The 70,968-nt window shown below is 45.3% G+C and overlaps 3 protein-coding genes across 4 annotated transcripts; 2 read left to right on the forward strand and 1 right to left on the reverse strand.

The window, feature by feature from the left end:
• The first annotated feature begins 14,340 nt into the window (after positions 1-14,340).
• On the forward strand, positions 14,341-27,980 carry LOC139317501 (perilipin-3-like). The gene is made up of 7 exons (XM_070944572.1): positions 14,341-14,382; positions 16,520-16,715; positions 18,544-18,626; positions 22,469-22,928; positions 24,190-24,389; positions 25,876-26,013; positions 27,453-27,980. Exons 1-7 carry the CDS (start codon positions 14,341-14,343, stop codon positions 27,978-27,980), a joined length of 1,647 nt encoding a protein of 548 aa, XP_070800673.1.
• Positions 27,981-31,771: 3,791 nt separating this feature from the next.
• TICAM1 (TIR domain containing adaptor molecule 1) lies at positions 31,772-46,900 on the forward strand. Of its 2 annotated transcripts, XR_011599719.1 has the most exons (4): positions 31,772-31,789; positions 33,240-33,353; positions 41,947-44,268; positions 46,870-46,900. XR_011599719.1 is itself a non-coding variant. In XM_070931894.1 (3 exons), the coding sequence occupies exon 3, from the start codon at positions 42,098-42,100 to the stop codon at positions 44,087-44,089; it is 1,992 nt and encodes a 663-aa protein (XP_070787995.1). In that variant the 5' UTR covers positions 31,772-31,789; positions 33,240-33,353; positions 41,947-42,097; the 3' UTR covers positions 44,090-45,364. The 2 variants fall into 2 exon arrangements, 1 of the variants encoding a protein (XP_070787995.1); XM_070931894.1 differs by lacking the exon at positions 46,870-46,900 and having other exon boundaries at positions 41,947-45,364.
• Positions 46,901-47,379: 479 nt separating this feature from the next.
• Positions 47,380-52,931, reverse strand: FEM1A (fem-1 homolog A). The gene has a single exon (XM_070944555.1). The coding sequence runs from the start codon at positions 52,854-52,856 to the stop codon at positions 50,889-50,891; it is 1,968 nt and encodes a 655-aa protein (XP_070800656.1). The 5' UTR covers positions 52,857-52,931; the 3' UTR covers positions 47,380-50,888.
• Positions 52,932-70,968: the final 18,037 nt, after the last annotated feature.

The raw sequence follows: 70,968 nt of genomic DNA on the forward strand, positions 1-70,968 counted from the left end.
CAAGAAAGGTTGTAAAATGGTGGAAAAACTCCCATAACAAACGTCTTGCTTAGCAACATAAATTTTGGGTGGACGTAAATTGAGGATACCTGTATTCTATGCAAGCTTGTGTTTTTAATGCAGAGCTGTGGTTTTCAACTGCTGGAAGACGAATAGACTTCCAGAATGGACTTCAACCAGGGGTGAAATCCAGCAGGTTCTGACAGGTTCTGGCGAACCGGTAGCAGAAATTTTGAGCAGTTCGGAGAACCTGCAAATACCACCTCTGGCTGCCCCAGAGTGGAGTGGGGATGGAGATTTTGCAATATCCTTCCCCAGGAGTGGGTAGGGAATGGGGATTTTGCAGTATCCTTCCCCTGGAGTGGGTAGGGAATGTAGATTTTGCAGTATCCTTCCCCCAGGAGTGGGGAGGAATGGGGATTTTGCAGTATCCTTCCCCTGGAGTGGGGAGGAATGGGGATTTTGCAGTATCCTTCCTCCAGGAGTGGGGAGGAATGGGAATTTTGCAATATCCTTCTCCTGGAGTGGGGAGGAATGGGGATTTTGCAGTATCCTTCCCCTGGAGTGGGGAGAGAATGGGGATTTTGCAGTATCCTTCCCCCAGGAGTGGGGAGGAATGGGGATTTTGCAGTATCCTTCCCCCAGGAGTGGGGAGGAATGGGGATTTTGCAATATCCTTCCCCTGGAGTGGGGAGGAATGGGGATTTTACAGTATCCTTCCCCTGGAGTGGGGAGGGAATGGGGATTTTACAGTATCCTTCCCCTGGAGTGGGGAGGAATGGGGATTTTGCAGTATCCTTCTCCTGGAGTGGGGAGGGAATGGGGATTTTGCAGTATCCTTCCCCCCGAATGAGGAGGGAATGGGGATTTTGCAGTATCCTTCCCTTGGAGTGGGGTGGGAATGGGGATTTTGCAGTATCCTTCCCCTGGAGTGGGGTGGGAATGGAGATTTTGCAGTATCCTTCCCCTGCCATTCCCACCAAGCCATGCCCACAGAACTGGTAGTAAAAAAAATTTGGATTTCACCACTGACTTCAGCCAGCTGACTGGGGAATTCTGGGAGTTGAAGTCTACATGTCTTCACGTTGCTGAGGTTAAGGAAACAGGTTCTCCTTGTTGATTCCTAACAGGACAAGGTTTCCTTTGACCTACTTCCCGGCATCTCCAACATCTTGGTGTAGGCTTCACCTGTCAAGTTGCTTTACCTGTGTTTTCACCCTCTCCACCCCTGCACCAATCCCTCATTGGCCTAGCCAAGGTGACTCCTTTTGTCTGGCTCGCCTACTCCTCGTAGGCTTAAAACTTCTCCCGTGTAAACGGGGACACATTTCTTATCAGGAGCCTGTCCACAAACCGCCTGAGAGACCATCATCCGGCAACCAGACCCAGGTAATTTAACGCGATGGATTTTGTTGTTATTCTGGCTGGGTTATCCTATGTGGTTGTAATGTTTACGGCAATTTTTTAAACTGCTGGAGTCCCAGAAATGGTGTGAACACATGACCAAAACAGAATTTGATTCAAAAAGATAGATGCACCAGATGCAGAAAAGGGAAGCTTGCAAGGGGCCTGTAGACCAAGACGGAAGATCTCCACATCTTACAGATTTACAGATGAACAGAGTTGGAAGGGACCTTGTAAGGTCATCTAGTCCAACCCTCCATCCGAGCAGGAGACTCTACACCATTTCTGACACAGGGCAGTCCAGTCTCTTCTTGAAAGCCTCCAGTGATGAAGCTCCCACAACTTCCGAAGGCAACTTCTGTTCCATGGGTTGATTGTTCTCACTGTCGGAAAATTTCTCCTTATTTCCAGGTTGAATCTCTCCTTGGTCAGTTTCCATCCATTATTCCTTGTCTGGCCTTGGAAAATAGTTTGACCCCCTCCTGTCTGTGGCAGCCCCTCAAATATTGGGAGGCTGCTATCCTGTCTCCCCTGGTCCTTCTCTTCACTAGACTAGCCATGCTCAGTTCCTGCAACCGTTCATCGTACATTTTAGCCTCCAGTCCCCTAATCATCCTGGTTGCTCTTCTCTGCACTCTTTCTAGAGTCTCAACATCTTTTTTATAGTGTGGTGACCAAAACTGGATGCAGTACTCTAGGTGTGATCTTACTAGGGCTTTATAGAGTGGTATTAGTATCTCCCTTGATTTTGATGGTATCCGTCTGTTAATGCAGTTTAGGATTGCGTTGGCTTTTTTGGCTGCCGCCGCACACAGCTGTCTCATATTTAGCTGGTTGTCCACTAAGACTCCAAGATCCCTCTCACAGTCACAGCTATTAAGCCTGGTTTCCCCCAGTTTATATCTGTGTTTTTGGTTTGTCTTGCCTAAGTATAAGACTTTACTTTTCTCTACATTGAATTTTCATTTTGTTAGATAGGGCCCAATGTTCAAGTCTGTGTCAAGATCCATCTGGATCTTGAGCGTATCTTCTGGGGTGTTAGCTATTCCTGCCAACTTAGTACCATCTGCAAAATTGGGTGAATTCCCCTTCTATTCCCTCATCTAAGTCATCTTGGCTTTTAGTAGGATGCTAAAATTATTTAACCTGGGAAGAAGCAGGTTAAATGGCATTTTGAGTAAGGGAGTTTATGATGCTTGGACTCAGATCAAGGTTTCTGCAGCCTGGAAAGTCCCTAAAGTCATTTCCCCCCCCTTTTTTTTTTAATTTACAAAATCTACATTTTAAAGACTTCAAAAGGATTAACTCTTTGGTTTCTTTAGAGTAGGGCTGCTCAAAGTATCAATGTTGACTTTCATGGGTGGAGGGGATTACAGGCAGTCCTGACTCGCAACTATTCGTTTAGTGACCGTTCAAAGTTACAACGGCACTGGAAAAAACAAAAGTGATTTACCAACAATCCTCACACTTACAACTGTCATAGCACTTCCAAGGTCAGGAGATCAAAATTTGGGTGCTTAGCAAGCGACATGTTTTTACGACAGGGGCAGCATCCCAGGATCACTTGATCCCAAATTTGTGACCTTCCCAGCCCGCTTCCGACAAGCGAAGTCAATAGGGGGGGGAAAGTGAGAGTTGCTGAACGACTGCGTGATTCACTTAACGTTTGCTGTGATTCGCTTAACAACGTGGTGAAAAAAGCTTGTAAAATCAGGCATGATTCACTTAACAACCGTCTTGATTAGTTATGGAAATTCTGATCCCAGTGGTGTTATAAGTCGAGAACTACATGTATACAAATATATTGATCAAAATTTGATATATTGTCTGTCTCTCTCACATCCATCTATCATCCATCTATCGTCTGTCTGTCTGTCTATCTATCTGAATAGAATAGAATAGAATAGAATAGAATAGAATAGAATAGAATAGAATAGAATAGAATAGAATACTGGAATGAAGAATAGAATAGAAATAGAAATAGAAAAGAAAAGAAAAGAAAAGAAAAAAGAAAAGAAAAGAAAAGAATAGAATAGAAATAGAAATAGAAATAGAAATAGAAATAGAATAGAATAGAATAGAATAGAATAGAATAGAATAGAATAGAATAGAATAGAATAGAATAGAATAGAATAGAATAGAATAAACAGAACTGGAAGGGATCTTGGAGGTCTTCTAGTCCAACCCCCTGTACAAGCAGGAGATCCTATACATTTCAGACAAATGACTGTCGAGACTCTTCTTAAAAACTTCCAGTGTTGGAACATTCACAACTTTGGGAGGCAAGCGATTCCACTGGTTAATTGTCCTCACTGTTAGGAAATTTCTCCTTAGTTCTAGGTTGCTTCTCTCCTTTGATGAGTTTCCACCCATTGCTTCTTGTCCTGCCCTCAGGGGCTTTGGAGAATAGCTTGACTCCCTCTTCTTTGGGGCAACCCCTCAAATACTGGAAGGCTGCTCTCCCTAGTCCTTCTTTTCTCTAGATCAGCCAAACCCAATTCCTGCAACCGTTCTTCAGATCTTTTAATCTCCAGGCCTTTGATCATCTTAGTTGCTCTTCTCTGCGCTTTTTCCAAAGTCTCAACATCTTTTTTTCTAATGTGATGACCAAAACTGGATGCAGTTATTCCAGGTGTGGCCTTATTAAGGCTTTATAAAGCGGTACTAATTCTTCACATAATTTTGATTCTGTGCCTCTGTTTATACAACCAAGGATTGTATCAGGTTTTTTTTGCTGCTGCCGCACACGGCTGGCTCATATTCAAGTGATCGACCAAGGTCCCTCTCACAATTACTGTTTTTGAGCCAGGTCTCGTCTAACCTGTACTTATACCTTTAATTTTTCCTGCCTAAATATAAAACTTTGCTTTTCTCCACATTAAAATTCATTTTGTTGGATAGGGCCCATTGTTCAAGTTTATCAATAACTTTTTTGATCCTATAATCAATCAATCTATCTATCTATCTATCTATCTATCTATCTATCTATCTATCTATCTACACTGTTTCCCCCATAATAAGACATCCCCTGATAATAAGCCCAATTGGGCTTTTGAGCACATGGCAATAAGGCCAAGCACTTATTTCAAGGTTCAAAAAAATATAAGACAGGGTCTTACTTTCTATCTATCTATCTATCTATCTATCTATCTATCTATCTATCTATCTATCTATCGTTTATCTATATCTATATTTATCTATCATGACCACTGAGGATAGATAGGAGTATCCAAGGGATCAACGTTGCTATTGGTAGTGTCAACCTTGCCAATTGGTGGTGAGCCTGGTGGTGCAGTGGACCAAGTGCTGTTAAAGTAGCACTTAGCTGCCAGCTGCCTGCAATTACTGCAAGTTCGAATCTCGCCAGGCTCAAGGTTGACTCAGCCTTCCATCCTTTCAAGGTAGGTAAAATGAGGACCCGGATTGTGGGGGCAATAAGCTGACTTTGTATAAAAAAGAACACCGCTTAGGGGTGGGGGGCCAAAAGCCCTACTAAGCAGGTATATACAAAAAATATGAAGGCTATTGCTTAACGCATTGTAAGCTGCCCTGAGTCTCCAGAGAAGGGCAGCATATAAATTGAACTAATAAAATAATAAATAATAAATAATAAACTGTACCCTGCTAACAAGGTACAGTTAGTCCTTAACCACAATTGATCACAATTGAGCCCAAAAGACAGACAAACAAACAGTATTATGGTTTGCTAGCATTTTTCATGTTTATTTGACTCGGATGACATAAGATGCCACGGGCTTTTTCAAAGAGTGACTCAGCTGCGAGAGACCAACAATGCAAACTTTTGCAACTAGTGTGTTTGTGTGTCAAATGCATTTGTTGGGCCTCCCAGGACTACAAAGGTAAACTTTGCTCTGATCTAGCAACATTTCAGATTAACAGAGTTGGAAGGGACCTTGTAGGTCATCTAGTCCAACCTCCTGTCCAAGCAGGAGACCCTACACCATTTCTGACAAATGGCAGTCCAGTCTCTTCTTGAAAGCCTCCAGGGATGAAGCTCCTACAACTTCTGAAGGCAACTTCTGTTCCATGGGTTGATTTTTCTCACTGTCAGAAAGTTCCTCCTCATTTCTAGGTTAAATCTCTCCTTGATCAGTTTCCATCCATTATTCCTTGTCTGGACTTCAGATGCTTTGGAAAATAGCTTGACCCCCTCCTCTCTGTGGCAGCCCCTCAAATATCGGAAGACGGCTATCCTATCTCCCCCGGTCCTTCTCTTCACTAGACTAGCCAGGCCCAGTTCCTGCAGCAGTTCTTCATATCTTTTAGTCTCCAGTCCCCTAATCATCTTGGTTGCTCTCCTCTGCACTTTTTCTAGAGTCTCAACATCATTTTTATAGTGTGGTGACCAAAACTGGATGCAGTACTCTAGGTGTGGTCTTACTAAGGCTTTATAGAGTAGTATTAGTACCTCCCTTGATCTTGATGGTATCCCTCTGTTAATGCAGTTTAGGATTGCATTGGCTTTTTTGGCTGCCGCCGCACATGGCTGGCTCATATTTAGCTGGTTGTCCACTAAGACACCAAGATCCCTCTCACAGTCACTACTATTAAGCCTGGTTTCACCCAGTTTATATATGTGCTTTTGTTGGGTTTTTTTTGCCTAAGTGTAAGACTTTACTTTTCTCTACATTGAAAGTGTCTACAGTTGGGATAGCACTGTGGCACAATATGGGATCTGTAAGGTTTCCAACTTCTTCATGGAAATACAGGCGTAGGTATCATCGCATATTTGGGGAAAATATGGATCTTAAAAGAGCATAACAAAAATCCATGGGTACTTCCCCAAGCCACATCACCTCTCAGCCAGCCAGCCAGCCTTGGAGAAGTCTTCTTCTGAAGACATCTTTCCTTCTTCTTTTTTTTTTTTTTTCATTTTATTAAATTTGTATACCGCCCTACTCCCGAAGGACTCAGGGCGGTGAACAAGCACAAAATAAAACACATAAATACAAAAGTTAAAAAACATAATTAAAACCAAATTAAATAATTTTGCCCGAGACAATTAAAATTCCCAATAATAATAATCTCTCTTGGCTATGATGATCATGGATGGTGCAAGAGAGAGTGTCACCTTGCGTGTTGGTGTGTGGAATTGCTCAACGCGACAAAAATCGTGGGCGGATGTTTGGAAAAACGGGTTCCTTCCCAACAAATTCCAGATACTTGCGAGACGAGAACAACATCTTCTCTTGGTCCTGGGTCCAAACCATTTTTCTCACGCCCAAATGGTTACACCTGATCTGCTAAATCCAGCTGACCAGCGAGGTGGAAGCATTCTTGAGGTTGCTCACCCATAGCACGTAGTCATTGAAGGTAGATTGCGCCTACGCATGGAGGGTTCTATTCAGTAAGGCTCGCCCTGTGTACTTTACATTTTCGGCGTGACCCATGATCCTCCTAGACTTCTTCTTAGCTAACCCTCAAAAACGCTGGAAGCGAGATTGTGACCTTCCTGAGTTATTTAACTTCAGCAATTAATAATCTGAGGTAGACTATCCCTAGGCATGGAAGTGCCACATTGCTGTCCCAACTATAGACTTTTCTGATTTGCTAGATCAGAGCAAAGACTTTTGTAGTCCTGGAGGCCCAACAAATGCATTTGACACACCAACATCCCAGATGCAAAAGTTTGTAGCTTTCCTGTATTTTTTTAAAAAGTTTTTTTTTATTTTTTAACTTAAACATTCCATCTTCCATTAAACAGTAGGTCGCCTGGGCACAAATATCTCTGTGCAATAACAATCAAAATTTACAACAGTATTCATTACATTGATATTGATTCTCTAATCTTACACTAATAATAATGAGCATAATACATCTATTCATTTCTCCCTCTTAACATACCTTCTAATAAGAATATAATAATATTAAAAATAATAATCTTAATAGTCATATTAGTAAGAAACATCATAATGTTTACTTCTCTATCTTAACATGTTTTCTATATTTCACTGATCTCCATTTATTTCTAATTTCTATTTTTATTTTCCAGCCATTCATAAAATAACTCCCATGTGATATAATATTCAGTTTGTTCTTTCTCCTTTATAGCAAGCGTTAATCTATTCATTTCTGCACATTCTAATATTTTCCTAATCACATTCTCATCAGTAGGGCTCTCTCTGCTTTTCCAGTTTTGTGCAAATACAATTCTAGCTGCGGTTAATACGTGTATAATTAAATATACATTCCCTTTACTATAAGTTTCAGGTAAAATCCCCAACAAAAATATTTCTGGTTTTAAGTCAATGTGCTGCTTTATCATCTTTTCCAGCCACATTTGTATTTTTATCCAATATTTTTTTTGCTTCTACACATGTCCACCCAGGGGTGAAATCCAGTAGGTTCTGACAGGTTCTGGAGAACCAGTAAAGGAAATTTTGTGTAGTTCGGAGAACTGGTAAATACCACCTCTGGCTGGCCCCAGAGTGGGATGGAAATGCGGATTTTGCAGTATCCTTCCCCTGGAGTGGGGTGGGAATGGAGATTTTGCAGTATCCTTCTCCTGCCATGCCCACCAAGCCACGCCCCCCCCAAGCCATGTCCACAGAACCGGTAGTAAAAAAAATTTGAATTTCACCACTGTGTCCACCACATATGATAATATGACCCAGATATCTGGTGGCATTTCCAACATTTGACTGAGTTATCTTTAAACATCTTTGCTAAATTCGCCGGTGCAAGATGCCATCTATAAAACATCTTATACAGATTTTCTTTATATGCGGTTGACATTGTTAGTTTATAGTTCCTGTCCCACAACTTCTGCCATTTATCTAATTCTATTGTGTAACCAAAGATTTTTGCCCATGCTATCATTGCCTCCTTCGCTTGCTCATCTTCCAGTTTAATGACCAAGAACTAACTATCTTCTGTCCCTGTTTTTTTTATCAATCTTTCTTCTGTCCCTGTTAATATCTTATCTAATTCTGTTAATTCTTTATAAAAACCATATAATTTAGCCATCTTTCTCATACAGCGTAGCTCGTAGCTTTCCTGCATTGTTGGCCTCTCGCATCCTGGACGTGATCGCATTTCTAAGCAAATGAGAAAAAAAAACCCGTCTCATTGGAGAACATTCCCATGGACTGGATCCAACTTTTCATTCATTCTCTTGGATGAACATCAGTTGTTCTGGTTGATGCATTGCAACATGGAGCAGAAACAATTGACCAACAGGTTACGTTGTGCCTCCACCTTCTCTCTCTCTCTCTCTCTCTGTGTCCTCCCTCCCTCCCTCACTCCCCTGGGATCAGTGTCAGGATTTTCCACAGACAATAATGTGCAGTGAAAGTTTGAGTGTGTAATCTTTGTGAGTGATTACAATGTGTGATTGTAGGTGCTTCATCACTGGAGGTTTTTAAGAAGAGCCTGGACAACCCCCTGTCTAAAAGTCTATGAAGATTCTCAGTCATCCAGGCAGTGGTGGATTCAGTCGGTTCGCACCACTTCGGGAGAACCGGTTGTTAACTTTCTGAGCAGCTTGGCAAACTGGTTGTTGGAAGAAATCGTTAGGGCAGAGAACCGGTTGTTAAATTACTTGAATCCCACCACTACATCCAGGTCATGGACCAGTACGCTCCCATAGAGAGGGGCTCCTCAGGGTGCCGTCGGCCAAACAATGTCGACTGGCAGCCCCCAGGGGGAGAGCCTTCTCTGTGGGGGCACCCGCCATCTGGAACGAGCTCCCCCCGGAGATATGGAGGATCCCGGACCTGCGCGCTTTCCGCCGTGCCATCAAAACATTTCTTTTCCAGCAGGCCGGCCTGGCCTAACCTCCCTTTTAAAGTGTTTTTTAAAACTTTTTAAATTTTTAAATTTTAAGTTTGTCTTATGAATTTGGGGTGTTTTAAATTTTGTTTTCCGGGCCAATTATTTAATTGTATTTTAATGGTTTTTTAACATTTGTATTATATGTATTTTATTTGGCTGTTCACCGCCCTGAATCCTTCGGGAGTAGGGCGATATACAAATGCAAATGCAAATAATAATAATAATAATAATAATAATAATAATAATAATAATAATAATAATACACACACACACACACACACACACACACACACACACACACATATATATATATATATATATATATATATATATATATATATATATATATATATATATATATATATATATAAAAATTTGATTTATATGCCGCCCTTCTCCAGAGACTCAGGGCGGCTTACAATGCGTTAAGCAATAGCCTTCATACTTTTGCAGCGCTGGCTGGGGGATTCTGGGAGTTGAAGTCCACCCATCTTCAAGCTTCCAAGGTTGAGAAACACTGTTTTAGAGGGTCGTTGAGGCCACTTGGAGGTTTATCTGGGTCTTCAGGGTCACCCGAGTGGTGCTAATAGATGTGGACCCTTCTTGTTGAAAGGAATATGTTGTAGACAGGAGATAGATGATGTCATATCCCTCCCCCTCTGTTGAGTGATCTCCAAGTGGCCTCAACAACTCTAAAATGATGCAAATGACCAGCTGTCTGCAAGGAGTATCAATCCTTCCATTTCCCCACCATCCAGTCAGAGCTGAAGAAGCTCCTTGGATGAGAAGTGAAACGTCTTCAAAGAAAAAACAAGGCAGTCCAGTTGCCTCCTGAAAAAAAAGCACCTTGGGACACCTGTCTGAAATGGTAGAAGGTCTCCTGCTTATGCAGGGGGTTGGGCTAGAAGCCCTCCGAGATCCCTTCCCGCTCTATTTTGATCGATTCTGCACGCGACCCAATGCTCACCGTGTTGGTGAAAGGCACCGTGGCTGTTAGTTGGGTTGGGCTCCTACAGATTGCAATCCTTACTCTTGTCTTCTCAACCTTTGGTATCTGAAGATCTGGTCTTCTGGTCTGGGAACCGCCTCTTCGAAAATCTGGAATGGATTGATAGCTGATTTGATCTATTCCATTGCATGTCCACACCTTCCCACACGCTTGAGAATTATCACGGGTCACATTCTGAAGCAATTCATCAGCCGTTGGCGTCCTACAAAGCTAAAACATATGAAGGACGGGGGCAGAAATCGGGTATGTCTCGTTTAATGAAAAGAAGGACTAGGAGAGACATAATAACAGTGTTCCAATATCTCAGGGGCTGCCCCAAAGAAGAGGGAGTCAAGCTATTCTCCAAAGCACCTGAAGGCAGGACAAGAAACAACGGATGGAAACTAATCAAGGAGAGAAGCAACTGAAAATAAGGAGAAATTTCCTGACAGTGAGAACAATTAACCGGCGGAACAACTTGCCACCAGAAGTTGTGAATGCTCCAACACTGGAGGTTTTTAAAAAGAGATTGGACAACCATTTGTCAAGAATGGAATAGGGCAGTGATGGCTAACCTTTTTGCCATCATGTGCCAAAAGCGGGGGGAACGGAGAGGGGTCACACGCACGCGTGCCCACATCCATAATTCTATGTGCCCCGTGCTCCGCCCCCCGCTTTTGGCACGTGATGGCATGGTGGGCCCGGTAGGCCTGTTTTTCGCTCTCCCCAGGCTCCAGAGCCTTTCTAGGAGCCTGGGGAGGGCGAAAACAGCCCTCCCCACGCCCCCAGAGGCCCTCTGGAGTCAAGAAACAGCATGTTTTCTGACTTCTGGTGGGCCTGGAAGGCCTGAAAATCAGCTGGCTGGCGCACACATGCGTGCAGGACTGAGCTCACGTGCCCACTGATATGGCTCCTCGTGCCACTTGTGGCGCCCGTGCCATAGGTTTGCCATCACGGAATAGGGTCTCTTGCTTAAGGCAGGGGGTTGGACTAGAAGATCTCTAAGGTCCCTTCCAACTCTGTTATTCTGTTATTGTGCTGTGGGGTTTTTTTCCCAGAAGATGTCAGGATTGGACTATTAATACAAGTAGTCCTCAACTTACAACAGTTTGCTTAGTTCAAAGTTGCAACAGCATTGAAAAAAGTGACCGATGACCATTTTTCACACTTACCACTTTTGTCACGTGATCAAAGTGCAGTCGCTTGGCAACTGGTTCATACTTATGACGGTCGCAGTGTCCCGGGGGTCACGGGATCCCCTTTTGCGACCTTCTAACAAGCAAAGTCAATGGAAAAGCCAAATTCACTTCCAACCGTGTCACTAATGTAACAACTGCGGCAATTCACTTAACAATGGTGGCAAGAAAAGTCGTAAAATGGGGGCAAAACTCACTTAACAAATGGTTCACTTAACAACAGAAATGTTGGGCTCAATTGTGGTCATAAGTCAAGGACTACCGGTAAAGCCGAAAAAGGAACGGTTTTCCAGTTCTTCCAGCAAAATTTCTTAAAATATGATCTGGAGACAAGAGTAGGTCAACTGTGGACATTCTCCGGGGTTGCCAGGAAGTTCCAGCATTGATGTAAACCAGGGATCTCCAATCTTAGTAATTTTAAGACTTGTGGACTTCAACTCCCAGAATTCTCTCAGTCAGCCATGTTGGCTGGAGAATTCTGGGAGTTGAAGTCCACAAGTCTTAAAGTTGCCATGTTTGGAGACCCCTGGCATAAACCACAGTTTATTTAGAGTCCAACTTTCCTTCTCCGCTCCCAAGATCTTCAAGAAAGTAAATTTTCTGTCCGAAACTGTAAGCAAAACCATCGTTGAATGAGTCGGAGCCTATTTTGCGACCTTTTTGGTCACGTTGTTATGTGAATCATTGCCATTGTTAAGTGAATCACATGGTCGTTAAGCGAATCCAACTTCCCGTATTGGCTTTGCTTGTCGGAAGACGGATGGGAAAGTCACAAATTGGTGATCATGTGACTCGGGGACATAGCAACCGTTGTAAACACATGTCGGTTGCCAAGGGCCCGAATTTTGATCTTGTGACTGCGGGGAATGCTGTGAGTCGTAAGTGCGAGGACTGGTCGTAAGACCTTTTTTTCAGTGCCGTGATATCTGTGGTTGTTAAATAAATAGTCATAACTCAAAGGCTACTTGGATTAGGTTTTTAGACCTCTGGAATTCTTTCATTACAATTCCAAACTTTTTTTTTACTTAGTAGGGTTTTATGGATTTTTTGAAAACATGCCTCACTAACTTCGGACTTCAGCGAACCATGGTTTACAGCATGCACAAACCTAGTCAAATATTTCTGTCGAGTGTTTTATGCCAGCCAATCCACTTTGGGGGAATATGCCATTCCATCTGCTCATTTGTTTCCTGCCCGCTGCCTAGTTTTCTTTCCTTTTTTTAATTATATTGTTATGAACCGTGCATAATACATTTAGATTATTTCAACACAGTGGTATTTGTACAGCATTGAGTAATGATTATTAACCTTTTAATGTTTAGATAATCTAGATTTTAGAATCATTGCAGATTTTTTGAAAAAAAAGGAGAGAAACGTTCTACCAGCACTAATTGGGATTTGAAATGTCAGGGCTAATGAACGTAAGATTATTTAGCTTTTTCATATAACAGTCAAAAAAAATGCCATAGATTGTCTCAATCTTTGTTGTACAGTAAAAGTTTCTGTCTTAAATGTAGTATTAAGGTCTCCACCGTATTGTTACTTAATATTATTAAATTACTAAATAGAACATGACTTAATCTTATATTATTATTATTTATTATTATTATTTATTCAATTTATATACCGCCTTTCTCCTATTGGACTCAGGCACAGCCAAGGATAAAAAACACACCAATACAAAATTTAAAATCAATTAAAAGAATTATACAGCTTTGGCCCACAATTTAAAACAATCCAATTAAAACCCAATTTACACTTAAAAAGCTAACAAGCTAAAAAGAGCTAAAAAAAAGGAGGGGGGGGTCTGGGATTTTAGAATCCAATTTAGAAGCCTAATACCCCAAACTTAACCATTGTTGATAAGTAAGACAAAATGTAGATGTGGCAGAAACTGAAGACAGCAGAAGAGAAGGGAAAGAACGGGAAAAGATCACAAAATAAAAGACTTGCAAACAGAAATAGAACGACTGTGAAAAAAGAAATCAAAATATAGGACCAACAGCGATAGGCGCTTTGGGTGCGATCCCAAAACATCTGGAGCATCACATAAACATCATCGGCATTGACAAATTCCCATCAGCCAATTGCAAAAGGCAGCTTGGCTCAGAACAGCTGACATCCTGCGACGAGACCTTTAACTTCCTCCAACACCCACATCTGTCTATCCCCTGGTCCTTGAGAAGGACCCCAGAGGTGGATAAAGATGCCAAATCTAATCTAAACATCTGGCTGACTGTGCGACCAACCATATTAATTTATTTTGTTATTCCATGTTGATGGATGCATGGATGGATGCATGGATGGACAAAGGAAGGGAGGGAAGGATGGGTGGATAGATTGATGGATTGATGGACAGAGGGAAGGATGGGGGGAGGGAACGAGGGAGGGAGAGAAGAATGGAAGGACGAATGGAGGAAGGGAAGGAGGAAAGGAAGGATGATGGATCAATGGATTGATGGATCAATAAATTATGTATTGTAAATGGATGGATTGGTGGATGCATGAATACATAGAGGCATGGTCAGAGGGATGGAGAGAGGGATGGAGGGAAAGAAGGAAGGATAGAGGGAAGGAGGGAGGGAGGGAGGAAGGGAGGGAGGGAGGAAAAGAAGGAACAATAGAGGGAGGGAAGGAAGGATTGATGGACAGAGGGAAGGATAGAAGGAGTGAGAAGAATGGAAGGACAAATGGATGGAGGGAGGGAGAGAAGGAAGGAAGGATGATGGGTCAATGGGTTTATGGATCAATAAGATAGGCACTATAAATGGATAGATGGCTTGAGAGAGGGAGGGAACGATGGAGGGATGGATGCATGGAAGGAAGGAGGAAGAAAGATGATGGATCAATGGATCGGTGGATAGATAAGACAGTTAAGCACTGTAAGTGGATGGATGGAGGGATGGATTTGTGGTAAACTACAGATTGTCTTCTCTTGCAGTTCAACCAGAGTTCCTCATGGCGACTGAAGGGGAGAACCAGAATGTTACGAAGACCGAGGTCAGTGTCCGAACTCTGCTTTCAGAAAATGATGGTTACCAGGAATATTGTTGCATTGTTTGCGGAGTCCACGGGTAGCTCGATGTACATCTAGAGACTCCAGCCATACCTCCTATAACTTGGTACCTCTGGCTAGGACAGGTGTCAGCAACCTGCGGCTCTGGAGCCGCATGTGGCTCTTTGGGCCCTCTGCTGTGGCTCCTTGTCAGGTGATCCCACCACTAGCTGGCCCCACCCCTCGCCCTCCCCTCCCAGTCACTCCTCACCTGGCCTGAGAAGGTAAGGGCGACCGCAGGGCAGAGACCGAGAGATACAGAGAGGGGGGGGGAGAGAGAGAGACAGAGAGAGAGACAGAGAGAGTGGGGAGAGGGAGATATACAGAGAGAGGAGGGAGAGAGAGGGAGGGAGGGAGGGGGAGAGAGAGAGATGTCAAAAGGATTTTGTGGTTCCCCGTGTTTTTTAACAACTCCTTCTCTGCCCTAATGACCAGCTGGGTGGGCGTGGCTGGGGGGATCATGTGACTGGTGGAAGTGAGTGACATCGAGTTGGCCCCGCCCACCCAGGTTTTGTGGCTCCTGGTGTTTTCTTTTCTGTGGGAAATGGGTCCAAATGGCTCTTTGAGTGTTTAAAGTTGCAGACCGCTGGGCTAGAGGATTGGAAGCATTCCTTGTCATCATGATCTTTGTGATCTAGCAGAGGATGATGGGATCAGTAATCCCAAGCTACTCACAAGAGACCATGTTTGGCAGAATTCCCTCCAGGTAGTCCTCGATTTACAACCACAGCAATCGTTGTAAGTGTGCTCTCAAAACATTTTTATTTCAGCAGGCTGGCCTGGCCTAACTCTCCCTTTTAAATTTTTAAATCATTTAATTTGTTTTATAAATTGGGTGTTTTAAATTTGCTTTCGGCCAAAATATTTAATAATTTTAATGGATTTTTAATGTTTGTATTATCTGTATTTTATCTTGGCTGTTCACCGCCCTGAGTAGTCCGGGAGTAGGGCGGTATAGAAATTTGATAAACAAAATTTGATAAATAATAAATGAGGACTGGCCGTAAGTCACTTATAACTTCGAACGGTCGCTAAATGAGTCGTTCTAAGTCGAGGACTACCCATATAGCAAGAGTAGTGGGAGATCCCCAAATGGAGACCTTCCATCCGCCCCAGCCACAAAGGACAACGCTTAGAGGTGATGGGAGGTGTAGTCAGTGGTGAAATCCAAATTTTTTTACTGTCGGTTCTGTGGGCGTGGCTTGGTGGGCGTGGCAGGGGAACGGTACTGCAAAATCTCCATTCCCTCCCCACTCCTGGGGGAAGGCTACTGCAAAATCCCCATTCCCTCCCCACTCCTGGGGGAAGGATATTGCAAAATCCCCATTCCCACCCCACTTCTGGGGGAAGGATACTGCAAAATCCCCATTCCCACCCCACTCCTGGGGGAAGGATACTGCAAAATCCCCATTCCCTCCCTACTCCTGGGGGAAGGATACTGCAAAATCCCCATTCCCACCCCACTTCTGGGGGAAGGATATTGCAAAATCCCCATTCCCACCCCACTTCTGGGGGAAGGCTACTGCAAAATCCCCATTCCCATCCCACTTCTGGGGGAAGGATACTGCAAAATCCCCATTCCCACCCCACTCCTGGGGGAAGGATACTGCAAAATCCCCATTCCCTCCCCACTCCTGGGGGAAGGATATTGCAAAATCCCCATTCCCACCCCACTTATGGGGGAAGGATACTGCAAAATCCCCATTCCCACCCCACTCCTGGGAGAAGGCTACTGCAAAATCCCCATTCCCACCCCACTCCTGGGGGAAGGATACTGCAAAATCCCCATTCCCACCCCACTCCTGGGAGAAGGCTACTGCAAAATCCCCATTCCCATCCCACTCCTGGGGGAAGGATACTGCAAAATCCCCATTCCCACCCCACTCCTGGGGCCAGCCAGAGGTGGTATCTGCCGGTTCTCCGAACTGCTCAAAATTTCCGCTGCCGGTTCTCCAGAACCTGTCAGAACCTGCTGAGATTTCACTCCTGGGTGTAGTCCATGCAAATTTAGAAATATCATGGAAGCCACAGATCTCTTTGGCCAGGGATCCCGCTGAGATCAACTTTCTTGCTTCCCTCCAGAACATCGTGACCAGGGTCACCAGCCTACCCTTGGTCAGCTCTGCGTACGAAGTCTGGTCCTCCGTGTACCAGTATGCCAAGAAGACCTACCCCTGCGTCAACACCGCCTGCAACATTGTGGAAATGGTGGCTGCCGTGGCCGTGGGCAGCGCCCGTGGCGGGGCCCAACCTCTCCTGCCCCATCTTGAACCGCAGAGTGAGTAGTCCAAAGATGTCGCCTTTATAGAGTCCAGCTGGGGTGTTTTCAGCCCCCTCAGAAGGTCGAGCGGTCCAGTTTCAAGCGTCCCTTGGCTGCCGTCAAGTTTCTAGTCCTCGTGATCATGGTGTCTCCCCTGCCACTATTTGTAAACTACAAACAGATAAGAAACCCGAAACCTTTTTGTTAGGAATCTTCACAAAATCTTACCCCAAAGAAATAAAATACTTGTTAACACACATTTTAACGGCAGCAAGGATAATATATGCTAAAAATTGGAAGGTGGAAAAAATCCCAACGGAAGAAGAAATAATAGATAAAGTTACACAATGCGCGGAAATGGACAGACTGACAAAAGAGTTAAAGGAAAAAGAAGACACTGAATTTTATAAAGTCTGGAATAAATGGTATCAATGGCAGAGGGCTGTTACGGAAGAAATATAATCAGAAATTAGATAGAACAGAAGTACAAATGTGCATATAGTTACTTCCTTATGGGGGAATAAACCTTCAGAAAGAATCTCAGAATGCGAAGGTATATATATATATTTTTAATTTGATTTATATGCCGCCCTTCTCCGGAGACTCAGGGCGGCTTACACTGCGTTAAGCAATAGCCTTCATACTTTTGTATATTTATACAAAGTCAGCTTATTGCCCCCACAAACTGGGTCCTCATTTTACCTACCTTAGAAAGGATGGAAGGCTGAGTCAACCTTGAGCCTTGGCGAGATTCGAACTTACAGTAATTGCAGACAGCTGGTGTTAATCACAATGCTATCAGTCTGCTGAGCCACCAGGCTCAATTTAAACATATAACATACAGACCAGAAGTCTTAGAGAGTAAAAAGAGAGGAGAGGATAAAGAAGTAATAAGAAACTATTATTGTAGGATTTAAGGGAATAAGAAAACTGTATTACTGAAAAGACCATTACGAAACAGACGCTTCAAATGATTGACTACTTATAACTGTTTAATGTTTAATGTATAATGTATATTTTGTTTTTTGTTTTGCTTTTGTCATTTGTGTTTACTCTGTTTTTTCTTTATCTGTATTAATAAAGTTTATAAATTTTTACCAAAAAAAAAAAGTTTCTAGTCCTCATGCCATTAGCATTTCTTGGGAAACCCACCTCCAGGATTCTGTCTCCTTTTGAAGAGAATGCATTCAGATGTTCTCATTCATCCCCCCCTCTTTTTTTTTCTCCTGCTTGGCAGTTTAATTCAGGGGGGTTTATTACCTCCTGCAAACCCCTCCCCCTCCAAAGGGGGCTGAATTCGTTGATCAAACAAGTGAGCAGAACTTTTTGCTCTCTGGGGTAAGCTTGGAAGCCCTCAGTCTGTGCAATTATAGATTAACTGAGTTGGATGGGACCTTTTAGGTCATCTAGTCCAACCCCCTACTCAAGCAGAAGACCCTACATCACGGAAACCTTTTAACGAAAATCCTTGTTTGCAAACGGCTAAAACAGCCTTTTAAAGAAATCTGAACTCATTTAGAATTCACGTCTCAGGTTTTTTCTCCATTTAATTACTGGTGGTTTTTTTTTTAAAAAAATAAAAAACTAACCCAATCTGCTTTTCTTTTATAAAAAGAGGATGTTTTCAGCCAAATAGGAACCTTTTTAGCTCTTTTTTTTCCCCACAGGAATCAAGAAATGGAAGAGCTAAATCCATTTTAACTCAATCGTCATAGATTAGGGGACGTGGTTTTCTTTTTAATCTGAAAGAATACCAGCGTTTCCGACTGAAATAGAAGGTGAGGCTGGTTTGACTTAAAGCTAAAAGTTTAAAAATGTTTTTTTTTTTCGCCCCCTTCTATCCTAGTTGCAACCGTGAACGAATATGCGTGCAAAGGATTGGACAGACTGGAGAAAAAACTGCCAATTCTTCAACAACCAACTTACCAGGTATGATAAATCAGCAAAAGTTCCCAAAAACACACCTTGCTGGCTGGGGAATTCTGGGAGTTGAAGTCCACACATCTTAAAAGTTGCTCCAGATTGAGAAACATTGCTCTAGAGCAGAGGTGGGAAACGATGGCCCCCTTTAAGACTGGTGGACTTCAATTCCCAGAATTCCTGAGGCAGCCATGCTGGTTCTGGAATTCTGGGAGTTGAAGTCCACCAGTCTTAAAGGGACCTATCGTTTCCCACCCCTGTTCTAGACCAGGGGTCTGCAACCCACGGCTCTGGAGCCGCATGTGGCTCTTTAATCCTTCTGCGGCAGCTCCTTGTCGTTCAAAACATGCGTCACGACCACCAATGTACGACCCCTGCCAGCACGCGATTTATTGAGCTTTTCGATCCATCGGGGGTTTTTTTTAGTTCAAAATGTTTTTGTTGCATGCAGAAATCAAAATTTGTTTTCTCTGTAGCAGTTCATTGATTACATAAATGCAACACACTATCGTTTTTTTATACACAGCATAAAGGTAAAAAACGATATACGCAGGGTTATCTTCATTTTAAATGTCAAAAGGTTTTTGTGGCTCCCAGTGTTTTCTTTTCTGTGGGAAAATGGGTCCAAATGGCTCTTTGAGCGTTTAAGGTTGCCGACCCCTGTTCTAGACGATTGAAACTACAGGTTGGTGGTGGGTTTCAAATATTTTTACTACCGGTTCTGTGGGTGTGGCTTGGTGGGCGTGGCTTGGTGGGCATGGCAGAGAAAGGATACTGTAAAATCTCCATTCCCACCCAACTCTGTGGGAAGGATATTGCAAAATCCACATTTCCTCCCGATCAGCTGGGACTCAGGAGGCAGAGAATAGATGGGGGCAGAGCCAGTAAGAATTTTTACTACCAGTTCTGTGGGTGTGGCTTGGTGGGCGTGGCAGGGGAAGAATACTGTAGAATCTCCATTCCCACCCCACTCCGGGGGAAGGATATTGCAAAAATCTCCCATTTCCTTCCGATCAGCTGGGACTTGGGAGGCAGAGAATAGATGGGGTCGGGGCCAGTCAGTAGTTTTACTACCGGTTCTCCGAACTACTCAAAATTTCCACTACCGGTTCTCCAGAACTGGTCAGAACCTGCTGAAACCCACCTCTGCTACAGGTAATCCTCAATTTATGACCACAATTGAGCCCAACATTTATGTTGCTAAGTGAGAAATTTATTAAGTAAGCTTTGCCCTATTTTACGACTTTTCTCATCACATTTGGTAAGCAAATCACTGAAGTTGTTAAATTAGTAACACGGCTGTTAAGTGAATCTGGCTTGGCTTGTCAGAAGGACGCAAAAGGGGATCACGTGACACGTACCCCCTTTCAGGACACTGCAACCGTCAGAAACTTGAGTCAGGTGTCAAAGCATCCGAATGCAAATCACGTGACCATGGGACCAGAGGTGGGTTTCAGCAGGTTCTGATCAGTTCTGGAGAACCGGTAGCGGAAATTTTGAGTAGTTCAGAGAACCGGTAGTAAAAATTCTGACTGGCCCTGCCCCCATCTATTCTCTGCCTCCCGAGTCCCAGCTGATCAGGAGGGAATGGGGATTTTGCAGTAACCTTCCCCTGGAGTGGGGAGGGAATGGAGATTTTGCAGTATCCTCCCCTGCCACGCCCACCAAGCCACGCCCACAGAACCAGTAGTAAAAAATTTTGAAACCCACCACTGATGGGGACGCTCCAATGGTCATAAATGTGAAATACGGTCATAAGTCTCTTTTTTCAGTGCCGTGGTAACTTTGAAAGGTCACTAAAAGAACTGTTTACCTGTAATTCTCATCTGCTCCACAGGATAAGGTTAGATAAATGGGACAAAAAATGAATGTGGATATAGATTAGATATTTATGGGACCTTACTGCAAGGATGTGTAGTAAACTCGTCACTGGAGTTTTTCGTCATATAGTGAATCAGTGCAATCCGTAGAGGGTTGGACTTGATGACCTCGGCGCTCCCTTTCAACCCCATAGTTCCAGAGATTCTTTTTAAAAAGGTACAATTAAAAGACGAGGGAGGAAAGAAACAGGGTGCAAAGCACATTTTCCCCAGCAATTAACATCCGGATAAGCAGGAAATTGAATCCGATAAAGAAGCAATGAAGGAATTCCACCTCAGGGGACGGCCAAGTTCCTATCATCTATCAAGCACCTTGTAATATATTATAATATCTATAAACAGATCATGATAGGAAAAAAAAAATGACCTGCAAACTTCACTCCTACGTGCGCTGATGACGTAACCTAGTATGGTAATGAGACGTCTGCAGGAAAAACACCAAGTTTAGAGAACCCCAAAGATCTAACATGTATTTGGAAATGCAGGTATTCCTCTACTTACAACTGTAATGCAGTCAGCTCATGACAGGCGTAAGCCATGACGGTCATAAAGCAGATTGGTCACATGATTCCCCCCCGATTTTATGGCTTTTTTGAGGCAGTCATTAAATGAACATGGCAGTTGTTAAATGAATGTCGAGGTCATTAGGCGAACCCACAGCTTGCTATGGGTGAAATTTTGCCCAAAAACCGGAGGTAACTTCTATTTTTCGACAAAAGTGTGGTGAACCACGGTCAAACAGCTATACGGGTCACTCAACCGACCTGTTTTACGACCATCATGACAAGCAGCTGCAATATGGTCATAAGTTGAGGACTCCTTAAGGGAGGGATGTGACTGTCTGAACTTCAGAATTGGGTTGTAACTTCCTTTTTTACAGGCAGGTCGTAACTTCAAACAGTTGCTAAGTGATTGGTCGTAACTCCAAGTATATATTACAAGTCACTTTCCTTTCTGATTTTACTTGGGAGTTTTCCAACTCAACAATTTTCTGGTTCTTGCACAAATATTAGGAGTTCATTTGCAGGTTGTCTGAGATCAGCGGTCACCAACTGGTGGTCCGTGAGAAAATTTTGGTGGTCCGTAGAAAAATTATTTGCGTTTTTTATATTGCACTAAATCAGGGGTCCTCAAACTACGGCCCCTGGGACAGATACATGCAATGAACATTTGTGTTGCTGCAGAGAGTCTCCCCCTTCGGGGTCTTTTTGTGTGGGTCGGAGGGGGGCAGAAATTCTGACTTGGGGTCTGCTTCGGCCTCCTGGTGTGGGGCTTTGGGCGAAGGCTGGAGGGAAGAGCCACTGGTGGTGAAGAGATGGAGGGCCTCGTTCCAGTGGGACTGCCTCATGGCCTGGAACTGGCTGACTCTCAGCCCGCTGAGCCTCCGGGCGCCGGTACCTGGCCTTGCACTCCTGCAGGTCTTCCCTCTGCTTGGAAAGCCTATGCTCCTAGTCCTCAGTGAGGTACTTCTGCTGAGCCTCCTTCTCAGTCAGATCCAATTTGAACTGAGCTCTTTTGCCAACTCTTCATCTTACTGGCTGCTTAGCTCCAACAACTGCTTCCTGTTGGGGCCCTAAAGAGCCCGGGCGGGTAGGCGAGGAGAAGCTAGGAGGGGCAAGTAGAGGCCGGCGAGGCACCCCTCGATGTGAGTGACATCTAGTTGGCCACGCCCACCCAGTCACATGACCACCTAGCCATGCCCATCCAGCCGGTCATTAGGCAGATCATATTAGTGGTCCGCGGGATTTAAAATGATGAATTTAGTGGTCCCTGAGGTCCGAAAGGTTGGTGACCCCTGTGTTAGATGACTGGCCAACCTTGATGGCTCCAAGACAAAGTCCCCAAATTTTGGGATTTGAAGGTCCTAGACATAGTTCCATCTTGGACTTTGACGAGAGACCTTCCTTGCAATAGAATTTCCACCCAATTGTTCTCGCTCGGCCTTTGATCTTCTTCCCCTCCTTCTTCTAGGTCTTCGAAGACGGTGTCACCTTGACCAGGACGGTGGTTTCATCCACCGTCCATGCCGCTGGTGAAGCCAAGGGCCGCATGACCCAGAGAGTGACCAAAGCGGTTGACCTTACCAGGGATATTGTCCAGGACAGCATCGCCTTGACCAAATCTGTGGTGAGCTCCACCGTCAACACGGCCCTGAACGTCGCCAATGAAGCCAAGGGTCTCGTGACCCACCGAGCAGCTGACGTGGTCAACCTGGGCAAGGAGACCGTCAACGACGGCGTTGACCTTACTCGATCGGTGGTGTCCAACACGGTCAAGGCCGCCCGTCAAGTGCAGAGCTCTGGGGCTCTCCAAGAAGGCGTGGAGATGGCAACTTTGTTCAGGCAAGCCGTGGCCAGCGGAGTGGACACCATGTTGGATAAGACGGAAGAGATGGTGGATTATTACCTCCCCATGTCAGAAGAAGAACTCGGTAAGAGCAGAGGCACCGTCTTTCTCAAGGTGTAAATCAACATGTTGCAATCCACCATCCGTAAGAAACCAGATTAGGGGCACCCAAGCAGCTTCTGAAGTCAATTTTCCAAAAATCTGTCTTCCTTCTTTCCTTCCTTCCTTCCTTCCTTCCTTCCTCTTTCATACCTTCCTCCTTTTTCCTTGTATTTCCTTCCTACTTTCCTTTTTCATTTTTTTGACCTTCCTTCCTTCCTTTTTCATTTTTCCTTCCTTCCGTTTTCATTTTTTCCTTCCTTCCTTTTTCATTTTTCTTACCTTCCTTTCCTTCCTTTTTTCTTTTCTCATTTTTTCCTTCCTTCCTTTTTCTTCCTTCCTTCCTTCCTTCCTTTCCTATCTCTGTTCCTCCTTCCTTCCCACTTTCATATCTTCCTCCTTTCCCTTATATTTCCTTCCTCCTTTCCTTTTTCCTTCCTTCTTTCCTTTTTCTTCCTTTTTCATTTTTTCCCTTCCTTTTTCTTTCTTTTTTTCATTCTTTCCTTCCTTTTTCATTGTTTCCTTCCTTCCTTTTTTCATTTTTTCTTCCTTCCTTTCCTTCCTTCCTTTTCTTCCTTCTTTTCCTTTCTTCTTTCCTTTCTTTCTTCCTTCCTTCCTTCCTTCCTTCCTTAATTCCTTTCTTTCCTTCCTCTGTTCCTTCCTTCTTTCTTTCCTACGTTCATACCTTCCTCCTTTCCCTTGTATTTCCTTCCTACTTTCCTTTTTCCTGCCTTCCTTCCTTTTTCCTTTTTTCCTTTTTCCTTCCTTCCTTTCTTATTTTTCCTTCCTTCCTTCCTTTTTCTTTCTTTTTCATTTTTTCTTACCTTCCTCATTGTTTCCTTTTTTCCTTTTTCCTTCCTTTCCTTCCTTTCTTCCTCCCTTTTTTCTTTTTCTTTCTTTCCCATTTTTTTCTTCCTTCCTTCCTTCCTTTCTCTTTCTTTCTTTCTTTCTTTCTTTCTTTCTTTCTTTCTTTCTTTCTTTCTTTCTTTCTTTCTTTCTTTCTTTCTTTCTTTCTTTCTCATTTTTTCCTTCCTTCCCCGTCTTGTCAGCCACTCATCTCATCTGCAGGCAACTCATCAGACAAGCAAGCGACAGCAACTGGCCATGTAAAATACTGACATGAGAATGAAAAAGCTGGGATGAATGGGGGGCAGTGGTGTTTTTTTGAAACCATCCGTGGGAGGGAGGGGCTGATCCTTCCTGGGGTCGGAGGGGGCCTCTTCACACCCGCTTTGTCCTCCCTGCAGCCCAGCTGGCCAACCAGGTCCAGGGCGTCAGCACGGCCTCCATAGACGAGCAGCGGAGAGAGCAGAGTTATTTCGTCCGCCTGGGCTCCCTCTCCAGCAAATTCCGTTCCCGAGTCTACCGGCATTCCCTGAATCGGCTTCACGTGGTCCAGGAAAACACACAGGACTTGCTTGGCCAGCTCCAGAATGTGATAAACCTGGTAAGCCTGGCCCTGGGTTCAAATCAGCCAGGACGCAGTGCAATAAAAAAAGCCAACACAGTTCTGGGCTGCATAAACAGCGGGAGAGAATCAAGCTCATGTAAAGCAGTGTTTCTCAACCTTGGAAGCTTGAAGATGGGTGGACTTCAACTCCCAGATTCTGGGAGTTGAAGTCCACCCATCTTCAAGCTACCAAGGTTGAGAAACACTGATGTAAAGTGTTAGTACCTCTTTATAAGGCCTTGGTAAGGCCACACTTGGAATATTGCATCCAGTTTTGGTCGCCACGATGTAAAAAAGATGTGGAGACTCTAGAAAGAGTGCAGAGAAGAGCAACAAAGATGATTAGGGGCCTGGAGGCTAAAACATATGAAGAACGGTTGCAGGAACTGGGTATGTCTAGTTTGATGAAAAGAAGGACCAGGGGAGACAGGATAGCAGTCTTCCAAAAGAGCCTTGGTGGGGCAGCAGACTAAAGTGCTGTTAAGTAGCACCAGCTGCCTGCCATTACTGCAAGTTCCAATCTCACCAGGCTCAAGGTTGACTCAGCCTTCCATCCTTCCGAGGTAGGTAAAATGAGGACCCGGATTGTGGGGGCAATAAGCTGACTTTGTATAAAAAAGAACACCGCTTAGGGGGGAGCCGAAAGCCCTACTAAGCAGGTATCTACAAAAGAATGAAGGCTATTGTTTAACGCATTGTAAGCCGCCCTGAGTCTCCGGAGAAGGGCGGCATATAAATCGAACCAATCAATCAATCAATCAATCAATCAATAAAATATCTCGAACCAATAAATAAATAAATAAATAATAAATAAATAAATAAATAAATAAATAAATAAATAAATAAATAAATAAATAAATAAATAAATAAATATCTCAGGGGCTGCCACAAAGAAGAGGGAGTCAAGCTATTCTCCAAAGCACCTGAAGGCAGGACAAGAAGCAACGGGTGGAAACTAATCCAGGAGAGAAGCAATTTAGAACTAAGGAGGAATTCTCTGACTGTGAGAACAATTAACTAGTAGAAGAGACTAGTTAAGAGACTCTTAACTAGTAGAAGAGACTGGACAGCCATTTGTATGGAACGGCGTAGGGCCTCCTGCCTCAGCCGAGGGTTGGACTAGAAGACCTCCAAGGTCCCTTCCAACTCTGTTATTTTATTCTGTTCCAATCCAAGGTCCAGGTAGCCCTCAACGGACAACGGTTCGTTTAGTGACCATTCAAAGTTACAATGGCACTGGAAAAAAAAATGACTTATGACCATTTTTCACACTTACGACCATTGCAGCATCCGCATGGTCATGGATTTTGGGGGGTATAGTTGCGTGACAATGTGTGATTTATAACGACCATCATGATTTACAATAGAAATTGCAGATTCAATTACAGTCGTAAGTTGAGGACTGTGTGCATTGATGTAGCTTAACAGCTGAATATTATTGCGTTGTTTCCTTCAATTGTTTTTATTTCTGCTTTTCTGGCAGGTGGAACATTTGAAAGACAGCGCTGGGAGTCAGTTCCAGGAAGCACAACAGAAACTTACCCAAATTTTGCTCAAATGGACCCAAATTCAGCCAGAAGAGGATCGGGAAAGAAGAGAGAAAGAAAACTCCCCACAACAGGTAGTTATGCAACAGGTAGCTCTCAATTTAGCAGGGGGTTGGATTAGAAGACCTCCAACTCAGGGGTGGGTTCTAAATTTTTTTTACTACCGGTTCTGTGGGCGTGGCTTATTTTGTGGGTGTGGCTTGGTGGGGGGGTAATGTGACTGGGTGGGCGTGGCCAGCTTTTTTTTTTTTTTTTACTTTTAAAAGCGTTTTTTCTACAACCTTAAGAGGTTGCAGGAAAAAATGCTTTTAGAAGCCTCTGACGGTCAGGCAAATCTGCTGGGATCGCCAGAGGCTTTTAAAGGCATTTTTTTTCGGCTGAAGAGGTTGCAGAAAAAATGCTTTCAGAAGCCTCTGATGATCCCAGCTGAGCCGCGCGATCATCAGAGGCTTTTTTTAAAAAAAAACTTTTAAAAGCATTTTTTTCAGCCAAAGAGGTTGTAGAAAAAATGCTTTTAAAAGTTTTTTTTTAAAAAAGAAGCCTCTGATGAGGTGGGCGGGGTAAGCGAGCCGCGACCGGGCCAGGGACCGGTTTGGGGGCATGGCCAGCCAATGTTATTACCGGTTCTCCAAACGACTGAAAATTTTTACTACCGGTTCTTGCGAACCAGTGCGAACCAGGAGCAACCCACCACCGGTCCAGGTCCCTTCCAACTCTGTTATTCTGTTATGACCAGTTACGTTTATTGCATGTTCAACCAAAGCTGGCTAGGGAATTCTGGGAGTTGGAGTCCACCCATCTTAAAGCATGGCTGGCTGGGGATTTCTGGGAGTTGAAGTCCACCCATTTTAAAGTTACTGAGGTTGAGAAACACTCTCATAAAGTCTAAGGGGGCTCAGGAACATGGGTGTGCGTGTACCTCAACATTATCTCTATCAGCTTGCTGCAGCTTTTCACTTCGGCCTTCCCTGCAGAAGCCAGGAGCATAGCTGGCTGGGGAATTCTGGGAGTTGAAGTCCGCCCATCTTCCAGAGGCCATCTTTGAAAAAAAAAACACTGGTTTATTTACAAGTCGCGATCCCAAAGCTGTGTTCACACATCCGACTTAGTCCTGTTGTAATGCAACAATTTAGGGACGTGGTGGCTCTGTGGCTAAGACGCTAAGCTTGTCGATCGAAAGGTCGGCAGTTCAGCGGTTCGAATCCCTAGTCCCGCATAACGGGGTGAGCTCCTGTTACTTCTCTCAGCTTCTGCCAACCTAGCAGTTCGAAAGCAGGTAAAAAATGCAAGTAGAAAAATAGGGACCACCTTTGGTGGGAAGGGAACAGCGTTCCGTGCGCCTTTGGCGTTGAGTCATGCCAGCCACATGACCACGGAGACGTCTTCGGACAGCGCTGGCTCTTGGGCTTTGAAACAGAGATGAGCACCGCCCCCTAGAGTCGGGAACGACTAGCACATATGTGCGAGGGAAACCTTTACCTTTTACCTTTAATGCACCGTTTGTCCTCTGCAGATCGAGTCGGCGACTTTCGCCATGTTAAGATCCCTCATCCAAGATCTCAGCCCTGCTTACACCTGGCTGATGTCCACCGTCGAAGTGCTGCCCAGGAGCCTCCGTGAAAGAGTGGACCGAACTCAGAGCAACCTCCACCACCTCCACCGCTCCTTCTCTTCCGCCGAGTCCTTCCACGATCTGCCTTCTGGTTTCCTCGCCCAGAGTCAGGAGATGATCGCCCAAGCCCGGGACGTTCTCCACATGTTGGCGGAACACCTGGTCCAGATCACTCCTCTGAATTGGATCGTGGGGCCCTTCCGATCCCAGGAAGGAGGGTCGGGAACCTCCCGGGGAGAGAGCAGGAGAGGGCGACAGAAGGAGACGGGCAAAGACGTCAGGGCATCCGTGTCAGAGAAGGTGGCAGTCAAGAAGATGAAGAGGATAGAGGACACAACCGAGGTGGACCCGAGAGAGTCCACGGAGGCAATGGGGGCCTTGAAGGAGCTGCTAGCGGGCTCCGAGGGGGCCCCCCAAGAGAAGAACTAGGAGAAGAGAGCAGCAAAGACCCCCGTGCCCGTACGAAGTCTCCAGGGGTATCCACAAGGCATGGTTCGAAGTCTCAAGGTGGCGACCACAACAGAGCTTTGATGGCCTCGTTGGGTTATCTACCATCTTCTCTGACCACACCCTGCGGACATCCCTGGGAGCATCTGAACGTCCCGGCAAGCGGCCCTAAAAGTTTTGCCGTCCTTCCTCCTGGAGGGACAGCGTTCCCCAACCACCATGCCTCCCACTCCCCACCCCCCATGATGCTGGAGGCCTTTCCCCCAAAAGGTAGATGAAGGAGACACCATTTCCAAGAGGGGAACTTTCCGTCTCTGTGAAAAGAGAAACAGGAAAGCTAAAAGCTTCCCGAGCGATAGATCTGCTTGGATCCATTTTTTCCTTCTTCCCCAAAGGGACCCAGATCTTCCCCAGGGGAGGGTGCTGGAGAGGCTATTTTCTCCCCTCAAAGCGTGGGGATCCATTTTGTTAATTTCCAAAGAAGCTTTTCTTAAGACTTCGGCTTTAAGTCAGAACTGCAACCAAAAAAAGGAGTCAGGAATCAGAGTTGGGGAGAAGAGATGGGTTAGCTGTTATTTATTTAAACCAGGGGTCAGCAACCTGCAGCTCTGGAGACGCATGTGGCTCTTTCACCCCTCTGCTGCGGCTTCCTGTCACTCAAAATATGCATCACAACCACTAATGTGCGACACCCACCGGAATGCGATTTATTGAGCTTTTCAACCCCCGATAGGCCAACCATGGATAAATCCAAGAAAAGAAAAGTTTCAGAAGAAAACAGAACGTTTAATTCGACTACATATGCTAGTTTTCTGGCCGCTCAAGAAATAGTCAGGCACGGGAAGGGTTTTTGTGGCTCCCGGTGTTTTCTTTTCTGTGGGAAACGGGTACAAATGGCTCTTTGAGTTTTTAAAGTTGCGGACCCCTGATTTAGACTTATATGTCAGAGAAAGAAACAATTATCTTTCTTTCCCCATTTCTCTTGAAACATGTTATTCTCTAATTAAGCAGTAGGCATAGCACCCATTTCCAAGGAAGGAACAGACATCTCGGAAAAGGAATTAAATTTCCTTGTATAACCAAGCACCTAGTCCTCATTACTGCAGAGATGAGCTTGTCAATGGGTGTAGGGCTGGGCAATCGAGATCAAAAGCTTAGCGGCAAAGATGGATTTGAAGATGATATTTGAAGGCAGGCGGAAGAAATGGTGACGTTATTTAACTCGGGGTGGGTCAGGAGGGGGAGTTCGGAATGGGTTCCAGATGAATTTCCATGACGCTAAGCTTTGAGCATCTTCCAGGGGTCCTTCTTTGGTGTCCACGCTGTCGGAAAATAAAATTTTAAAAAATGCATATGCCCATTTCCATCATCTTTTGCGGTAGGGGAGTTTGTGGGGATTTGGAGGGTGAATTTAAAAAAACGGCATTTAATACAGTAGAGAGGAGGAGATGGGTGGGCTTTGATTTAGAGCATGCCAGTTCTCAAGATAGCATGGATTGGTAGGGAAGTCCATCTGAAGGCACCAGATTAGGGGAAGGGTCTATTGATGGAGGGATGGAGGGATGAGTGAGTGGGTGGGTGGGTGGATGGATGGATGGAAAGGTGGAGGGATGAATGAATAGATGGAGGAATGGGCGGATGGGTGGGTGAATGGATGGAGGGAGGGAGGGAGGGAGGGAGGGAGGGAGAGGTGGGTGGGTGGATGGATGGAGGGAGGGAGGGAGGGAGGGAGGGAGAGGTGGGTGGGTGAATGGATGGATGGATGGAGGGAGGGAGGGAGGGAGGGAGGGAGGGAGAGGTGGGTGGGTGGATGGAGGGATGGCTAAACAAGGAAACAGAAAGACCAGGACATCTTCTTATCAGCAATCAATACTCAGATAAGCAGAGATTAACACCAGACAAACAAACTCAAAACAATATCCTCAAAACAACCAAGGACACCTCCAACAATGCTGACAGGGCCAGCCAGTAGTATATAAATAAGAGCCAACTCCACTCCCTTCTAGCACTGAAGATGTTACCTAGTTGGGTTATGAAATGTTTGCATGAAAACCAGAAAGAAAATCACGGACCTCACAGGCCTCCTCCTCCTCTTCCTCCTCCTCCTCTCCACAAACCCCACTCCCTTCTAGCACCAAGGATGTTACCTAGTTGTGTAATGAAGTATCTGCAAGAAAACAATCAGGCTCAGAGAGCAACCCACAGTCCTCCTCCTCCCCCCTCCCCCTTTGCACAACCCTCCCTTCCTTCTACCCCTGATGACGTTACCTAATTGGGTCGTGAATCGTCTGCAAGACAGTCACCAAACTCAGAGACCACCAAGGATCCCACAGTTCAACCCTGAGCTACAGATAGTCTTTTCGATTTGATGGCATGGTTGCAATCACCCTCTCGCCTTCCCAGGGAAGCATCCCCACAACCCAGAGAGCTGAACAACACCCCATCATCCCCGCCCAATCCCACCTCAGCAAAGACACCAGGTTGCAGATGTTTTGAGTTCAGTCTCCTTATAAGAAGCCCCAAATCTTGATGCCTGCTGGGTCCTGAAGTCGCTCACAGAAGTCAGTCTGGGCCCTTATTTGCAAAACGTCATTTTCCACAGAACTGCAGCCAAACAAACTGGTGAGGTCTTTCTTTCTTTCTTTCTTTCTTTCTTTCTTTCTTTCTTTCTTTCTTTCTTTCTTTCTTTCTTCTTTCTCTTTCTTCTTTCTTTCTTTCTCTCTTCTTTCTTTCTTTCTTTCTCTCTTTTCTCCTTCCTTTCTTCTTTCTTTCTCTCTTCTTTCTCCTTTCTTCTTTCTTTCTCTCTTCCTTTCTCTTTCTTTCTCTCTTCTTTCTTTCTTTCTTTTTCTTTCTTTCTCTCTTCCTTTCTCTTTCTTTCTTCTTTCTTTTTCTTTCTTCTTTCTTTCTCTCTTCTTTCTTCTTTTTCTTCTTTAATTCTTTCTTTCTCTCTTTCCTCTCCTTCCTTCCTTCCTTCCCTTCCTTCCTTCCTCTCTGTCTCTCTCTCTCTGTCTCTCTCTTTCTTTTCTACCTGAATATAAAATGCAAATGAAAATACAAGGCAACAGGAAAATTGCAAAAAAGAAAGGGGACAGAGGTGTGAAGTAAAGGGAAAATTTGAATAAAGCAGTGTTCTCCTACGTTTTTTCAGTATCGTAAAATCCAGAACAAAGTTACAACCTCCACTTTTTACGTTCCTCTAAAAAAAGGACCTGTCCTTTCCATCACAACCCACGGATCCAAACCCTGAGTCAACATTTCTTTTTATTTACCCTTGTTTTGAGCACAAAGTCCAGAACGAATTTCCAAAGATCAACCCGACTTGTTAAACTTCCTTCCCCTGAATTAAAAGTTCAGTTGGCCGTCTCGGCCAGCTCCATCACTCCTTCCATCTCTTCTCCTGTGCTTGGAATTGACCGAACAGGTGAGTTTCTATTATTTCCCCAACCGGTGTGTGTGTTTGTGTGTTTGTGAGAGTGTGTGTGTGATTCTATTATTTGCCCAAAGGGTCTCTCTGTGTGTAAGAGAGTTTCTACTATTTTCCCAAAGTGTGTGTATTTGTGTGTGTGAGAGAGAGGGGGGGGGGAGGGGAAGAGAGTGTTTCTACTATTTGCCCAAAGAGGCTGTGTGTTTGTGTATGTGTCTGTGTGTTTATACTATTTGCCCAAAGGGTCTGTGCTTGTGTGTGTAAGAGAGTTTCTACTATTTGCCCAAAGTGAAGCTGCCCACAGAAGTCAATCTGGGCCCTTATCTGCAAAACGTCATTTTCCACAGAACTGAAGCCAAACAAACTGGTGAGGTCTTTCTCTTCCTTTCTTTCTTTCTTTCTCTCTCTCTCTCTTTTTCTTTCTTTCTTTTTTCTTTCTCTCTTCTTTCTTTCTTTCTCTCTTCTTTCTTTCTCTTTCTTTCCTTCCTTCCTTCCTTCCTTCCTTCCTTCCTTCCTCTGTCTGTCTCTCTCTTTCTTTTCTACCTGAATATACCTGAATTCTACCTGTGTTTGTGTGTGTAAGAGAGTTTCTACTATTTGCCCAAAGTGTGTATATGTGTGTGAGTGAGTGAGTTTCTACTATTTGCCTTACAAAAGGGTTGTGTGTTTGTGCATGTGTGTGTGTCTTTCTATTATTTGCCCAAAGGGTTTGTGTGTTTGTGAGAGTGTGTGTGTGATTCTATTATTTGCCCAAAGGGTCTCTCTCAGGGGTGAAATGCTCCCGGTTCGGACCAGATCGCCCAATCTGGTAGCGATGGTGGCGGGTGGTTCGGAGAACCGGTAGCAAAAATCCCTGCCCCCCCCCACACCATGCCCAGCTGAGCTGCACAATCATCAGAGGCTTTTTTTTTTTTAACTTTTAAAAGCATTTTTTCTACAACCTCTTCCGAAAAAAAATGCTTTTAAAAGTAAAAAAAAAAAAAAAGCCTCTGATGATCGCGCGGCTCAGCTGGGATCATCAGAGGCTTTTCAAAGCATTTTTTTTTCTGCAACCTCTTGGCCGAAGAGGTGGTTAAAAAAAAAATGCTTTGAAAAGTCTCTGACGATCCCAGCTGAGTTGCCTGATCGCCAGAGAGGCTTTGCAAAGCATTAGAAAAAAATGCTTTGAAAAGTTAAAAAAAAAAAAAGTTGGCCACGCCCACCCAGTCACATTACCCAAGCCACGCCCACAGAACCGGTAGTAACACATTTTACATTTCACCCCTGGTTGTGTGTTTGTGCATGTGTGTGTGTCTTTCTATTATTTGCCCAAAGGGGGTGTGTGTTTGTGTGCTTGTGAGAGTGTGTGTGTGATTCTATTATTTGCCCAAAGGGTCTCTCTCTGTGTAAGAGAGTTTCTACTATTTTCCCAAAGTGTGTGTATACTATTTGTGTGTGTGAGAGAGAGGGTGGGGAAGAGAATGTTTCTACTATTTGCCCAAAGAGGTTGTGTGTTTGTGTATGCGTCTGTGTGTTTCTATTATTTTCCCAAAGGGTCTATGTTTGTGTAAGAGAGTTTCTACTATTTGCCCAAAGTGTGTGTCTATGTGTGTGAGTGAGAGAGAGAGGGAGTTTCTACTATTTGTCCAAAGAGTGTGTTTGTGCATGTGTGTGTGTGTGTGTCTTTCTATTATTTCTCCAAAGGGGTGTGGTGTGTGTGTGTGTGTGTGAAGAATTCACTTCTGAAAACGATTCAAGGAAATCGAAAGAAACCTCCAGTCCTTCTTCTGTGCAAGATTTAACTTCCTATTTTGGGCTGACGGTTTTTTCCCACCCAGCTGGCAGGAAGGACGGAGAAACGAGGAGGAGCGAAGAGCTTTTTGGGGTGATAAAATTTCCGCCTCCTGCTCACCAGACCCAGCTCAGTCCTGGCAGGGAGGCCGCAGCCCCAGGTGAGTCTTCCGGGGCAGCCCCTACCCAGAGATCCTCCACCCTCTTTGCAAAATCAGCTGGGAGGGGGGGTAGCAGATTTCCCACCCAGGGGCTGCAAAGGGAAGAGTGAAGCTTTTATCCCAGGTTTTCCAACAGAAGGGAAAAAAAATTGCAAAGGGGCTGGAAGTCCCTTTTGGGGGTGGGGGGGCAGGGTCTCATCATGTCTGGCAGACCCTTTCTCGAGCTGCCGATGGGAGTAAATAGCTTTATTTTATTTTTATTTATTTTTTTCTCCCTTTCAATCCAGTCTTTCTGCAATTTACTTCTTGGGAAGGTTTTTTTCAATAGTGGTTTAGCAGGCAGTCCTCGACTTACGACCGCAATGGAGCCCCGAGTTGATGCTGCTAAGCGAGACATTGGTTCAAAGTCATATAATGGGGCAAAACTCACTCAACAAATGTCTCACTTAACATACATTTTCGGCTCAATTGTGGTCATAAGTCAAGGACTACCTGTAAGATGAAGCCAGGGGGAAAATTCTATTTAATTTGATTTGAATTTGTTTAAGGTTCAGTATTGGCACCTGGGGCATTCCCAGAAGTTAAACTAAGCCAGATCAAAGTATGGATAGTCCTCAACTTACAACAGTTCATTTAGCAACGATTCAGAGTTACAACAGCTCTGAAAAAAGTGACTTATGACCGTGTTTCAGACTTACGTCCGTTGCAGCTACCCTATAGTCACGTCATCAAGATTCGCCCACTTGGAAACTGGTTCGTATTTATGACAGTTGCATTGTCCTGATCCCCTTTTACGACTTGATGTCGCTAAGCGAGGGATTGGTTCAGTGAGTTTTTTGGCCCCACGGTACGACTTGTCTTCACCCATCCGATCAGGGAATCACGGCAGTCGTTCAAGTAGTCACACTAGGTTGTTAAGTGAATCTGTTTTCCCCGTGGTTAGGAGGTCGCCAAAGGGGGAATCGCCTGATCCCTGGGTACGGCGACCGTCATAAATGTGAAGCCGTCGTCAAGCGTCTGAATGTAAGCCACGTTGATGCTGCAAGTGTGAAAAATGCACTTTTTTTCAGTGCCGTCGTCACTAAATGGACTGTTGTAAGTCAAGGGCTACCTCTAGGTACTTATTCTATTAGTATTTCATGTTTCGAAACTGCCCAAATCCTCAAGCTATTGCTTCCTTTTTAGGGCCGAGAGAAGGCGACTGGCTCGAGATCAGCCAGCTGGATTTGTGCCTAGAACTTGCAGCCTCCCAGTTTCTAGCGTGGTGCCTTGAACCCTGCACCAAATTAGTCGAGAACCAATTTAATTTGGTTTAAAATTAAACCAAATTTAAAATTTGAGCTTTAATTTATTCTCACTTTTATTTATTAACTTACAATATCAAATACGGCAAGAAAAAAGAAAATAGCCGCGTAGGAAGTTGGCACCCACCCCTCTCCTAGAAAAAATGAAATATTCTAGGAAATATTAAAAAGGCAGAATATTATATTTCCCTGGATGAGAAATGGAGAAACAGGGTTTTTTTTAGGCAGGAAGCAGACTCACTCTTAATAGCCCCACTCTCCTCAATAGCCCACAGCAGATGTCTGTACTTAAGAAATAAAGAGATAGCTAGCTCTATTCATAAGCAAATGCCCTCACCCAAGATCCAACAAAGATAGGATTAGTCCTCTACCTAGTGGTGGGTTTCAAAATTTTTTACTACCGGTTCTGTGGGTGTGGCTTGGTGGGTGTGGCATGGCTTGGTGGGCATGGCAGGGAAAGGATACTGTAAAATCTCCATTCCCACCCCACTCCAGGGGAAGGATACTGCAAAATCCCCATTTCTTCCCGATCAGCTGGGACTCGGGAGGCAGAGAATAGATGGGGACGGGGCCAGTCTGAATTTTTACTACCGGTTCTCCGAACTACTCAAAATTTCCGCTACCGGTTCTCCAGAACTGATCAGAACCTGCTGAAACCCACCTCTGCCTCTACCCACCTAGCAACAGAACTCACCACACAGCACCTGGGGAGATTGCATCACCCAGCAAGGCTCAACCAAGCCTGGGACTCAAGCTTGGTTGAATTCAAGCTCAAATTCAAAACCCATGTGCTTTTTTGCTCAAGACCAAAAAACCCATGTGGTCCCATCCACCATTAAACCATCTTTTCAAGCCGTCTCTATGTTTCCAGTGTCTTTCTCCCCACTTGGAACTGAACCCAGATGGACATTTCTTCCAACTGGGCCTAAGGCAGGACTAGAACTCGCAGCCTCCCAGTTTCTAGCATGGTGCCTTTACCCCTGCACCAAATTGGCTCTCGGATTTAATTTATTCTCACTTTTATTTATTATCTTACAATATCAAATACGAAAAGAAAAAAAAGAAAATAGTAGGAAAAATAAGGGAGGAAAAAGGGAAGGAAAAAGTGTAGGAAAAAGGAAAAAAAAGGAAAGAAAAGACACTGACTTCCAGTGAAAATTTAAAATAAGAAAATTTTCTTATTTTACTGCATCAAAGGGAGTTTTGATGCAGTAAAATAAGAAAATAATATCAACATTTTACTTTTAAATAATAATATAAACCCTCCCTAACCCTAAACCTGTCTAATCGGTAAAACCCAAAATCAGATCTCATATTTTTTCCCCACCTCAAGCACAAAGTGCAGAAGCGGTTTCCAGGTTGAAACAAAAATAATTGTATTTTTTTTTCTTCGATCGAAGCAGTCAATTTGGCCACTTCTGCTAATTCCATCAACTTTGGCAGCCATGAATCTATCGTAGGAATCAAAGCATCCTTCCATTTTTGTGCCTAAAATAATCTTGCTGCCATCAACATATATAATAATAACCTTAACGTTTCCTCTCCGGGCTTTAAATTTTTAAAAAAACTTTTATTGAGTTATTCCATGCATCTGAAAAAGGCTTTAACTTTTGAGTAAAACGGGTCAAGAGGGAAAGGGGCTACAACACTTCTGATTTTGAGGTACCCTGGACTAACACAACGCTTCCCACGATTCCCGCTGTGTGAGGAAAACTATTATTTAGAACTGTTTGAGAAGTTACGAAACCTCTCAAACTGCGAATTCTTCTTCCCCTCCAAAAGGCCTGTAGGGAATGGAACAACCGTCGCAGAACATTCTAGAATATTTCTTTTTAGGGATGGTGAATTGGGCAAAACTGACCTTTTTTGAGGTTTAGAAAGGTCAATTTTGCCCAATTCTGGTTTCATAATTCCCGATTGTTCCTTGAATCACAGTAATCCCTAAATCTGAAACTTCCTACAAAGATTGCAAAAGATTGCATCCCCGCCATCCCTAAAAAGAAATATTCCAGAATGTTCTGCGACGATTGTTCCATTCCCTACAGCCCTTTTGGAGGGGAAGAAGAATTCTCAGTTTGAGAGGTTTTGCAACTTTGAATGTTTGCTAAATGACTTGTCGTAAATCGGGGACTACCTGTATCTTTTGGCTAAGGCGGACTGCTAGTTGTGTTGTTTCCGTTAGGATCCAAAGGTTAAATTCGGTGCCACCGTAGCATTTGAGACGGCACCTGATTGTGGATTGGTCTGGATGGGAAGGGCCAGAAGAAAAATTTGGCATTCCAATTCAGGGTTGCGTAAGAATCAAAATAAAAACGAAATCCAGGCGGCTGTGAGGAAAGGCGAATGATTTACTCCCGAAAGCAAAGAGATTTTTGCCTGGCGTGGCAGCAGCTGCAGAGAAAATACGGTACAGAGAGTGCGTTTTATAAGGGAGCTTGTCCTGGGTGTGTTGCAGTTGTGCGCGTGCTGATTCCAGAGTGACACTTGAGGGGTGCGGGAGTGTGTATGTGGGGACCCTAGAGAGAAGGGGTTGATTAAATGAAGGGATAAGGATCGAGACTCTTCATTCGAACGGGGTTATAATGACATTTCTGCTGTATTGATTGACGTTTTTGTGCTTGTCTGTGTGTGTTTACAATTTGAAATAAGCGTTTAAGTCGTTTGTGTGTTTGGGTCAGCTTAAACTTGGATCCCCAAGGCTGTAAATCAGGAACTTTGTGGAGACTTGGGTCAGTTAACATGTGGTTCCCTTTACACTATTTCTAACAACAGTTACAAGAATTTAAAATTCTTCCCGTAGAAGCAAGGGCACCGCTATTGGTCCTTGGGAAAGGAGACCACCAGGAACACCTAGGTGTGCTCTACAAGGATGGGATCGAAAAATTTTAGCAATCGGTTCTCTGCCTGGTTGCTGGGGGGGCGTGGCCTAGACCAGTGGTGGGTTCCTCCCGGTTCGGCCCGGTTCCCGCGAGCCGGTAGCGGTGACGATATGACATCACCGAACCGTCATCATTCTCTCCCCCCCACCCCCCTCTTCTTCTCCTCCCTACTTCCTCTTCCTTTCTCCTTCTCCTCCTCTCTTCCTCCCTCTCTTACCCTCACTCCTACTCTAATTTCTCTTCCCTTCCTTCCTCCCTTCTCTTCCTTCCCTCTCTCTCCTTCCTTCTTCCATCTCTCTTCTCCTTCCTTCATCCCTCTCTATTGCTGTATCCTTTTGTGCATATGGATTACTCAGAGGGCTGAAAAAGTTATTTTTGACTGGTCCTCGCACTTTTGACCAGTCCTCAAACTTACGACTGTCCTCACATTTTACGTTTTTGCCCTATCTTGTCACCGTGGTGAAGAGAAGTAGTTGTGAAATGAGTGACATGGTTGTTAAGAATGCTACAATGGGCATAAATGATGACCAGTCATAAGGCGAAGACTGGTCAAAAGTGCGAGGACCAGTCAGAAATCACTTTTTTCGGCCCTCTGGGTAGTCCTTTTGTGCATATGGACTACTCAGAGGGCTGGAAAAATTATTTTTGATTGGTCCTCGCACTTTTGACCAGTCCTCAAACTTACGACTGTCCTCACATTTTACATTTTTTGCCCTATCTTGTCACCATGGTGAAGAGAAGCAGTTGTGAAATGAGTGACATGGTTGTTAAGAATGCTGCACGGGGATAAATGTGAGGATGGTCATAAGTGTGAGGACCAGTCAAAAGTGCGAGGACCTGTCAGAAATGACTTTTTTCAGCCCTCTGAGTAGTCCCTATACACATAGCCATGGCCACCCGGTCACATGACTAGCTAGCCACGCGCACTCAGTCACATGACCTCCAAGCCACGCCCACAAAATAAAGCCACGCCCACAGAACCGGTAGTAAAAAAATTTAGAACCCACCCCTGGCCTAGTCGGCTTCTTGCATCACAGCGGGGAGGGTGGGGCGCGTTTTCACCCTCCCCAGGCTCCGGAGGCTTTCCCCGAGTCTCCAGGAGGGCAAAAATGGCCTCCTCTGGGCTCCGGCGGCCCTCCAGAGGCCGGAAACAGGCCCGTTTCCGGACTTCCGGTAGGCCCGTTTTTCACTCTCCAACAGCCTCCGTGCGGGCCCTGCATTTACCTGGCATCCAAAACAGGCCGTGTGGAGACTCCTAGGAGGATCGGGGTGGGATGGGCGGGGTTAGCTAGTCCTTGCAACTACCGGTTTGGCGAACCAGATTTGGTTTCTTGTAGGCTGTTAAGAAAGTTGGAAAAGACTGAGTTATTTTAGTAAATTTCAGATTGTACAGACTTTGTGCGTGCTGTGTTCTTTGGGGTCCGCAGAACACAACCGTGGAAAGAAAAGTCATATAGTGGGGCAAAACTCACTCAACAAATGTCTCACTTAGCATAATTTTTCGGCTCAATTGTGGTCATAAGTCAAGGACTACCTGTAAGATGAAGCCGGGGGGAAATCCTATTTAATTTAATTTGATTTGAATTTGCTGAAGGTTCAATATTGGCACCTGAACCGTTCCCAGAAGTTAAACTAAGCTAGATCCAAGTAGGGATAGTCCTCAACTTACAACAGTTCATTTAGCAACTATTCAAAGTTACAATGGCTCTGAAAAAAGTGACTTATGATGATGTTTCAGTCTTACGTCCGTTGCAGCAACCCCGTAATCACATCAAAATTCAGCCACTTAGCAACTGGCTCATATTTATGACGGTTGCATTGTCCTGATCCCCTTTTACGACCTTCTGACAAGCAAAATCAATGGGGAAGCTGGATTCACTTAACAACCGTGTTTCTAAGTTAACAACTGCAACGAATCGCTTAATCACGGTGGCAAGAAAGGTCATAAAACGGGGCAAAACCCACCTATCCACTGTCTCGTTTTGCGAGAGAAATTTTGGGTTCAGTTATGACTGTAAGTAGAAGACTGCCTGCAATATGGGGATAGGAGACCACCAGGAAATGTCTACATTCTCTTTACTACCACCCAAGAAAACCACTTGAGTTCCACAGGCTGCCATCTACATTTTCTATCCAGCTATGCAGTTAGTAATTTTCCTCTTCCGGTGCAGGGCGATTGATGAGTCGGTTACAACTCTTTGGAGGTGGTTGAGGACCGCGCCCAAAATCTTGAGAAGGTCCTGGCGGATTGATGTCTTCTTTTCTTTTCAGAACCCTTAAAAACAAGACAAACCGGGTTGGGAATTTTCAAGTTTAGCGATGAAAGGATGAACCCAACTTGTCTCGGCGTGTCTGAAGAATTTTCTTCCGGCATCGAAGGCGCCGGATGAGGTGGCTAGGGAAGGATGAGAGATTTATGACGTTGCTAGTTTTGCAGCCACGTTTGAATCTTTCCCTCTCCCCCCCCCCAAAGATTGGGGAATTGATTTTGGCCCAAGATCAGGTGCTTCTGATGGTGGGTAGGGTACAGGGAGTCCTTGGCGTAGAACCCAAACGGAGCCTGGCATTAGGGTTGTAAGTAGTTGCTTTCATTAAGCAGATCTCCAGGTGACTAGTGCACACGGTTTTATGTTGTTCGGGGGGGGGGGCGTCGTTATGCAGACACGGTCTTTATGCGAAAGCAGCAGTTGTTCAGTGAACATGGCAGGTGGTTAAGGGAATCCGTTTTATTGGTCGTTTTATGCCAGGACCCATAATATGCTATAATAATATACACAGGGGTGAAATCCAGCAGGTTCTGACAGGTTCTGGCGAACCCGTAGCAGAAATTTTAAGCAGTTCGGAGAACCAGCAAATACCACCTCTGGCTGGCCCCCAGAGTGGGGCGGGAATGGAGATTTTGCAATATCCTTCCCCCAGGAGTGGGGAGGGAATGGGGATTTTGCCGTATCCTTCCCCCAGGAGTGGGGTGGGAATGGAGATTTTGCAATATCCTTCCCCGAGGAGTGGAGAGGGAATGAGGATTTTGCAGTATCCTTCCCGTGGAGTGCGGTGGGAATGGAGATTTTGCAGTATCCTTCCCCTGCCACGCCAAGCCACGCCCACCAAGCCACACCACGCCCACCACGCCACGCCCACAGAACCGGTAGTAAAAAAATTTGGATTTCACCACTGAATGTACAGTAGATCATGTCATGTCAGAATAGGATAGGAGGATGGGATGGGAAGACAGGATAATGGAATGTGGAATGGAATATGGAAGAGAACAGTGAGAGCTAACTGCCCAAAGCACTTGCGTGCGAATGCGCGCATGCCTGAACCTCCAAATTGCAATGCACGTGTGGCCCCTGTGTATGTGTCCGGCCCCCCCGCACATACGCATGCCCCGACATGCACCCTTCTCCCCCTGCACATGTGCGCACAGGCCCCCTGCACAGGCCCCACCCCCCGCGCATGCGTGGCAGAGACCCAAAGACCAACTGGCCGGTGGAGGGTGTGTGTACATGCGCAATGGAGCTGAATTGGGGCAACGGCTTGCGTGCCATCAGAGAGGGCGCTGCGTGCCACTGCCACCTAAGGCTGCGTGGCCATAGGTTCACCATCACGGGAATAGAATATGGAACAGAAGAGAACAGGAACAGAATAGGGAATAGGGAATAGAGAATGGAATAGAATAGAAAAAGAATAGAACAGAATAGAATAGAATAGAAAAAGAATAGAATACAATAGAATAGAATAGAAAAAGAATAGAATAGAATAGAATAGAATAGAATAGAATAGAATAGAATAGAATAGAATAGAATAGAATAGAATAGAAATCACAATTTTTCTCAATCTTAGCAATTTTAAAGTCTGGATAGCTGGAAATTGTCAGTTTTCAAGTGAGGTTTGCCTCATTTTACGACCTTTCTTGCCATAGTGGTTAAGTGAATCATTGCATCTGGTAAATTAGTAATCTGGTTGTTAAGTGAATCTGTCTTCCCCATTGGGTTTGCTGGACAGGTGGTCACAAAAGGGGATCTCGTGACCTTGAGACACAGTAACGGTCATAAGTATGAACCCGTTGCCAAGCGTCTGAATTTGGATCACGTAACCTTGGGAATGCTGCAATGGTCGTTAAGTGTGAAAAACGGTCATAAGTCACTTTTTTCAGCACTGTTGTAACTTTGGTCACTAAACGAACTGTTGTAAATCAAGGACTATCTGTATTAGATCTGCCCCTCACTTAAATATCTCCAATGAAGCAGAATTATTTATGTTGGTACGTAGGCACGTATGTATGTATGTAGATATGCATTTATTTATCTGTCTGTTTATTTATTTTTCTTTCTTCCATTCATTCATTCATCCAGGCTTCCCAAATTGTTCTTGAGTTTCATTCTCTTCTCTTTCTTTTTTTTTTTCTTCCAGCCTTCAAGTTCGGCCAAAATTACGATGCTCGCTTATTCCGCAGCATTTCAAATATTTTCCTAAGAAGACGTCATACATTTAGGCTTCCTGGCATCCCGTCTTTGATAAAGTTTGGGGAGCTGTGCCCTACCTCCACTGGGCCACCCATAACATGCCCTTCAATTTGGACCCGGCTTTGCCCAGGATGACAGGGGCTTCCCAGGCAGATCGAGGCTTTGAAGGGATCCTCCAGATCCTAAATGGGATCCCAGCAGAGAAGCTGGTTCAGTACAGGCACAAGTTGAGCTGTTTGCACCAAGACCGGAAGAGCTGCCATCTCCTGCACGTCATGATCCTGTGGTCCTTGGGGAGAGAAGTTGAGGCCAGGGTGCATCTCAACAGCTTCATGGACGACGTGGTGGCCCACCATCTCTCCCAAAGCCTCTGGGGTACGGGTGGAGCAAAGAGGACAACCCCAGAGCAACTCCAGAAGGACCATGCCAAGGTGGCCCAATCCGTGGCAGAGATCTACTCACTCTTGGTTGATGAGAAGCTCTGCGACACCCTGGCCAGAGATGAGGCCTACAGAGAAGCTGTCCGAGCCTTTCAAGCAAGCCACGTTGAAGGAGCCCAACTCAAAGGTCTCCTGGATGAAGCTATGGAGAAGTGTGGACCGCAGTTCATCGCAACGATGCCCGGGGATAACTTTGGAGCTCTGGCCTCAGGTAGATGGGAGTTGACTCCGGCCAGAAGGAGCAGTCCGGTGTCAATCGGTAGCTCTTCTCCTCCCGATAACCCTCAGTCTTTACGTTCTACAGGTAGCCCCATCTCCCACATCAGCAGCCTTAAGATCAGCGAGAGTTCAGTAACCTCCGATAGCCCTTCCAGCACAGGAGGCTCCTTGTCTCTACCACCAACCGGCCAAGGAGAAGACATCAGCTCTAAGTCGTTGGTCAACAGTTGCTCCACCAATTCAAGAAAACCTTCCCTACCAAATTCCAGAGGTCCCTGTTTACTGCCTGACTCTAAAATCACACTGTCTCCCACAGCATCTGCCCAGGTCCCGCCAACCCCCAAAATAACACCATCAGGAGATCTGACGTGCACCTTTCAGGCTCCGTCTCTGCAGAAGCCAGGTTCAGCATCTTCTGCAGGAAATGGTCCGCCCCGTTCCTCTGCTCCAGCACCAATCACGAGTTTTGGACCTCTGCTTTCTTCTTCTTCTTCTACTTCGGATCTTGCCTCTTGTAGCTCAGAACCTTCTTCTTCGATGGTCCCACCAGACGATGAAAGGCAGTTCTACACCTTCGTGGTCCTGCATGCCGCAGAAGACGAGCTGGTGGCTTGCCGGGTGAAGGATCGCTTGGAGGCCTTGGGTGTCTCCAACGGGGCCACCTTCAGCGAGGATTTCCTCATTCCTGGGTGTGGCCAACTCAACTGTTTCCAGAACGCCTTGGACAACTCAGCCTTCACGCTCGTACTCCTGACAAGGAACTTCATGGGACGCCTTTGTGACTATCAACGTGACACGGCCTTGATGGACTCCCTCACCCGCTGTTGCAAGAGGAACTCAGTGATTCCGTTTGTGCCCGAGGAACATTCACGAAATTTCGGGGAAATGCCCCTCCTGCTCGCTTCGCTGGTGCCCTTGCGTGAAAACTCTCCCGTGTTTGAGAAGAGAGTGAAGAAAACCTTCACTCCAAAGGTGATCCGGGAAAAGAAAGCTACCTGGGACCTCATGAGAAAGATCCAGGAAAGAGAGGAGGAGAGAGAACGAGAACGAGAAAACTTGAGGCTGCAGCAACATCTCGCTGTCCTCAATCTTCCGTCATCAGTTCGACCACCGGTGGTGGACATGTCAAGAATGGAAGCCCAAGCAGGCGATGAGACTCAAGGCTTTCCTCCTTTGGCAACGTCCTTCATGAAACTGGGACTCGACCAGGCTTCCTTCTCCCAACCGTTCCTGTCCTTGGTGGGTTCTCCAAATGCAATGCCGGGTCCCCAGTTCATCATTCAGAATGCCCAGATGGTTCAGATCGGTGACTATAACCACATGCAGGTGGAAAAAAGCAACGCAACGGTTGGCACGGCCAATGAGACCGTTGAGAGGGCACCGGTGGTGGAAAAGGAAGACAACCCCAGAGAATGGAAACGAGACGGATGAGAGGAGACGGCCGAAAAATGTCTTAAATTTCCTAATCATCAAATTTCCTCAATGATCTTGTCGAGGGAAGGGGCCACTTTGACTTGTGACGTCATGCGAAGATGTAGGGGCCAACAAGAACTGGGACCTTGAATGGAGGAGGAGCACAGGAAGACCTGAAGTCCACCCGAGCTTCATGGGTGACCATCTCCTCTTTGCAATCCCCCAACAGGGACTTGTGAAGGGCAAAATGCATTATAGGTAGTGCTCGACTTACAACCATTCTTTTAGTGACTGTTCAAAGTTACAAGAAAAAAAAGGCACCATTTTCCACACTTATGACCGTTGCAATATGCCCGTGGTTGTGTGATCAAAATTCAGACGCTTGGTCACTGGTTCCTATTTATGACGGTTGCGGTGTCCCAAGGTCACGTGATCCCCTTTTGCGACCTTCCAAGAAGCAAAGCCAATAGGGAAAACAGATGGTCTTAACAACTAATGTGTTGTTAGTTAAGTTAGCAACTAATATTGCTAACTTAACAACTGCAGTCACTTAACAACTGTGGCAAGCAAGGTCGTAAAATGGGGCAAAAATCACTTAACAACTATCTTGCTTAGCAAGATGTTGACCTCAGCTGTGGTCCTATGTCGAGCACTACCTATATCTGTGATGGTGAACCTATGGCAGGTGTGCCACAGGTGGCACGTGAAGCCATATCTGTGGGCACACGAGCGTTGCCCTAGCTCAGCTCCGCCAGCTGATTTTTGGGCCTTTAGGGCCCACTGGAAGTCAGGAAATGAGCTGTTTCCGACCTCCAGAGAGCTTCTGGGGAGGGTGGGGAAGGCTGTTTTTGCCCTCCCCAGCCTCCAAGAAAGCCTCTGGAGCCTGGGGAGGGCGAAAAAATGGGCCTTCCAAGCCCAGCATGCCATCACGTGCCAAAAGCGGAGGAGGGGAGGCACGGGGGGCATTAAATTATGGGTGTGGGCGCACACGCGCACGACCCTCCTGCACTCCTTCCACTTGGCGGCAAAAAGGTTAGCCATCACTGACTTATATTTTTAATTTTGCAATTTGGGAGACAATTTTGAGATCCTTCAGTGCTCTTTAGAAAAGATGGGGAGGGGCGCCATTTTGCTCCTTTTTTTGCAACCCAGCCAAGACTTCAAAAGGGATGAATCTCAAAAGGACAGAGATAAGAGGGCACCTATTTCTTTCAAACCCCACCGATTTAACTTGGTTGAAAATTCTGGGATGTGTACGACATCTGCGCAATATATGTGGGCCTTTGAAAATGCCTTGGTTCGTGTTGCAAATGGAATTATAAGGATCCTGGTTTGATTTTGGTTTAAGAGGCGAAGAGTCGCTGTGATCTTATTTACGGCTTGGTGTGTCTGAACTGAATTGTGGCTTAACTCTATATAACCAGGTTTAAGCCCCGGCTTAAGACAGGGCGTAGCGATTGAGAGCTCTTTTAGATTCCAGGCAACGCTGGATCCTAACAATCAAGATAGCGAAGATATGTGGACTTCAACTCCCAGAATTCCCCAGCCAACTTGGCTGGCTGAGGAATTCTGGGAGTAGAAGTCCACAGGTCTTAAAAGTTGCCAAGATTGGACGCCCATTTAAAACTTTGGATATTTTACCAGTGGTAAATACTACCAGTAAGATAAGAACCTGAAGTTGAAATATTAAAGTTGAAATTGAAATCCATATATCAAGTTGCTCAGGTGGGGGAAGGGAGGGAGGGAGAGGGGACGGGGTGGTTGTGGTCAGGAACATGGGTGTGTGTGTACCCCAACATTATCTCTTATTTTCACTTCTACTGTCCCTGGAGAAGCTGGGAGCTGCAGATAGCAATGCTAAAACCCCCAGCCCCAATTCCTCCCTTCTTTCTGCACTTTATCAGATCTGACCCAGCCAGAGCACTTCAACTCCCAGTACTTTTTCCAGTCTGGAATAGAGGCATTAAACAAGACGACACATTGTCTTGTTTTTTAAATACATCCACTCAGGGGCAAAGTATGTGTATTTATTTATTTATCATCAAAAATTAGGGAATTATTATTTCTTTTGGCACGGCAGGGGAAATAGGGGTCCTTCATAGCTGGCTGGGGAATTCTGGCCAAGGTTGGACGCCCCTGATCTAAAGCTTTGGACCTGTTTGACCAGTGGTCAACACCAGTAAGATACGAATTGTGGAGCCTTGATAGCACAGTGGTCTAAGCACCCTGTCATTAACACAGCTGCCTGCAATTACTGCTGGTTCGAATCTCTCCAAGGCTCAAGGTTGACTCAGCCTTCCATCCTTTCTAAGGTAGGTTAAATGAGGACCCAGTTTGTGGGGGCAATAAGCTGACTTTGTATAAATATACAAAAGTATGAAGGCTATTGCTTAACGCATTGTAAGCCGCCCTGAGTCTCCGGAGAAGGGCGGCATATAAATCAAATAAAAAAAAAATTGATGCCTAAATGGGGATTAGCAGAACAAGGGGCTCTTTCTTTTGCTTGTAAAGTTAAATTTAAGGAGCAGATGGTATTTAATTTGCTCTGCCTGGTTAAACAGAATTATCACTGTTTTAGGCAGCACCTGAGCTACGAGGTGCTCAGCAGAAACCCAGATTCTCGTATGGGGAGAATTTCGCTGTGGGATTCCTGAGATGGATTGTTTTTCCTGCATGCATTTCGTGACCCAGCTAGGTAGCATCATCAGTGCCAGAAGGGAGTGTGGGGTATTGGTAGCTCAAGGTTGAATGTGGGGTCCTTGGTGCTCTGAACTGGGGTTTGTTTTTTTTTCTTGCAGGCATTTCATTACCAAATCAGTGGATTACATGATGTAGCCCCAAAGAATCTGATCCCGCTACAAGGTTCTTCCATTTGTAACTCGTTTTTTTTTCCCTCCATAAATGCCAAACTATGAAGAAACGCAGGTGTCTTTCTCAGGCTCAAAAATGTCACCACATATAGGTAGTCTTCGACTTATGACCGCTCGTAGTTACAGCGGACTTCCCCAGAGTTACTTACAACCCAGATTTGAAATTCTGATGGCCCCTCCCATAATCACATTTTGGGTGCTTGGGAACTGGCTGGCATTTACAGTGTCCCACAATCACACAACCACAATTTGCAAAAACCATTGTCTCCAGCTAAAAACACCCATTGTGAACAATGGATCTGCTTAATGACTGCCCTATTTGCTTTATGACTGCCGCATTCCCTTAACAATTGTGATAAAAAAGGTGGGAAAATCAGTTATGTGGCGATCTGCTGAACGACCGGCATGACTTATGACCCTAATTCCAGACTCAGTCGTTAAGTGGAGGACTACCTGTTTATCTAGCCACACGCCCATATGAAAACGAACAAGAAGAGTCAGAAACACAATTGTGTATTTTTTTAGCAGCATGACATTTTCTTCTTGATTTTCACTGTCAGTATAACTTTATTTACTTCAAGTTAGGAAGGTTGGCTCTCAAGTGTAGCATACGCTGCTTGTGCATTTTTTTTCTGCCAAGATTGCCAAATCAACTCCATTCTTTGCAACAAAACAAAAAAACAAAAAAACAAAAACCGGTAACCTGAAACTTCCTTTGCTTTACCCGCTAATATTGTTGTTTGCTTTTAACACTGCAAGAACGCAAAGCTGCAAAATCCACGGAGGAAAGAAAAAAACTGAGGTTTCTGTAGTTCTCTTGAGCCCCTAAAGCAGCAGTTTCTCGACCTCTGCAACTTTAAGATGTTTGGACTTCAACTCCCAGAATTCCCCAGCCAGCACAGTTGTGCTGGCTGGGGAATTCTGGGAGTTGAAGTCCAATCATCTTAAAGCTGCAGAGGCTGAAAAACCATGCAAGGCAATTTAAGACCTCTGCATCTTGTTATCCCTGGGCTGTGTGAAGGTGCAGAAATGGTTCTCCAAAATCACCGCCTGGTCTCCAAACACATCCGCACACAAACACAAAATATTGGCCATTTGCCGCTCCACCCTGCCCAAACCAGGAATCTAAAGCAGGATTGGAGAGGGTTTTTTTTTTTTTTTTGCTCCTTTGATGTCCAAGAGAAAAACAAAGCAACATCTGTTAGCACCCTCCGGCATCACCTGATACTGTCCCCCCCCCCCCCTTTTCTGCTTCAAAGCAGAACAAAATTAGAGGTGGATTCAAAGAGAACGCCAATCTCTTAAAACTACGGAGGCCATCGGATTGAAATGACGCCTCCGACGGAGGCTCACCCCAGAGAGAACGCTTATCAGATTAACTGGGGGGAAAACTCTACATTCTGAAACTTTTTGGTCTGATCAATTCAATTTCTCTCTTTTGTGAGACAGTCATCAAAACCTACGTCCAGCTGGTAGGCCGTTTAACCAAGTCTTTTTTTTTTTTTGAAGGAAGACCTCTGAAGCAGTGTTTTTCAACTTCAGGAATTTTTATAAGAAGGGTGGACTTCAATTCCCGGGATTCCTCAGCCAGTCAGCCATGTGGAAGTCCACCCTTTTTAAAAGTTCCCGAGGCTGAGAAAGGCTCTTCGAAACAGTTCCAGATAACCCGGGATGGGTTTGTTTGATCTGGAAAAAAAAAAAAAGTCTATCTGGACATAAGCAAGCACCAAAGATGATGACGGCCTCTTTTACTTCAACCTCCTCTGACCTTCACCTGTCCCGCTACTATGAAGAGTTAAGATGGTCCAGAAGTCATGCAGCCACCAACAGCCACGGCCATCTTATAACTGCTCCAAACATCTGCCGTTAACACAGTTGGTACGTGAGGTAGACCCTGAGAGAAGGGACAAAAAAGGTCCTTCAAGATTCGAACGCAAACATCAGGCCTTCTCAATCCCTTCAAGTCATTTTCATCTGTCTGTCCGTCCCTCCGTCTGTCCATCAACTCATCCCCCTTGCCATCATTTTTCTCTTGCCTAATGCAGCCTCAACCTCAACTGCCCAGTCTGCATAGAAGAATTATTTACAGGACACACCAAAAAGAATCAGCTCTTGAGTAAGGGTGTGTGTTTGTGACCTATTCATCGATCCTTCAACATCCATGTCTGCCCTTTACATAATAATAATAATAATAATAATAATTTAAAAATCATCGCTTGATAGCCAAGTTGAGGGGGTGAAGCGACTAATACTAAGAATTCAAGTTGCAACCCACTTCTTGCAGGGATGAATAAATTTCTGGTTTTCGATGCCCGCCTGCCCTGAAGAGTTAAGGAAGGCAAGGACATGTGAAAAAACTAGGAAGCCACAGTGTAAGCATTTAACTCGCCTCTTCTCTATTTGGTGGGCTATTAGGCACGATTTTTAATTGAAAGTAAACCTGGGCAGGCCCACAGTGCAAAATAGGTTTTCAGCACATTTTCTTTGGCTTCTGGGAGATTTTAAAAAGCATCTGTGCCTTAACCTTTACGGAGGCGGCAAAGAGATAATTCTGGACAATGAAATATCACCCAATCACCTCCTGTTTTTAAGCCCTTCCAGGAAAACTGGGGCATTCCCAGCCAGGAAGACATAAATTGAGGGGGAGGGGGGTGTCTCCAAACTTGGCAGCTTTAAGATTGTTGGACTTCAACTCCGAGAATTCCTCAGCCAGCATGGGGGTCTGAGGAATTCTGGGAGTTGGTGCGCCAGTCTTAAAGTGGTTGTGTTTGGAGACCTCTGATATAAACGAACACAGTTTTTTGCCAGTGATTGGGTCAAAAATCAATACCGTTTCTCTTTTCTGGAGAGGAAAAAGAAATGGCTGGATTAAATTTCACAATCTAGGGAAACATTTACAGCCTGGTCTGCCTACGGTGCAGGCCTCACTCCGCTGACAAGAAAAACCAGCAGCCAAATAAAAATACAATTATTACCACCAGCTTTGAAAACAGCCTGCAAAATCTGAGCCGATGTTAAGAGACAGTCGAAGCCAAGAAAAATCCAGGGGTGGGGTGGGGGCACCAAAAAACCAAACCTCACTGCACCCAGCTTGGATCAACCATGCAAAGAAGCAAACAGCCTGCTGCTCAAAATGAAGACTGTCCCTTTCTCAACCCCCCCACCCCCCACTTAAGTTACAAGGTTGAGCTGAACAAAAGAACATTGTTAAGACTTGGTGGGTTTGCCTTAGTCCATTCTTACGTCTTCGAAAAGAAAGGATGCAAAATGGAAGAACTTAAAAAGCTCAACCCACGTGCAAGCTGAAAGCAGGCCATGCAAAACATTCATCTATCTTGCACATGGCCACTGTGGGGCCGGTCATGAAATCAGATCCACCACCCCCCCCTCTATTTTCCCACTTCTCACAGGAACACAAAGAAGACGGGGCAGGCTGAGAAAAGATTGGAGGAACTTTGAGCCAACTTTTTTTTTTTTCCTTTGGACAATGTCCCAGAAGGGGAGTCAATCAATGTAAAATGAGAAGGGGATTAAATTCAACTCCTTGGCTTTGTCTGGAAGGCCAGGGAGAAAAATTCGAGGGGGACTTTCAAAGACAGATTAGGGACAGACCCATAGAGGAGTAAGATGAGTGGACTTCAACTCCCAGAATTCTGGGAGTTGAAAGTCCACCCATCTTAAAGTGGCCAAAGTTGGGAAACACTGCAGTTGAGCCTGTCATCTACTTAAAAAGATCCCAGAGAGCGAGGCCACTTGGGCGTTTGGGCAAAAGATGCCTTCTTCCTGTCAGGGGCCAGACAGAAGAAAGACAGAGACCATATAAGCTGGCCAAGTGCAAACCAAAGCTTTTAAAATCCAGACCCCAGGAAGACCACGAATCTAAGTCCTCTCCCTGCCAGCTGCAACAGGTCTAGGAAGAGGCCAGTAGGAAGTAGAGTCCTTCTTGGCTAATGCAGCTCAATGAAGGCTTCCAATTCTTCGGGGATGAAACCCTTATAAGGGATCTTGTGTTTATCCAGCGCTCGGGCCGCAAGGCACTGTAAGGTGATGTAATTAAAAGGCTGCATCATGGCCTTGGTGAGCTGCTTCTCGTCAAGGAGCTCGTAGGCCGTCTGTTTGAAAGCATTGGTCGCATCCATATGAGCTCCGGCCTCCATTAGGGTGCTCATGATGAGGGGGCAATTGTTCCGGGCAGCCACATGCAGTGGGGTGTTGTTGTCGTAATCCCGACTGTCTGGGTCGGCCCCGCACTCCAGCAGGAGGTTCACCACATGGAGAGAGGGGAATTTCCCCACCGGGTAGCGGCCCACTGTGGTTGTGTCCTTGTCCACCGCCATGTGCAACGGGGTGAAGCCGTTCTTGCCTCGGGGGTGACACTTCAGCAAGCGGTAGATGGTTTGGCGTTTCTGATGCTCCTGCTCGGGCGAGCATTCCACTTTTTCCAGCAAAAAGACCAAGTGGAGGATGATGGCCAGGGCTTTGGTGAACTGGGAAGCGTCCGCCACCGGGTCTTTCCGGTGCTGGAGGGCCCTCTCAACCTCGCGGACCCCTTTGCTCAGAACCACCATGAGGTCAGAAAAACCCAGCTGAGTCCCTAAAGCGCCCTTCGAGTGGTCCTGCAGCACGTACGAGAAGAGCTCGGCAAAGGAGAGGAAGCTGCTGGCCGTCATCGGACTCAAGGGCTCCAGGTTGCCCTGCTGCATTTCCAAGGCGTACTTCCACAGGTTAATGCACCGTTCAAAGTTGCCCGAATCGGCGTAGACGGCCCCCCGGTAGCGGATATAATACGAGGTATCCGGGTGAGACGGTCCCAGGATACGTTCTCGGATCAACAAAGCTTGCATCCTCATCTCATCCGGATCCGTGATGAGCGATTCTAGCTCCTCCATGCTGCTGACTTCTTGGGCGTAGTCGTAAGCCAGCACCCGCTGCCGAGGTTCCGGTTTGGAGAGACCTTCGCCCCCTCGGAGACGCAGCTCCATCGCCCGGCGCCAGTGCTTCAGAGCGCCAAGCAGGTCGCGCTTCTTGTCCACCATGGTGGCGCCCAGCAGCTCCAGCGCCTCCACCGCGGCCTCTCGGGTGCAGTAGACGTGGGATTCGCCGGTCTCTTCCTCCTCCTCCTCTTCCTCTCCTTGCCGATCCTCTGTCTCCTCCTCCTCCTCCTCCTCTTCGGCATCCCGGCTTTGAGGTTCCTCCAGCGCCCCCCGGATGAGGAACTCCACGATGTTGGCGTGCCCGGTGACGCTGGCGGCCAGCAGCGGGGTCATGGCGTAGCCGTCCCGCTCCATCCGTGCCCGGCGAGCCAACAGCAGGCGAAGGATTTCCAAGCTGCCGGATTCGGCGCAGTCGTGCAAGGCCGTGTTGCCCTTCAGGCTGCGTCGGTTGACCTCGGCTCCCCTCTCCAGCAGGTAGCGGGCGATGTCGGCGTGGCCCTTGTAGCAGGCGATCATCAGGCAGGTGTGGCCATGGCGGTTGGCCACCTCCAGGTCGGCGCCGCACTCGCCCACCAGGTAGCGCACCACGGCCAGGTGCCCGTCGAAGCAGGCCGCCCGCAGCGGCGTCGAGTTGGTCAGCGTGGTCTGGTTGACGCAGGCGCCGCGCTCCAGCAGGCTCCGCACCACCGGCAGGTGCCCGGCGGCGGCGGCGGCCCACAACGGCGGAGCCCCTTCGATGGTCTCCCCGTCGAAGCGCACCGACCCGCCCGCGCCCACCCGCGCGCCGCAGTGGTCCACCAGGTACTCCACCACCTCGCGGTGACCGTGGCGGGAAGCGATCAGCAACGGCGGGCCTTCCGCGCCGCCAGGGCCCGCAGCCAGACGCTGACGCTCCTCCCGGCCGCGGCCGCCTAGCAGCTTCTGCAGCAGCTTCAGCTTCCCTTCCCGGGCCGCGTTGTACACGGCCAGGCGCAGGTCCATGGCGGCGCCCGCCGCGACTACTACCAAGGCCTTCCCGGGACGGCCCGCGCTGACAGGCCGCTCGTCGCCTCAGATACCGGCGCCGCCATCTTGAGCACTCTTGAGGCGAAAAACAAAATGGCGGGCCTTCCCGCCGGGCGAAGGGAACGCCGGGACTGGTAGTCTGGACGCGCGCGCGCGCAGGCCCGCTTTCGAAGCCCGCAGGGCCGTTCGTCAACTACGTTTCCCAAGAAGCGCAGGGAAGGGTAGCCGGCGAGAGAAAGGCGAACCAAGAGGCTGGTGGGGGGGAGAAAAGGGTTTTCCGCGAGGGCTTTCGGGAAGGGTAGTTCAAAGAAGCGAGGGCTTTGCTTAGCGGCGGCTGGGTTTCACTCTAGGAAGGAAACTCAGTTTCCCAGAAAGGGGTTGAAGGAAGCAGAGGCTTGTGGGAACGAGCGGCGGGGGGGGGGGCGGAGAGAGAGAGAGAGAGAGAGAGAGAGCGTCGGAGTAGGTGAGCTGACTTCTGGGAAATGGAGTTTGTTTACTTTAGTCTGCCGGTGGATGCACTTACTTTCTAATTAAAAATATATATTTCCGATTAAAAAAAATACGTGTCACCTCCAGGCTAACCTTAATGATTACAGATACCATGCAATATATATACTGGCCTTTGGGTGCAATTACCTGGCTAGCCGCTAGAGGGCAGCAGAAACACATCCAAATCTCCAACCTTTCTCTGCCCTCTACTGGCCATCCCAATATTTACAGCCTCGATTTGCTCCACCTCTAAAAACGAACCAAGACTGAGGTTGGAATATTTACAAGTCCTCAAATTACAACAATTTGTTTAGTGACCGTCCAAAGTTACAACAGTACTGAAAAAATACGACATGACTGTTTTCACTCTTAATACCGTTGCAGAATCCCTATGGTCATACGATCAAAATTAGAATTAGAATTAGATTTTTTTATTGGCCAAGTGTGATTGGACACACAAGGAATTTGTCTTGGTGCATATGCTCTCAGTGTACATAAAATAAAAAATACATTCATCAAGAATCATAAGGTACAACACTTAATGATAGTCATACGGTACAAATAAAGCAATCAGGAAACATTATCAATATAAATCTTAAGGATACCAGCAACAAGGTTACATTCATACAGTCATAAGTGGGAGGAGATGGGTGGTAGGAACGATGAGAAGATTAATAGTAATAGTAATGCAGACTTAGTGAATTGTTTGACAGTGTTGAGGGAATTATTTGTTTAGCAGAATGATGGCGTTCGGGGAAAAACTGTTTTTGTGTCTCGTTGTTCTGGTGTGCAATGCCCTATAGCGTCGTTTTGAGGGTAGGAGTTGAAACAGTTTATGTCCAGGATGCGAGGGGTCTGTAAATATTTTCACAGCCCTCTTTTGACTCGTGCAGTATACAGGTCCTTAATGGAAGGCAGGTTGGTAGCAATTGTTTTTTCTGCAGTTCTAACTATCCTCTGAAGTCGGTGTCTGTCTTGTTGGGTTGCAGAGCCAAACCGGACAGTTATGGAGGTGCAGATGATAGACTCAATAATTCCTCTGTAGAACTGTATCAGCAGCTCCTTGGGCAGTTTGAGCTTCCTGAGTTGGCGCAGAAAGAACATTCTTTGTTGGGCTTTTTTGATGACATTTTTGATGGTAGCTGTCCATTTTAGATCTTGCGATATGGTAGAACCTAGAAATGTGAAGGCCTCTACTGTTGCTACTGTGTTGTCTAGTATTGTGAGAGGTGGAAGCAGGGGAGGGTTTCTCCTAAAGTCCACCACCATTTCTACGGTTTTGAATGTGTTCAGTTCCAGATTGTTCCAGTCGCACCAAGAGGCTAGTTGTTCAACCTCCTGTCTGCATGCGGATTCATCATTGTCTTGAATGAGACTGATCACTGTTGTGTCATCTGCGAACTTCAGTAGTTTAACAGATGGATTGTCTGAGATGCAGTCGTTGGTATACAGAGAGAAGTGGAGAGAGCACACAGCCTTGGGGGGCACCTGTGCTAATTGTACAGGTATCTGATGGGATTCTGTTTAGCTTCACCTGTTGCTTCCTGTTTGTTCAGATGCTTGGCAACCACCATGTGTTTATGAGGGTTGCAGTGTCCAAGAGTCAGGTGGTCACCTTCTGTGACCTTCTGACAAGCTGTTCTGCCCCAGCTACAGACCACAAAGAACGCAGCACACACAAAGTCCATATAAACCTTAGTTTACTAATTAAGGACTACTAATGAGCTTTCTTAGTAGTTGTTCAAACACAAGTACAGTTTAAATCAGTCTTTTCTGAACAAGGGCTGTTAATTTAACTTCATTAACAGCCGACAAGAGTCCAAGGAATAATAACTCAATTCTGAGGTACAGTCTTTCAGATAACCGTAAGCTTACTGTGGTTGGTAGAATGCCCAGAAGCAGTTTGCAGGAAAAATAACAAGAGAGAAGCAAGAGCCGATCAGACGTTTCTGGAGTCAATACGCAAAGGAATATGAACGAAGTTGTTCCCTGCAAATTGCCTCAGTCGTTGTCATTCCTTAAATAGGCTAGGGGAGTGGCCAGTTAGCCCCAAGCCTTACTCTCGAGGAGACCTCCTCCTGAGGAGCCATTCCTGCCTTTTGCGCACCCGTGCATCGAGAAGAGGCTCCTCCTCTTTGTCCTCTTCACTTATGGGAGCTTCTGGAGGTTCTGAAGGCCCTGGCTGAATCCCCGCCTCGGGCACCACACCTTCTCCAGCCTCCTCACTGTCTGATTCGGTTGCCAGCTGCACAGGCTGCTGGCGAATCACCACATCAGCCTCCTCGCTGTCGGAATCAGCTACCAGCTGCACAGTGTCAGAGGCAATTAGCCCCGTTACCTTCCTGGGGTAATTGCCTGGATTGTGGCACTTTCCTTGTGTATACTTTGAAAAATAAAACCGGAATACATCTTCTAATAAACTCATATTTATTGTAATTAAATTGTTACATTTTTACAAAGTTCCTATTGGCTACTTCTCAGCAGCCGGACTTGTCTTGGCAAGAGAAGAAAGAAAAGTGTGAAGTAGAAAGAAAGGAATGCGGATACACGTAGTTAGCTTACTGATAAGAAATTTTGGCAAGCTACAGAAAGTCTGACAGTCCAGAAATAATGAGCTCAGCTGGTAAATACAAAAACGCAGTGACACACAGTCCGCTGGTGGGCCATAACACAAGCAAAGTCATTGCGGAAGCCAGATTCACTTATCAACCATGTTTCTAACTTAACAACTGCAATGATTCACTTAAACAACTGTGGCAAGAAAAGTCGTAAAATGGGGCATAACTCACTTAACAAATGTCTTGCCTAGCAACAGAAATTTTGTGCTCATTTGTGGTCATAAGACAAGGACTATTGGTATATAGACAGAGGGAGGGAGGGAAGGATGGGCAGCATAATAAATAAAATAAAATAGAATAAAATGATATATTAAAATAAAATCCTGAATCCATAATATCTATTTACATGGTCGCTGTCAAGACCAACTTGATGATGCATAATGGAACAATATTCAATTTTTTCCTATTTGGGGGATTATTGCTTTTATTGTTTTTGAAAAAGTGCAAAGAAGAGAAACTAAGACGATTAAAGGGCTGGAGACAAAAACATGAAAAACAGTTGCAGGAATTGGGCATGTCTAGTCTAGAGAAAAGGACGAGGGGAGACATGATAGCAGAGTTTTAATATCTCAGGGGGTTGCCACAAAGAAGAGGGGGGTCAAGCTATTCTCCAAAGCACCTGAAGGCAAGACAAGAACCAACGGGTGGAAACTAATCAAGGGAAAAAGCAACCTGGAATTAAGGAGAAATTTCCTGACAGTGAGAACAATTAACCAGTGGAACAGCTTGCCACCAGAAGCTATGGATGCTCCAACACTGGAGGTTTTGAAGAAGAGGTGTTTGAAATGGTATAGGGTCTCCTGCTTGAGCAGGGGGTTGGATTAGAAGACCTCCAGGGTCCCTTCGAGCTCCATTCTGATTGATCGAAATACATTGGGTATATATGTATACATTATTTTATTTTCGATTGTAAGCTGCCCAGTGTTTGACAATGAGGGAGGAGGCCATATATACACGTGTTTTAAATAAAAAACATTATATCAGCACATATTGTTTGTTTATTCTCCCTGTTTATTTGGGAGATACATCACGAATTCTGCCTGCTATTTTATTTATTTATTTATTTATTTATTTATTTATTTATTTATTTATTTATTGGTTCGATTTATATGCCGCCCTTCTCCGGAGACTCAGGGCGACTTACAATGCGTTAAGCAATAGCCTTCATACTTTTGTATATACCTGCTTAGTAGGGCTTTCGGGCAGTGGTGAGTTCCTCCCGGTTCGGTCCGGTTCGGCCGAGCCGGTAGCAGTGACGATATGACATCACCGAACTGGTTCTCCCCCCCCCCCACCCTCCCCCCCACGTTGTTCTTACCTTTTATTTGGTCCCACCCCCAATCTATTGCTGCCTCCTGAGTCCCAGCTGATGACTAGAGGGAAAAAAACTGTTTAAACTCTTGCCGGGGGGGCTTCAAAGGGCCACCCTACAGCTGATCAGTGTTAAAAGCAAACAAATGAGTTGGGTCGTAAGTGCGAGGACCTTCCAGAAATGACTCTGACCAGCCAGCCACGCCCACCTAGTCACATGACCTCCAAGCCACACCCACAAAATAAGCCACGCCCACAGAAATGGTAGTAAAAAAATTTAGAACCCACCCCTGCTTTCAGGCCCCCCCAAGGGGTGTTCTTTTTTATACAAAGTCAGCTTATTGCCCCCACAATCCGGGTCCTCGTTTTACCTACCTCAAAAGGATGGAAGGCTGAATCAACCTTGAGCCTGGTGAGATTTGAACTTGCAGTAATTGCAGGCAGCTGGTGCTACCTAACAGCACTTTAGTCTGCTGCGCCACCAAGGCTCTTCATTTTTTTTTTTCTCCACTCAGTCACGCGTACCGTGATTGAAGAGATCCATTTTCTCAATCCGGATCAAAAGAGACCTGAAGACGGGGGGCGATGAGCAGGAGATGGTGTGCCTCCCAAGCATGGGGCTGCTGGGCATAATGGGTGTGGGAATCCGAGAAACCCAGATGCCACACCTGGCGGGGGCAGCCGGTGTCTAGATTCCAAAGTTGGTTTCAAGGGATGCGATGGAGGGCTTTTAGTACAAACAACCTGGCAAGGAAGGTCGACTGGTCCCTGCCACGTTGCCATGGCATCGAGAGATGCGATCCTACTTTTATCTCGAGTGTCCATTAATAAGAACTGCATCCATTTAATTCCCGGGATGATTCATGGGCCTTTTTCTCCTTTCCCTCCGGCTTCCCATCCCTCTCCAGGCCGTTCAGGACCCTCACTTGTGCCTTTGGGGTGAGGCTGTGGGAGCCCCCCCCCACTCCCAGATGTGCCTTCGGAAAGAGGAAGAAGCAAAATGGCCCTCCCTTTGGGATTAGAGAATGCAGGTAGCCATTCTCCAGGTGGTGTCCCTTGATTTAGCAAAATTAAGATGGGTGGACTTCAACTCCCAGAATTCCCCAGCCAGCATGCTTTCAAATGGGTGGACTTTGACTCCCAGAACTCCTCAGCCAAGGATGCTTTAAGATGGCTGGACTTCAGCTCCCAGAATTCCTCAGCCAGAATGCATTAAAATGGGTGGACTTTTGATTCCCAGAATCCCTCAGCCAGAATGCATTAAGTTGGGTGGACTTCAACTCCCAGAATTCCCCAGCCAGAATGCATTAAAATGGGTGGACTTTTGATTCCCAGAATCCCTCAGCCAGAATGCATTAAGTTGGGTGGACTTCAACTCCCAGAATTCCCCAGCCAACATGCTTTAAGATGGATGGAGTTCAACTCCCAGAATTCCCCAGCCAACATGCTTTAAGATGGATGGAGTTCAACTCCCAGAATTCCCCAGCCAGCATGCTTTAAGATGGATAGAGTTCAACTCCCAGAATTCCCTAGCCAGAATACTTTAAGATGGATAGAGTTCAACTCCCAGAATTCCCTGGCCACCATCCTTTAAAATGAGTGGACTTTGATTCCCAGAATTTCTCTGCCAAGCAAGCTTTAAGATGGATGGACTCTGACTCCCAGAATTCCCCAGCCAGCATGCTTAAAGATAGGTGGACTTCAATTCCCAGAATTCCCCAAACAGCATGCCTGAAGATAGGTGGAGTTAAACCCCCAGAATTCCCCCACCAGCATTCTTTAAGATATATGGACTTCAACTTCCCCAGCCAGCATGCTTTAAGAGGGGTGGATTTGAACTCCCAGAATTCCCCAGCCAGTGGTTCTCAGCCTCAGCAATGACAAAAGATATGTGGACCTCAATTCCCAGAATTCTCCAGCAAATGCTTTTTCGACCTCAGCCACATTAAGATACGCGGACTTCAACTCCCAGAATTCACATTGCTCTGACAGACAGGGATGAGTAACTCGCTTAATTCATTTGTACAGTTCATTTGCTCCCATGAGAGCAACCGGGGGAATTCTGGGAGTTAAAGTCCACGCATCTTAAAATGGCGACGGTTGGGAAACACTGCTGTACCGTCTGTTTTTGGGAAAAGAAAGGGATTTGTCTGTGCGTGTAAAACCTCAAAGGATTCGAAATGTATATAATATGGAAAATACCGTCTCTGGGTGGAGACCAAGAGGGGGCATCGATTAAGATCTGATGGGAAAGAAAGAGAAGAAAAGAGAGAATTGGATGCCAAAAATTGGAAATTACCCCTTTTGACATGACCTTCTCTCAAACGTGGCAAGAGGCCTAATCTTTTTTTTTCCCCAGCAAATGCCAGCCATTGTCTGCTCCCAACAAAGAAGGCTGCAATTTCCTGGCTATTCTGAATAACTACCCAATTCTCCGTCACTTCAGCCCTTGTGCTTAAAGCAATCGTTGGAGAACAATTTTAAACCATAATCTAAGGATTTATTGGCACAGGATGGGAACGGGAGGGAGGGAGGGCTCCTCCGAGTGACAGTCCTAGGCCTCCAAACAACAGAGGGCCACAAGAGGTCAAAAAAGTCAAAATGGCAGACAGAAAGGTGTGATTGTCTTTTCAGGCATTTTTGGGGGGGCCTGTTGTAGAACTTCAATTATATCCCCCTAAGCCTAAGGTCTCCATCTTGAATTTTGTGAGCCTGTCCTAGTTAAGATGCTGTCTAGGGAATTCTGGGAGTTGCAATCCACCCATCTTCAAGCATGTTTGAAGACGAGATGTGTGACACACAAATCTTAAGTAAGTAAGTAGTAAGTAAGTAAGTAAGTAAGTAAATAAATAAATAAATAAATGCTATCTAGGGAATTCTGGGAATTGAAGTCCATCCATCTTCAAGCATGTTCGAAGACGAGATGCGTGACACAGAAATCTTAACTAACTAACTAACTAACTAACTAACTAACTAACCTTAAATAAATAAATAAATAAATGAATGAATGAATGAATGAATGAATGAATGAATGAATGAATGCAGTCTAGGGAATTCTGGAAATTGAAATCCACCCAGTTTCAAGCACGGTGGCTGAGGAATGTTGGGAATTGTAGTCCACCCATTTTGAACCATTCTAGCTGGGGAATTCTGGGAATTGTAGTCCACCCATCTGAAACTATGCTAGCTGGGGAATTCTGGGAACTGATATCCACTCATCTTAAAGCAGCCTGGGTTAAAAAATACTATTTTAACACCTCTGGATTTCCCTAGCCTAGCCTAGCCTAGCCTAGCTCAAGCAACGCTGTTTTGTGGCGTTCCACTTTTTCTTCTTTAGCCAGTTTGAGAAGTATATACTTTTTGCGATCCAGATATTCGGGAGATACCATGTGGAGAACTGCCAGGGATTCTCATCTTTAAACATTTGGTTTAAAGATCAGGTGGAAAAACACTGACAGGTTTCAACAATACCCCAGTTTAATTGGGCACAAGGACTTTTGACTTATGGGGGAAAGGCTGGCACAATTCACACAACCTCCTTAATCTAGGCATCGCAATATAGGAGTTGGGGAATTTGTCCAGAGAGTTGTTGCAACGTTTTTTTAACCACACAGTACACAATAAACAACAACTCAGTATTTAACCGTGATTAAAGGCCCACCGTAGGAAAGTATGGTTGCCCGTTCTCTCGTTGACATGTTAATTAGGTTGTTGTGACGACAGATGATGTGCAATTAGGAAAGCCCACATCTGCATTTGCAAATAGAAATTAGCGGGCGGCATAACAGATGGACGGCGTGATCAGCCGAGGAGACATTTTGAGCAAACAATTTAATGGCCACGTTAGTTGTCTCTGGTCTTAAACTGGTGTGTTCAGGCTTCACCGTTGTCTGATGGAGACCATCCAGACTATTGTAGGCCCATCAGCGGCTTGTGCAGATTGTAGCTGATTCCGACAATGAGGAGGCTGGTGGGGTGCTGCGCCAGCAGCCTGTGCAGCTGGCGCTCGAGTCGGACAGTGAGGAGGCTGGAGAAGATGTGGTGCCAGAGGCGGGGATTCAGCCAGGGCCTTCAGAACCTCCAGAAGCTCCCATAAGTGAAGAGGACGAAGAGGAGGAGCCTCTTCTCAATGCACGGGCGCACAGAGCTGCCAAAAGGCAGGAGTGGCTCCTCAGGAGGAGGTCTCCTCGAGAGTAAGGCTTGGGGCTAATTGGCCACTCCCTTAGCCTATTGAAGGAGGAACGCTGACTGAAGCAATTTGTAGGGAACAACTTTAGTTCACTCTCCTTCGTGTCTGCAAAATTGCTTCTGGGCTTTCTGCCAACTCTAGTAAGACTGTGATTACCTTATCTTAGAATTCTGGTAGGCTGTTCAGACAGTTCATTAACAGCCTTTGGTTGGTAAAGACTAAGTTATTTGAGTAAAATAAGCTTTGTATAGAGTTTGTGTGCACTGCGTTCTTTGGGGTCCGTAGCTGGGGCAGAACACAGATAGAGGTGCTCCTCGACTTACAACCATTCATTTAGTGACCGCTTGAAGTTACAACAACAGCACCGAAAAAAGGGGATTTGTGAAACCTTTTTCATCCGACGATCGCAGCGTCCCCTACAATGCTCACGGGATCAAAATTCGGATGCTTGGCAACGGGTTCATAATTATGACGCAGTGTCCCGCCGGGGTCACGCGATCCCCCTTTGGCGGCCTTCCGACAACCAACGTCAATGGGGGAAGATTGGGGCCAGATTCACTTAACGGTTGTGTTACTCACTTAACAACTGGCTTGCTTTGCCATGGAAATTTTGGGGTTCGATTGCAGCCGTAAGGCAAGGATGACCTGTATTTCTTTCATTTAATTTTGCAATTTGGGAGACAGGAGTTTGGGACCCTTTTAATCAAATCATCAGCCTGACTAGGTGGCCTGGTGTTCTGCCCCAGCTACGGACCCAAAGAACGCAGCACACACAAAGTCTGTACAAACCTTCGTTTACTAAATTAAATCAGTCTTTTTCAAATAAAGGTTGTTAATTAACTTTCTTAACAGCCTACAAGAATCCACAGAATAAATAATTGTAATCTTACTATGGTTGGCAGAAAGCCCAGAAGCAATTTGCAGAGAACTAAGATCAAGACGCGAAGGAGAGGGAACGAAGTTGTTCCCTGCAAATTGCTTCAGTTGTTGTCATTCCTTAAATAGGCCAAGGGAGTGGCCAGTTAGCCCCAAGCCTTACTCTCGAGGAGACCTCCTCCTGAGGAGCCACTCCTGCCTTTTGGCAGCTCTGCGCACCCATGCATCGAGAAGAGGCTCCTCCTCTTCTTCCTCTTTACTTATTGGAGGTTCTGAAGGCCCTGGCTGAATCCCCGCCTCTGGCACCACATCTTCTCCAGCCTCCTCATTGTCCGACTCGAGTGCCAGCCGCACAGGCTGCTGGCGCAGCACCACACCAGCCTCCTCGCTGTCAGAATCAGCTGCTAGCTGCACAGGCCACATACGGGCCACAACACTCGGTGGCTAAGGCTCTGAGCTTGTCGATTGGAAAGGTCGGCAGTTCGGCGGTTTGAATCCCTCGTACAGGTCTCCTGCGTGAGCAGGGGGTTGGACTAGATGACCTCCAAGGTCCCTTCCAACTCTTGTTACTGTTACTGTCTCTTCAGATAAGGTGGGGAGGCCAGTGATTCTTAAGAATAGTCTCATCCAGTGTTGGACAACCATTTTGGCACCGAGTGCTGAAATGGGAGCACGCCAGGGGTGGGTTCTACTTAACTTTACTACCGGTTCGCGGCGGGGCCACGTGTGCGCCTGAGCGAAGTGAGCGCAGAAGCGTTTTGATGACGTCGGGGTCGGTGGGCGGAGCCTCCTGCCAGTTTTACTACCGGTTCTATCGAACCGGTGTGAACCGGGGGCAACCCACCACTGGAGCACGCATACGTGTAACGGAAACTGGAAGAGCAGCCGCATGCGCGCACCGGGAAGATGGTATTCCGGTTTCCGGCGCATGTATGTGCACCGGCTAGCTGGTCTTCACACACGCATGCGTGCCAGAAACCGTGTGCCATAGGTTCGCCATCATGGTCTAATCTCTGGTCTCTGCAAAGAGGTGGAAGTGCCTTTGTGGATAAGACCCAATCTGCTTTTTTGCTCCTCACAGGTCAACGCTGGGAATCTCTGCTGCTCAAGCAAGTGAGCCAAGTTGCATCAAGGCGGAGATCTAGATTGCTCGAGCGAGCGAGCCCAGCTGTAGCAACGATTCTCGGCAAGAAGCAACTCGTGGGAATGGTGGGCAAAGCCTGGCCAAGCTTTGCCTTGCAGCTGGATGTGAACATGTGAATAGAATTAACAGAGTTGGAAGGAGGGACCTTGGAGGTCTTCTAGTCCAACCCCCTGCTCGGGCAGGAAAGCCTATCCCATTTCAGACCAATAGTTGCCCAAGAAGAGCCTTGGTAGTACAGTAGTCTAATGCACCCTGTTATTAAGACCAGCTGCCTGCAATTACTGCAGGTTCGAATCTCGCCAGGCTCAAGGTTGACTCAGCCTTCCATCCTTTCTAAGGTAGGTTAATTGAGGACCCAGTTTGTGGGGGCAATAAGCTGACTTTGTATAAATATACAAAAAGGATGAAGGCTATTGCTTAGCACATTGTAAGCCGCCCTGAGTCTCCGGAGAAGGGTGGCAAATAAATCAAATTAAAAAATAAATAAATAAATTAAAAAAAAAAAACGTTCTTCTTAAAAGCCTCCAGTGTTTTGGAAAACACACAACTTCTGGAGGTTGATTAATTGTCAGGAAATTTCTCCTTGGTTCTAGATTGCTTCTCTCCTTGATTAGATAGATTCCATCCATTGCTTCTTGTCCTGCCTGCAGGTGCTTTGGAGAATATCTTGACTCCCTCTTCTTTGTGGCAGCCTCTGAGATATTGGAAGACTGCTATCATGTCACTCCTAGTCCTTTTTTTCATTAAATTAAACATACCCAATCCTATCAACCATTATGTTTTAGCCTCCAGTCTCCTAATCTTCTTCGTTGCTCTTCTCTGCACACTTTCTAGAGTCTCAACGTCTTTTTTACATCGTGGCGACCAAAATTGGATGCCGTATTCCACGTGTGGCCTTACCAAGGCCTTATAAAGTGGTATTAACACTTCACGTGATCTTGATTCTATCCCTCTGTTGATGCAGCCCAGAACTGTGTTGGCTTTTTTGGCAGCTGCTGCACACGGCTGGTTCATATCTAAATGGTTGCCCACTAAGACTCCAAGATCCCTCTCACAGTCACCACTATTGAGTCAGGCACCACTTATTCTATACCCTCCCTTTGGATGCTGGGAAATGGATAACGTGAGCGTTGGCTGCTGAAATATATATAAATATACACATATGTAGGTCTTTGGTTATTCTCCCACGTAAAATTGGAAGTGTCTTGGCGACGTTTCGACGAAGTCTCATTCGTCATCTTCAGGCTGGTGTTAGGAGCAATTTGCTCCTGGAAGCACAAAGCCGAGAACACCAGACTGAAGATGACGAATGAGACTTCGTCGAAACGTCGCCAAGACACTTCCAATTTTACGTGGGAGAAGACCCGAATAACCAAAGACCTACATACAAACACCGGCGAAAACCTGAGAAAACATATATACATGTAAGCTAAGTTGTTCCACAGCCCTAGTTCTGTGAAATCTCATTCACAAGTTTCTGGGCTTTTTGTATCCTGCTGAAAAGCAACAACTCTGTGTTGCAATTTGGGAGACTCAAATAGCTGTGGAACAACTTAGCTTACGTAGGTGGAACCTGGCTAGAAAGAATATATATATATATATATATCCGGAATCTAAATTTCTTTAAAGATTTTTTAAATGTATCCTGTGAGCCGCTTCCCAGCGATTGCCTCGCAGCAAGATGCATTGGGATTTCAACCTCCCTAATTCTTAACCAGCCTGGCTAAGGGTGATGGGTGTTGTAGTCCCTGTTGAGAGGATGATTGACCCACAGTGGTGGGTTTCAAATTTTTTTACTACCGGTTCTGTGGGCGTGGCTTGGTGGGCATGGCATGGCTTGGTGGGCGTGGCAGGGGAAGGATACTGTAAAATCTCCATTCCCACCCCACTTCAGGGGAAGGTACTGCAAAATCTCCATTCCCTCCCCACTCCAGGGGAAGGTTACTGCAAAATCCCTATTTCCTCTCAATCAGCTGGGACTCGGGAGGCAGAGAATAGATGGGGGCAGGGCCAGTCAGAATTTTTACTACCGGTTCTGTGGGCGTGGCGTGGCTTGGTGGGCGTGGCTTGGTGGGTGTGGCAGGAGAAGGATACTGTAAAATCTCCATTCCTTCCCAGATAATAGATGGAGGTGGGGGCAGTCAGAATTTTTACTACCGGTTCTCCGAACTACTCAAAATTTCATGCTACCGGTTCTCCAGAATTGGTCAGAACCTTCTGAAACCCACCTCTGAAGTCCAAAACCCATCCCTAGGATGCCAGTTTGGGAGAAAGTGGCTTATATCAAACAAATGCAGAGAAATCGGGGTTAAAAGAAGAACTTGGCAAAACCTCTTTTAATGCCATAGAGACATTTCTTGTCTTCTCGGCAAGATAAACGCTCTTTAGATTGACCTTTCCAATCGGTTAGTATTTTTTTTTATAAAAAAAATGCGGTTTTGATATTGCTTTTGATGGTGTATTTCTCCCCCCCCCCTCTGTTTTTCCTTTATGTTTTTGCAATCCATCCATCACCTTGGCAACGTTTCTCCGAAAGAGAAGTGGAGACAGAAATACTGCAAATAAATGGAATCAGTAAATTAAATTAATGGGAGATTGTGCTTTGCTTCCATTGAGCACAGATTCTAGTTCCACCCCAACCCACACTTCCAGATGGGTTACAGCTCCCATCGTCCACTACCGGCGTGCCCATACTGGAGACGTTGCATACCATATCTGATATTCTATAGGTAGTTCTCAACTTGCAACAGTTCGTTTAGTGACCATTCAAAGTTGCAACAGCACTGAAAAAAAGCAACTGATGACCGTTTTTCACACTTACGACTGTTGCAAATGACTCGTATATATGACGGTTGCAGTGTTCCCGGGGTCCCTTGATCCCCTTTGGCGCAAAGTCAATGGGGGACGCCAGATTCGTTTAACAGCCATGTTTCTAACTTAACAACCGCAGTGATTCACTTAACGACGGTGGCCAGAAAGGCAGCAAAACGGGGCAAAACTCACTTTTAACAACTGCCTCACTCAGCCACAGGAATGTTGGGCTCAATTGTGGTCGTAAGTCGAGGACTACCTGTATTTCAAGTGGCTATTTTAAACTTGGCTTAATTCATACAACCACGGATCAAGTTAGGATTTGATAATCCAAATTGTAGCTTAAAGTCTTGGCTTAATTCATGCAACCAAGGTTTAGGTTGGATCTGATGATGCAATTGCAGCTGAACTAAAGTAACTGAAAAACATTAGCAAGTTGACAAACTGTGATTTATTTCATCCTATCACTTGCAGTCGTCATGCTTTATTTCCTGCAGGCTGCTTAGTAAAAAAAAATATACAGTAGTGGCCAAAATTGTGGAAACCTTTTGAGAAAAGTGTTTTGAGGTTTGATGGCTAATAACACCACTTTTTTTTTTTTTTTTTGAGTTTCAAGATAATCCTATTCCACTGCTGGAATGGCCTGGGAATAGCCCAGACCTTCTTAACCCAATTGGAAATCTATGGAGCCGACTAAAGAAACTTGTTAGTCAGAAGCAACCCAGCAATAAAACCCAGTTAATAGAAGCCATCATTCAATCTTGGTTTCACATTAGAACAGCTGCAGAACTAAAAGACTTGGTTCGCTCCAAGGGAAGACGTTGTAAGTCCGTCATTCATGCTAAAAGTTACCCAACTAAATATTAACTGACATGGGGATCATTTTTGTATATCTCGTTTTTTTCTACGGGTTTCACTTTTCTTCTTTATACTGTAACTGCTATTCTAATAGCAAATCCTTTATAAAAGTTATTGCATTACATTCTTGATTAAATTATCTTTCCATTGATATATAATTTTATGGTACTACTGAAAAAAAAATGGTGTTATTAGCTAATTTTAGAAAATACACTTTTCCCAAAAGGTTTCCACAATTTTGGCCACGACTGTAGCATCATTTATTCATACATCCAAAAGATTGCCACAGATTTTGAATTCCGGACTGGGAAAGTACTAACGGAGGCAGTACAGATTCTGAAAGGTGCTAAAAGTTTATTTTATTGTTTCGGGAGGAAAATGTTTTTTAAATGCAATCCAATCTTCAGTGACCCTTTTTTCTTGGAAAACGAGAAAGAACAAACCTGAAAAAACAGGAAAACCTGAAAGAGATTTGTAAGAAATGTTTTTTAACAAAGGAAAAACTCAAGAGCAAAAATCCAAAAAGATCTTACCAAAGTACATATTCTAATAAAAACATTTTAAAAGCATTAAAAGTTATGAAGCTGGATGGAATGGGTATTAAAAAGGATTTCTGCAATCACACTGTGCTTGAAGTGGTACCATTTGGATGGTAAAAAGTAAAATGACCCAAAGAAAGGCCAAGATTGAGTTTTTGGAGAAATGAATAAATTTAAAGGACACCTTTCTGAATTCTCTCTCTCTCTCTTATCTATCTATCTATCTATCTATCTATCTATCTATCTATCTATCTATCTCTTTTCTATCATGTATCATCTACCATCTCTTTCTCATCTATCACTTATCATGTCTGTCTGTCTGTCTATCTATTTATCTGTATTATCTATCTATCTATTTATCTATTTGTTTATCATATCTATCATATCTATCTATTTATCATATCTATCTCTTATCTATCTATCTCTTATCTATCATCTATCATCTATCTACCATCTCTCTTTCTCAGCTACCATATCTATCTATCTATCTTCTATCTATCTATCTATCTATCTATCTATCTATCTATCTATCTATCTATCTGTTTGTTTATCATATCTATCTATCTATCATATCTATCTATTTATCATCTCTCTATCTTAGCTATCATCTATCTACCATCTCTCTTTCTCAGCTACTCTATCTATCTATCTATCTATCTATCTATCTATCTCCTATCTTTCTTTCTATCTATCTATCTATCTATCTATCTATCTATCTATTTGTTTATCATATCTATAGATCTATCATATCTATCTATCATCTCTCTCTATCTTATCTATCATCTATCTACCATCTCTCTTTCTCAGCTACTCTATCTATCTATCTATCTATCTATCTATCTATCTATCTATCATCTATCTATCTTCTCTCTCTCTATCATCTATCTATCTATCTATCTATCTATCTATCTATCTATCTATCTATTTGTTTATCATATCTATCTATCTATCATATCTATCATCTCTCTCTATCTTATCTATCATCTATCTACCATCTCTCTTTCTCAGCTACCATATCTATCTATCTATCTATCTATCTATCTATCTATCTATCTATCTATCTATCTATCATCTACAGTATCTATCACGGGTCTGTTTATCTGCCTATTGATCTATCATCATTTATCATCTACCATCTCTCTCTTTCTCTCTCTCTTGTGTTCTTTGGGGCAACTCCAGGCAGCTTACAATACAATAAAAAACAGGGATGTAAAAATCACTCTAGAATTAAAAATTGATTAAAATTAGAAACAACGAAAGAACTGTCCTGTATAATAACGGACACACAGACCCAGCTCTTGACTTAGCCACCATTCACTTACCAAACGTCTGAAGTTACAACCGTGCTGAAAAAAGGGCCGTTCCTCAAACTTAAAACCATCAGAGCGGCCCCATGGTCACAATTTCGGTGCCTGGCCACCGCTGTGCAGAATCCTGGATGGTGGGATCGCCATTGGTGACCTTCCCAGCTAGCTTCTCATAAGCAAAGTCAGCTAGGGGGAAGCCAGATTCGCTGAACGACTGTATGACTCCCTTAACAACATCAGTGATTTATAATGATAATAATAATAATAATAATAATAATAATAATAATAATAATAATAATAATAATAATAAAACTGACTACCTACAACGCCATGACCGCGTTGCTAAGATCATTCACTGGAAATTGTGCCAGAAGTTTGGATTTGAGTACAGCAAAAACCACTGGGAACATCAGGTTGAGAAAGTTTTAGAGAATGAGAAACTCAAGATCTTGTGGGACTTTAGGATTCAGACTGACAGGCACTTGGTCCACAACACACCTGACATAACAATAGTTGAAAAGAAAAAAGTATGGTTCATTGACATTGCAATACCTGGTGATGCACGAATTGAAGATAAGCAGCAAGAAAAAATCACAAAGTACCGGGACTTGCAAATTGAAGTTGAGCGACTGTGGAAAAAGAAATCGTGTGTTGTCCCGATTGTAATTGGAGCCCTTGGAGCAATACCCAAAGGGCTACCCCGCTATTTAGAAATTCTAAATTTGCCGGACTTGAACATTTTGACTCTACAAAAAAACCACCTTACTCGGAACAGCTTACATCCTCCGACGATACCTTAACAGTTCCTAGGTCCTTGGTTAGGACTCGAGCTGCTGAGCTATTAACCAGCCTCAAAGGCTGTGAATCTCACTAAAGATTAACCAATAAATAATAATAATAATAATAATAATAATAATAATAATAATAATAATAGTAATAATAATAGATTGTAAAATTGGGCATGACTCACTTAACAACCGCAACCGAAATTCTGGTCCCAATTTTGGTCGTACGTCGAGGACTATCTGTATACGGTCCGTTCTGTATGTCTGGGAAAAGGGAAGGGATTGTCCCAAACAGGTCCCAGTGATTCTTCGTGACCTTGCAACGTGGAAGTATAGAAAAAACAGGAGGAGGAGGAGGAGGAGGACGTGATAAAAGGTGTGGACTACTGAGAGGTGGGCCCCTGCTGGATGGTAGGCTGTGATTTGTTGTCGCTTTTTTACACCAGAACAACAAAATCACTAGTCTTCCAATCAGAAGCAGGCCAGGTCTTCATCCGTTGGGTTTCCTTTGGAGCTCCCAGGTGAGGTTGTTGCTTTCTACAAAGGAAGGAGATGATGAGCTTCGGGCTGGAAGGAGATTCTGAAATCCTACAACTGATGCCCATCCATCCATCCATCCATCCTGTTGTGGTCCTCCAGCAGCCTGCAGAGCTGGCAGCAGATTCGGACAGTGAGGAGGTTGGGGAGGAACATGGGCCAGTCCTGGAGTCTGGGGAAGGCTCTGATGAGGGCTCTGAGGCAGAGAGGGGGCCAGGGCCGTCTGACAGTTATCAGCTGCCTTTGGAGTCAGACATCAGTGTGAGGCAGACAAACAGCTGGAGCCTGTGAGCATGCACAGAGTTGCCAGACGAAGGGAACAGTTAAAGAACAAGGGTCGACTCAGGAGTAAAGCCACAGGTGGACGATGAATGGCCCCTCCCAGAGGGAACAAAAGAGGAGCGAAAGGGGAGTGGAGTTTGCAGGAGACAATTAGTTCGCTTAATTGGTTTGTGACTCTCCGAGAGGCCTTGCCAAGTTTTGAAGATATCGGCCTGGCAGCTCTCCAAGCCAGATAAGGTCTGTGACTATAAATTCTCCCTTGAAAGACTTTGCTGGATGTGAATGAGAAGAATTCACAAGTAACTTAATAAAAAGGTTTTTTTGTCGGGACAAGGAGTCTGC

Source organism: Pituophis catenifer, unplaced genomic scaffold (genome assembly GCF_029215685.1).
Source record: "Pituophis catenifer annectens isolate HBS135680 unplaced genomic scaffold, rPitCat1.0.hap2 SCAF_1, whole genome shotgun sequence".
NCBI lineage: Eukaryota > Metazoa > Chordata > Lepidosauria > Squamata > Colubridae > Pituophis > Pituophis catenifer.

Coding starts and splice junctions, on each gene's coding strand:
- LOC139317501 (XM_070944572.1), top strand. CDS start 14,341: ATGGCGACTGAAGGGGAGAACCAGAATGTTACGAAGACCGAG. Junction 14,383..16,519: donor AGAATGTTACGAAGACCGAG/GTCAGTGTCCGA, acceptor GCTTCCCTCCAG/AACATCGTGACCAGGGTCAC. Junction 18,627..22,468: donor TTCAACAACCAACTTACCAG/GTATGATAAATC, acceptor TCCTTCTTCTAG/GTCTTCGAAGACGGTGTCAC.
- TICAM1 (XM_070931894.1), top strand. CDS start 42,098: ATGCCCTTCAATTTGGACCCGGCTTTGCCCAGGATGACAGGGGCTTCC.
- FEM1A (XM_070944555.1), bottom strand. CDS start 52,856: ATGGACCTGCGCCTGGCCGTGTACAACGCGGCCCGGGAAGGGAAGCTG.